The sequence below is a fragment of the Pristis pectinata genome, chromosome 1, assembly GCF_009764475.1.
Source record: "Pristis pectinata isolate sPriPec2 chromosome 1, sPriPec2.1.pri, whole genome shotgun sequence".
In the NCBI taxonomy this organism is placed as follows: Eukaryota; Metazoa; Chordata; class Chondrichthyes; order Rhinopristiformes; family Pristidae; genus Pristis; species Pristis pectinata.
Genome location: NC_067405.1, coordinates 39,489,701 through 39,561,789, shown reverse-complemented (window position 1 = coordinate 39,561,789; position 72,089 = coordinate 39,489,701). Strand labels below are relative to the sequence as shown.

At 38.9% G+C, this 72,089-nt stretch overlaps 2 protein-coding genes across 2 annotated transcripts; one reads left to right on the top strand and one right to left on the bottom strand.

Annotated features, from left to right (window-relative positions):
• Nucleotides 1-24,636: 24,636 nt before the first annotated feature.
• Nucleotides 24,637-60,076, top strand: LOC127572273 (polypeptide N-acetylgalactosaminyltransferase 5). Its single transcript, XM_052019300.1, has 10 exons — nt 24,637-26,377; nt 33,938-34,104; nt 39,961-40,080; nt 41,718-41,853; nt 50,060-50,179; nt 50,678-50,795; nt 52,597-52,932; nt 54,693-54,773; nt 57,363-57,521; nt 58,366-60,076. The coding sequence occupies exons 1-10, from the start codon at nt 24,912-24,914 to the stop codon at nt 58,504-58,506; spliced, it is 2,844 nt and encodes a 947-aa protein (XP_051875260.1). The 5' UTR covers nt 24,637-24,911; the 3' UTR covers nt 58,507-60,076.
• A 2,973-nt stretch (nt 60,077-63,049) lies between these two features.
• Nucleotides 63,050-68,581, bottom strand: LOC127574677 (ermin-like). Its single transcript, XM_052023921.1, has 2 exons — nt 67,660-68,581; nt 63,050-64,798 (listed from the first exon to the last, which is right to left on the bottom strand). The coding sequence occupies exons 1-2, from the start codon at nt 68,465-68,467 to the stop codon at nt 64,428-64,430; spliced, it is 1,179 nt and encodes a 392-aa protein (XP_051879881.1). The 5' UTR covers nt 68,468-68,581; the 3' UTR covers nt 63,050-64,427.
• Between the last annotated feature and the right edge of the window lie 3,508 nt (nt 68,582-72,089).

Genomic DNA, 72,089 nt, shown 5'->3' with positions numbered 1-72,089 from the left:
GATACTTTGAAGAAATTATTCAATAAGACCTTCAGGATTCACAAGATTGCAAAGACTTTTTTAATTGTGATATTAATATTAGGATGCCTGTCTTTTAAATGTCTAAAATTATTTGAAGTTCTTCTTTATTCATCAGCATACATTTTTCCAACAAAATGTTGTGTGTAACCAAAACAATTAATTTAACTGCAGACTGGACCCAGAATTTATAAGCAAGAAAATGTAATTTCCTGGAAGAATTTCCACATTGCCACATATATTCTCCCAAAGTGTTGGCAGTAACTGAGTTCAAACATATAAACAGAGATTTTACCATGTTTACTAAAAACTAGTAAACCCTAAGAAATTCTAAGCCATTAACTGCCTTGTGCTAGGAAATTGAATTACAAACTTACACTATAAACGATGGAACCTGCACACAATTGTAAAATTAGGATCACAAGGTTGTCAACAAATAGAGTGTTTATGTCCTGACCAAAAATTTTCATAATACGAACCACTGAGTTGATAAAAAACAATGGAACTGTCATCACTTACCTTATAACTATATGTAAGTTTGCGAATCCATAAAAGTGTTCAGTGATGCGAAAGTCATCCATTTCCACACAAGTGATTGCTACTGGCAGGACCATTACAAAACAATGCTGGAAAATTTGCATGCTGTTACTGTAGCAGGTCAGCTCTGATGCAGATCAACAATTTCATTCACTTGAACAGAAGGGACTGGCTGCGAGGAAGAAGGTTAAGTATTCTACTTTTTTTAAAATTAATTTGAATGTATTTAATGCTCATTAATGTTGTCAAATGTCTTAAGTGTTTTATACTTTATTTTAACTTTTGGGGTTTTCAGAATGGACACATTTTATTTATTTTTAATATTCGATATTTGTGACAGATTTGATTGCTGATAAACCTAACAGCACATTTTAACAGGCTATCAAAGAATTTCTGTAGGAGCGACATGCTCTTTACAGTCAGAGGAACCTGTGCTGTTGAACGCAACACCAGTCAACTCAGAATTGACTTACCCGAGGCAATTCACATAAAGAAATCCAGTCCAGCTAAGGGTGGGTTCAGTTAGCTGATGCCCACAAGCACACATGACAAACATTCTAAAGTGGGTTTGACACATTTACTTACATATGAATCAAATAGTTTGCTGCCCTATACTAAACCATTTGTTTAAATTATATAACATGACGCAGCTTGAGTATGGGTCTTCAGTTTTAATGTATTACTCTTCTTCAATCTTACCTGTAGCTGTTCTCCTCTGCTTCTCTGGCCCCATACCCCTATCCCCAAGCCCCCACTATAGTTTTTTCTATTCTTCTAGTTTTGGAAAAAGGAAGTTGCTGTGAACTTCTAAGAACTTCACCCACTGATCTTTTTTATTTGAATGATAATCAATGTTTTGAGGTGACTTGAAAACATGTAGTTGAAATTTGAAATTGTCCTGGCCACAGCAAGCCATTGCAGCTTTGACAAAGTAAATAAAACTCTTAGAATTGATGAGGGCATAAACTAATTGCTTTCACAATCACATCCTTAAGAATATTCCTTCCTAGATTTCTGCCTAGACTATCACAGGGATTCATGGTTTAATTGCTGTAATATGCTACTCTTCATCAGAGAGCCATCTAGTGTTCAGTTAATTTGCAAACATATGCTAGGGCAGATCTTTACCAGCAGAAAAGCCTGCAAATGGGCAATTCCCATAATGAGGAATCTGCCTGCTAAATTAGAGTTGTCAAAGTACAAAGCATTCATTAACATAAATGGGAGAAATCAATTTAATTAAGCTTAAATATTTTTAATTGTAAGTGTGTGCATCTTTTTACTTTTAAGTTTTATTTTCTTTAATTTTTTAGAATTATTTTTATATCTAACAGAGCATGAATAATTTTGAATGCTTTAGAATAACAAAGAATTTCACAAGCATTCATTTTCAATGACAGCTTTAATAGCTAGTGAGCCTGGGGCAGGACCTCACCACTGTCATTAGTTCAGCCAGCCATCTGTGTTGGGAGAGATCCTTCACAGTACTGCATTTCCATGCTCTACACCAAAATGCTGGGAACCTACCTCCCAGCCTAAGACTGCACCTAAGACCACACAGAAGAAAACAAGAGAAACAGAGGACTGCAGATGCTGGAATCTTGATAAAAAACATGATGATAGTGGAGGAACTCAGCAAGCCAGGCAGCATCTGTGGAGAAAAGCAGGCAGTCGACATTTCGGGTCAGGACCCTTCTTCAGAAGAAAACAACATGGTTCAGGGGCAGTTGGCCAACCTAAAGCAGCAAAAGATCTCATTTCCCCCTTAAAATTACAAAGTAAAAATTATTTCAGGATAATACTGAATATCGTCAAGTATTACTTTCCACAGGGTTTGTGATTAAATTGATTCGATACTCAAATCAGGTTCTGCTCAACATTCAGAATGTTTAGACTACTTTCTGTTTTTAATTCACATTTCCAACTCATGGCATTTTTCTTTTCCATGGCAGCATGGTTCAAGGAATAGGAATAATTAAAGGATTAGTGAGGATGCACACATGATGGACTTCCATTGTTAACATTTATTTGTTCTCTACAGAAGAATACCATATCTGCATCCTTTCTAGTCCTTTCATTTTTCCTGTTTCTTGATGGTTTGCACATACTGTATAATTCCTTCGTTATACAGTTTTTTTTAAATTAGGAGGAATAACAACATAAAGTGCGAAAGGATATAGCTATCTTCAATCAATAGTTTACTCAATGACTGCAAGATAATTCTAATCCTGGTAAAACTCTATCATTAGGCTAGCAACCATAGGATAATGCAGGTTTTAATATGGTTGAATGATGAATGTGGAAAATGTTCAGTAAACTATTTATTAATGGTCAGTTTGTGAACCCAACATATGTAGGGTCAAAGAATCTACACTGACATTCAATTCTATTTGTTTAATCAATGGGCCAATTCTCGTAACTATCAGCTATTAAAGGGTTTTCTTTATCAGAAGATAAACAAACGAGTACAGATGCTCATTTGCCTATCTTCTAATTGACTTCTTACTGAACCAGATGGGGGTTCATTTCTGATTTCAGAGACATCTGTTGTTCATCCAAATTTATAATTATTGCAATGTTGGCTTTTGCCATCTTTTACTACAGATTCTGACAGAGTGTGGTGACCTCTAAACCTTAAATGCCTTGCTTTCCATTGCTTTCAAAATAACTATTTATAAAGGCTCCTGGACCCTAGCTTCACTATTGTGAATCACACCTTGATGCCTGTCAAGTGCATTGCTAAGTATGCCTTATTGTTATTGCCATTGTTGCTAAAGGTACAGATGGTCACAGAGCCAGTGCAGTTCTTTGGTCCCCATGCTATACTATTGCGATAGCAGACAGCAATTTGTTTATGTGCCTGAGCTAACAGTATCGAAAGGGCTACTGGGAAGAGTGTATGTTGACAAACATCAATAGTGGAAAACTAGAAACAGGAATAGGCCCATTAGGACACACTCAGGCAAAATAAGTGCGCACAGTGCATAACTATGCAGTACTTTACAGAAGGTTAAATAAAGCTTCAGAAAGTGCATTAACAACTAACCCATAATGCTCCATTTGAAATGCACTGGGAAACAGTGGGCCACTGTTTCAATGTTCAGGCACCAGATGGAATTAAATGCATGATTTTAAGAGCAGTACAGCCTTAACCATTTGAGAAGCTTGTCTGAGATTAATGGCCACAGCCAAAGAAATTTCCATCATCAACCAGTTTATAAAATGTTACCTCCAAATTTCTTGCTCTCCATGCTATGGACACCAAGGGAGTATTACAAAGGAGATGTTCTAGGATATGGGATGGTATCAGTATGAAGATTAACTGTCAAGCAGGAGGACTGGCCCACTATGTTTCCAGTCCTGCAGTCTTATCTTCCTGGCAATGGCTTGTTACAAAGACCCTGTTGATATTGGCTATTGAATGCACTGTAACAGTCAAATAGTTTTAGTCACTGAAAGTGCATTATTAACCATGGTGTAGTTTTTAAAAGTGACATTTGGTGTTGGATGCATATTGCATTACTACTCTGAAATCATAATTTTCTTACTTTGTGTTTCTGGCCAATGACTGATAACATTTCACATTGAGGATGGAAAGATCCTAGTCTTGGAGGAAGGATAAAGGTCTCAAGTATGAAGACTCAGTCTCAGGGTGCAAGGGATTGGGTTGTGATTTGATTCCATGTCATTCTCTCGGGAAGTGGGTGAAAATATACTACAACTGAAAATACAGAAATTAGTATGCTGTGTGGTGCATTCAAAGATCCATCACTGCTTGACAAATGCTTAAAGAACTTCATTAGCATGCACATGAAGCCATGATCTTCACTGTGGGCTGATGAGATCTGTGCAGTGCAAGCCCTTGCTGACCACACAGCTTGCTAAATTCCATCAGGATTGGAGAAGGTACAAAGCTTCCAGGAAATGGCATAAAGAAGTGACAACTATGCAGGAAAAATTAATAGCAATTGAGGCACTGGGAGATCTACCTCAAAATCATACAGGAAGATTAATGATGGCATTAGAGCTAAACTAGATACTTTCTCAGTCATAAGAGAATATGAAAGTTGAAGGTTTATGATCAGTACACAGACCCAACCAATACTAGATAGTTACACGTGAAGTTTTATTCCTCCCAATAGGTGTAGGAAGGTCTTCACATTCAATCTGTGAATAGTAATTGAGAGTAAGATAGGATATAGAAAGCAAGTGCTTTTGGTCGTGCAGACCTATTAGGGTATTGGTGTTACATCTACTTGAGACGTAGAAAGGAATAAATCAGTTGTCAATTTAAATCAAGGTCTAAAATAAAAAGAAACGCATTCCTGCTGGCATTACGGATACTGGTTCAGTCAAAATTTCAGTTGGATATTGTAATTGCACAATTGTCAATCACCCTGAGTTACTGTCAAATTGAATTCATATATTTATATTGTGTACTCTTACAACATTTAAGGAGGCCATTTGGCCCATCAAGTCTATGCTGGCTCTCAGAGTAATCCTATCAATCCCATTCCTTGACTTATTGCCTGTAAATGATTCACTTGAATTGCATGTTTCTATGCAGAGTAGAAATTAGGGGACATTATTGTTGTGTAACTATCCCAGCAAGTTGGGCCATGTTCATCCAGTTGATGGGATGGGCAGGACTGGTAGCTCAATATTCTGGGATACAAATGCTTACAGTGTGATAGAGGTGGGGGTATGAGAGGAGTGGAGTTGCAATATTGCTTAAAGACAATATCACAGCAGTATTTAGAGAGGATATTCTGGGGGGAAAATCCAGTGAGGCTATATGGGTAGAACTTAGAAATAAGAAAGAGATGATCACCTTGATAGCATTATGCTATAGGCGCCCCAAAAGTCAGCGGAATTAGAGATGCAAATTTGTAGGGAAATCACAGATAGGTGTAGGAATAACAGGTTTGTAATAGTAGGTGATATTAACTTCCCTAATATTTACTGGAATAGTGCTAAGGAATTATGTGGGGCAGAATTTGTGAAATGTGTCCAAGAATGTTTTCTGAAGCAGTATGCAGATAGCCCGACTGGAGAAGGGACCACACTCGACCTCCTCTGAGGAAATGAGGCTGGGAAAGTTGTGCAGCACATTTGGACCCGTGACCATACTTCTATTACTTTTAAATTAGTTTTCAAAAAAGATAAGACCAGTCCTCAAGTCGATCTAAAATTTGGGTAAGGCTAATTTTGATGGCATTAGACAGGAACTTGCAAAGGTTGACTGGGAGAGGCTGTTAGCAGGTAAAGGGACACCTGGTAGCTGGGAGGCTTTTAAAAGTGGGATAGGGAGAGTTCAGGACCAGAATGTTCCCATTTGAGTGAAGGGCAAAGATTAAGTAACCCTGATTGACAAGGGATATTGAGACTCTGCTGAGAAAAAAAGAGGGATTTGTCGGAAATGTCAGGAAGAGGCAGCTGCGATCAAGCGCATCCCTTTATGAGTATAAGGGATGTGGGAGTACACTTAAGAAGGCAATCAAGAGGGCAAAAAGGGGACATATCCCTGGCAGATATGGTAAAGGAGAATCCTATAAGACTCTATAAGTATATTAAGAGCAAAAGGGTGACTAGGGAGACAGTTTATCCCCTTAAGGATCAGAGTGGTTATCTATGTGTAGAGCCATGGGATATGGGTGAGGTCTTAAATAACTACTTCTTGCCTGTATTTACCATTGAGAAGGACGTGAAAGCTGATGAGTTCAGGAAAGAAATTGCTAGGGCCCTGGCAGAGATATTTCTATCATCATTAGCTACAGGTGAAATACTAGATAACTGGAGGATGGCTAATGTTGTGCCTTTATTTAAGAAGGGCTGCATGTACAAGCCAGGGAATTACAGGCCAGTGAACCTTACATCAGTGGTGGGAAAGTTGCTATAGGGGATTCTGAGAGACAGGATTTATTTGCATTTGGAAAGGCAAGAACTGATTAGAGATAAGTCAGCATGGCTTTGTGCGTAGGAAATCATGTCTCATGAATTTGATTGAGATTTTTGAAGAGGTGACCAAGAGGACTGACAAGGGCAGGGTAGTAGATGTTGTCTACATGGACTTTATGGTAGTATGCATGGTAGGCTAGTCCGGAAGGTTAGATCACGTGGGATCCAGGGTGAGCTCGACAATTGTATACAACGTCAGAATGGTAGTACGAGGCAGAAGGTGGTAGTGGAGGGTTGCTTTTCAGATTGGAGGTCTGTGACCAGTGGTGTGCTGCAGGGATTAATGTTGTTTGTCATATATATTAATGATATGGATAAGAATGCAGGTGGCATGAATAGTGGACATTGAAGAAGGTTGTCTAAGGTTACAACAGGATATTGATCAACTGGGAAAGTGGGCAGTGGAATGGCAGATGGAATTTAACTCAGACAAGTATGAAGCAATGAATTTTGGGAAGTTATACCAGGCCAGGACATATATTGTGAATGGCAAGGCGCTGGTGAGTGTTGTTGCGTAAAGAGACTGAGGGGTACAAGTACATAGTTCCCTGCAAGTGGCAACACAGGTAGACAGGGTGGTGAAGAAAGTGTATGGCGAGCTTGCCTTCATCAGCTGTGGCACTGAGTACAAAAGTTGGGGCATCATATTACACTTGTACAAAATGTTGGTGAGACCGTACTTTGAGAATTGTCTACAGTTCTGGTCGTCATGCTGTAGGAAGGATGTGATTAAGCTAGAGAAGGTGCAGAAAAGATTCACAATGATGTTGCCAGTACTGGAGGGCTTGAGTTATAAGGAAAGATTGGATAGGCTGGGACTGTTTTCCCTGGAATGAAGGGGGCTGAGGGATAACCTTATTGAGGTTTATAAGATCATGAGAGGCATTGATAGGGTAGATAGTCACAGTTTTTTTCCCAGGCTAGGGGAGTCTAAAACTAGAGGATATAGGTTTAAGGTAAGAGGGAAAGCATTTAAAGGGGATCTGAGGGGCAAGGTTTTCAACATAGAGGGCGATGGATGGGTATATGGAACGAGCTGCCAGAGGAAGTGGTAGAGGCAGGTACAATTACAACTTTTAATAAATATTTAGACGGGTACATGGTTTAGAAAGGTTTAGAGGGATATGGGCAAAATGTAGACAAATGGGACTAGCTTAGGTAGGCATCTTTGTCAGCATGGACGAATTGGGCTGAAATGCCTGTTTTTATTCCATATAACTCTATGACTCAAATGCACCATGTGAACCATGTATAGGAAGCCAGTTCTTCCCAGCAAGAATAATTCCATTCCAGAGTTTTGTGAAGAGATTCCATTATATGCAGTTTTGCTGGATGTTGAGGGGAAGAGATTTGTCACTAATTTTAATTAACGTGCCAAAAATGGAAGCTCTTTTTGTGGTCGCTCTGTACTTCAAGCATGGCCATGATCAGAAGGATAACAAGGCCTAAAAATAGGCCTTGCCAGTTCAAGTCAAAAGAAGAGGGAGAAGTTCTTTTGCCAGAAGGGCCAATGCTCCATTAGTCTTTTGGGAACACCAGCTGTATGCCCATCTCTTAGAGGTCTTGTGTATCCAGATGCTTTTGCCAAGGAAGTCCTACCAAGGAAGTATGACTCTATTCAGTCATAGAGTTCTGCCTGGACTCCTCAATCAGTGATACTGAAAGTCACAGTGGTTCTTAGCATAAATAAATAAAACGGTGGAGGAACTATAATAAGATGATTGCATGATTTCTAGTGCAACTTGCACCTGGTCAAAGTTGTGATCCCTCTCAGTATGACCAGGTGCTTTCTTAATGTGATATAGCTTCTCCCCATACTGCCCAATGAAAGGTGCTGAGCTATGTTTTTGATAATTTTCACTTCACATTTTTTAAAAGGAGTCTATTCAATGGTAATGTGCAGGTCAACAAATTTGGAACAGAGTCCCAGTAATAATGGTTAGACCCAAAAATTATTACAGTTCATTAACATTCATTATGCCAGGTGTAAAAGTCATTGAAGAAAAGCAATGTGAAATTACTGGAAGTTGTCACATACATACAAAGGGTAATGCCAAGATTCCAAACAATATTATTAAGAAAACGTAGGGATAAAATTACTATGTGAGAATTGCTGACAACAACATAACTCCTGATTTGAATTATGGAAGAGCAGAATCAAAACAAAATGGTGTATGAGAAGAGGCATTGGTAAAGATAAAGTAGTTAGTAGTGTCAAATTCACCATCAAAGTAAAGGATAGTGAAAGAAGCTCGTTATACTCAAAAATAATGTAATTCATGAGCAGTGTAAACTTAATATTGTGCCAAAGTTGAAAACATCAGAGTGAATTAAAGAAGAAGCAGTTAAGAAAAATCTATACATAGCTGCAAGACAGTAACAAATTTCAATATTTTAAAGAGGAAAGTCAAGCTTGTGATTTACAGGTTGTTGCATAATTGATCAACTAAAATGGTGAAGGAGCATCTAGGACATTACAGTGAACCTTGATATTGTTGGAAGCACACAGAAGCCCAGCAAAAATGGCTAAAGGAACCCATCATCTCCAATGCTACCCACTCACCAACCCTGTGAAGCACTCCCTGCCCCACCTATGGCAGAATCTGCATATTGTACATTGGCTGCATCAACTGGACCCACATAAGTGGAGCAGATGTAACTCATCTTCAGCCCAAAATATCTGCTTAAAGTAATCATTAAACTGGAAAGAGTGCAGGGAAGAGTTACAAGGATGCTGCCAGGATTCGAGGGTCTGAGTTATAAGGAGAAGTTGGGCAGGCTGGGATTTTATTTTTTGGAACATGGAAGATTGAGGTGACCTTATAGAGATCTATAAAATCATGAGGGTATAGATAGGGTGAATGCACACAGTCTTTTTCCCAGGGAAGTGGAACTAAAAACTAGAGGGCGTAAGTTTAAGGTGAGAGGTGAGAGATTTAAAAGGGACCTGAGGGGCAACTTCTTCACACAGAGGGTGGTGCATATATGGAAAGAGCTGCCAGAGAAAGTAGTTGAGGCAGGTACAATAACAACATTTAAAAGACATTTGGATAAGTACATGAATAGAAAAGGTTCAGAGGGATATGGGCCAAATGTGGGCAAACAGGACTAGATTGGTGGGCACTATAGTCGGCATGGACAAGTTGGGCTGAAGGGCTTGTTTCCATGCTGTATTACTCTATGACTCTAATTGAGAGAGTTGAAAGGAAGAACATTTTGAAGATGGAAGATATTGGCAAGTTTGAAAGAGATAAGAATTATACTAAGGGAGATGGTGATTGATGAATTCAGCATGATTCAGAAGTTCAGTAGTGAGGATGATGAATGGGAGTGGTTTGAGGTAAGAAGTTTCATAAATTAGATGAATGCAATGAGTGAAAAACAATAGAGCAAAATCAGCAAAGAACAAGCAAGATAGGAAGACTGTTGAAGGGTAAATCGGAAAGGTGAGAAGGATTATGCAAAGAAAGGGGTCTGTAGCCCACTATAAATGATTATGGACACAAATGTGACCATGAGTTCCTTGTATTTTGAATTAAAGCTAAGGATAGAAGGGAAGATGGAGAAGGGAAGTGGAGGTTTGAGAAGATTGTAGTGAAGAAGAAGATTCTCAAACTTTTCCTGCTGTCCAGCTCTGATGAGTTCTAAGAGTGTTTAACCGTAAGGCCGATGGATTTAAGATTGCAAATTTTGAGTAAAAGAATGGGAGGGTCTGATTGTGCAAATAAAACAGTTTGCAAGAAATCAATTAAAGATCAGTGTTATAAGAAATGTTGAAGGTTGAAAGCCACATGTACAGTACTTCTGATAAAATGAGAATTTATCAATAGGTGCTATTGGCTATTGATCAATTCTCAATAGAAATGAAAATAGTTAAAAAATAACTCAATAGTTCATAAAAGAAACACATTATAAAATGTGCCTCAGCAAAAATGTTTCAGATTTTAATTATGTATGGAATAGAATGGATTCCAAAATAATATCAAAGATGAAGTTTAGTATGCTTAGATTTTGTTTCTTTTGAGCAAATACAAACATATTTGAAAATGTTTGACAAAATATATCATCACTGTAACATGATTCAGAAATAAAAATGAATAATGCAATCAAAATGCATTCAGGTACAAAGTTAAGTTATTGCCTGAAGTTATATAGATACTAATAATCATATCAAAACTTGCAACCTCTAAACAATCTCATTTGTTTATGGGGTTCAATATTAGCCTCTTTCCAATTGTTTGGTTAATTCTGGTGATCTTTATGGATATCATTACTGAAAAATAAATGATTCTAATGTAACACTTAATGTTTATAGAGTGATCATTAATAACTAATTAAGTGCTATTTCCCTAAAGGTTACATTTCCACAACATTAAATATAGTTCAAAACCAAATCTACACATTGATTTGGGGTTATCAGTTGAAATAATTTTCAATGCAATTTTATAGATTTAGACCAGAATGTGGAAGTGACAATATCACATCATTGCTTAACCTATCAATTCAATTCAGTCCTGGTATGTTGCAAAAATCTATTTTCTAAGGAGTTTCAAATTAACTTCATTAAGGACACAGAGTATTCTAATGGAGTGGGCAGTGTATTTCTGGTACTTACAGAAAGCATAAGATTTTAAAATATCTGTGATATTGAGAACAAAGATAACTGTAAAGCTTATTGCATAAGAACTCATAATGACCACCAACATATCAAAACAATAATTGAACTTCCACAGCAACCTATGCCTCACTGTTTCACTTGTTCCAAGATACAGCAGAAACAAAAGATTTCATTCTCTGCCTCTATGCATGAAATTTACTCCAACCAATGAACGGGTTGCTATTATTGGTAACAGTGCCACTGCCTTTCATTTTACCTCCTTCAACAATATCTTTGACTTGTTACTGGAGGATGAAGTTTTTGGCCCTTCCCTCCCTACAAAAAAGATTTGCTGTGCTAAGATAATGGATGAGCCAGAAGAAAAGCAAGACTTAATATGCACATACTGTAAATGTGCTGCCTACAACTTCATTTGATGCTGCTGAATAGTTAGAGATGAGCTGACAAATCTACTCAACAGATTATCCACAGTCATCCAATGTGCCCTGATTAGCTACTTGAGAAATTCAGTGGACCTGAACCACCATCAGTCGGTTACAGTAGTCAAAAAATCCATGAGACAACTGAAATCTGGCAAGACATCTAGCAAGAATGGAATCCCAGCAGAACAAAGCAGTTAGTAAAAACACTCTTGAAAAAATATGTGAACCAAATAAAAATTGCTGCAAAAGTTCGAATATGCTACCACTGTATCACTGTTCAAAAACAAAAGCAGCAAAATCAATCTCATTGCTTGGAGCAGAACATGAAACTGATACAATTTTAATTGGCTCAACCAAAACCTTTGACATTGAAGAGGCTTTGAGAATCATTCTACATAAACTGGGCAGCCCAAACATGTTCAAACAAATCACCCGTCTGTTCCACAACCACATTTGAAATTTTGAATGGAGTTAAACAAGATTGTGTGCTTGCCCTACTGCAGTTCAGTATATCTTTTTGGCTGTGTCCTTAGTCATGCCACAGGGTAAGGATCAGGGTATGTTCATTATTCCTTCTAGTTCCTTCTATACTTGAAACCAAGGACAAAACTTTAAAAAGATTTCACATCTGGGCATTCTTTGCAGCTGATTGCACACTGATGGCCCACAGACTTAATGATTTTCAGTCATTGTTGACAGATTTTATTAAAGTATCTTAGCTCTTTATCCACACTATCAATTTCAGTACAAATGAGGTCTCTTCCAACCTCCTTCTCACTCCTATGCCCCCATGCCAACCACCTCTAATCATGAATTTAGACCAGTTCAATTATCTGGGAGGCACCACCTCCAATATTCCCTGGATATGGAACCTACTCTTACAATCAATAAGGCATCTGGATTCATGGTTGACCCCAAACAAAAGTCCTCATCCACCATAACATCTATCTCTCCACCCGACAGAATGTCTCCTTTAAGATTTTGAAATATGGATCTACAGATGGCACATTAAAGAGCTCATGCAGTTTCAAATGCGCTCCCTCCCTCTGGCAGGACAAAGTTGACCATGGAGGTCCTGCAAACACAGCTAGCACTGAATGATTGCCACTGAAAACACAACTAAGATCAATCGTAAATAAAAGCAGAAATTGGCGAAAATACTCAGCAGGTTTTTCAGCATCCATGGAGAAAGAAACTGAGTTAATATTTTAGGTTTGACTTCAATCAGTTCTAATCGGTCATTGTCCTGAAATGATAATTATGTTTTCCTCTCCACAGATACTTTCTGAATTGCAGTGTATTTCTGGCACTTTTTGCTTTAATTTCTAGCACCAGTTCTTTTTTTTTTGCTTTTTTTTATTTGAGTAAGAGACAACAGAACAAAAAAACCTTAACTTTCCGAAATAGATCTTGCAAGGCAAGTTGAGTCAGAGTATAAGTGTTATCTGTACAAGTACTATAAAGGCAATCTGAAGAGCAGTTTTTAGTGGGTCAGTACCAATTCCTCAGATTCTATGCAAATAGCTTAAGACAGGTAACACCAGCTGTCCTTTACAGTAGCAGCATGCAATATGTTTGACCAAGATTGACATAGTCATCTCCAGACCACAGAACTACTATAACAAACATCAAGATTACTGACATCCCATGCCCTCAGTGCAGTAACTCTTGTCATCATTTTGGACATCAGAGCGCCATTTCTGTAGCCACCATGTTATAAAATTTAGATTATGAAATTATTGTATTAGAACCTAAAAACTTTTTTTTTAAGAAATTGTACACTTCATTAAGTCTTCATTATCCACTGACGTTATCTGCAGATCCATATACTTTGAAGTAGGCAGGTATTACTGGGAGAGTTGATAGATAAAACATGTTCCTCGAGAGTCCCCTCCTCTGGTGTCTGGTGAATCCTGCTTGCCATGAGATGGATTGCTTTCGATGTCTTGTGCCAGCAAGTAGTGAAATAACAATACCTGGTGTGCAGCCAGAGCTGCGGTTGGGAAAGGGAACGTGGAAACCAAAACTTGTAAACAGAAACTTACAAGCTGAAATGTACATAGAACTTGTTATAACCACGGAAGATTTGAACACTGTACGTCATTAGTGTCACTGCCAGTGGTATCTACATTTCTTTGTTATCCACAGGAAGTCTGTGTGGCTTGTCCCTCACAAATAATGAGAACTTAGTGTACAAATATTTAAGAATACAAGCTTTATTATTGACATTGACATCAAGTTGACCTGTAGATGTGCTGTGTACTGTATCATCCCAATCTGTGGTTTACTGCTTGACACTGTCAACTATCATGTTTTATTTAACTCTCTGTTCTCCAGAAAATTGTAAATTTATTACTCTGATGATTCTTTTGTCTTTGCTTTGTTGTTCAGTTTTGATGAGTTTCCCCACTACTGCATTGAAAGGTTAATGTTACGTGATATATTTTGTTTAGTTATCAGTCATTACACATTATACAGTTCCATCATATTGCTCACCAGTTTAGATTACCAGTTAAGGAACTATCAATGATTGCTATTATTATTAGAGGACTGTTTACTCACTCCTTAGAATTACTGTTTTGCTCTACTAATTGTGGGAGCCCTGCAGTTTTTTTTTACTGATTGGATTACTTCATTATATAAATTTAAGAAAGTAGTAAAGCATGACATGAATGAGTGTGAATTTAACACATCCCCCCAGAAGATCACTCAAAATGTGAAAGCACGTTCATAGCGGGCATTTGAGTGAGGATTATAGAGAATGTCAAAGGCAATTGCTGAAAGTTCATTTACCACCCTTCTACCTAAAAGATCTTCCAGAATTTGAGTATTGTACCAAAGTATGTCCACTGCCATATCCATAAATTTCCAATGAGCAGTTTCATTAAAGAAAATTGTCTTCACTGAAGACTGCAAATATGGTACCTTTACCTATGAAGGGCAGCAGGGATAAACCAGGTTATTACAGGCCAATGAGTCTAACTTCACTGCAGGGAAGTTGTTGGAAAAATTCTGAGGGACAAGATTAATCTACACTTGGAAAGGCAGAGATTGACCAGGGATAGTCAGCATAGTTCTGCTGGTGGGAGGTCCTGTCTAATTTGATTTTTTTGAAGAAATAACAAAATATATTGATAAAGATAATGCAGTTGATATACTCCATATGGACTTCAGTAAGGCCTTTGACAAGTCATAGAGTCATGGAGTTACACAGCATGAAAACAGGCCCGTCAGCTCAAATCATCCATGCCGACCATGCCAATCAGGGTAGAGCAAGTTGGCAAATTGGATACAAAGCTGGCTTAGTAATAAGTGACAGAGGTAATGATGGACGGTTGTATTGGTGGTCTTGTTGCATGAGAAGGGTAGTCTTAAACCACAGAATGATATTGATCAGCTGGCAAAATGGACAAAGCAAAAGCAAATGGAATTTAATCCCATAGTCCAATGTGAAGAGGAAGTATTAAGGAACAGAAGGACCCTGGTGTACAAGTCCATTGATCCCTGAAGATGGCAGCACAGACAGATAAGGAGATGAAGAAGGCATACAGGATGCTTGTCTTCATTAGCTGGTGCATAGAATATAAGAGCACGGAGATCATCATCCAATTTTATAAAATTGGTTAGGCTGTAGCTGGAATATTAGAACATAGAACATAGAAGAATTACAACACAATTCAGGCCCTTCGGCCCACAAAGTTGTGCTGAACATGTCCCTAATTGTGTGCTGTTCTGGTCACCATGCTACAGGAAGGGCATGATTGAACTGGAGAGGTTGCAGAGGAGATCTACCGGGATGTTTTCTGGGATGAAACATTTCAGTTATAATGAGAGACTTGATAGGTTGGGTTTGTTTACCCTGGAGTGGAAGCAGCTGATTGGAGACCTGATATAGGTATACAAAATTATAAGGGGCATAGACAAGGATAGATAGTAGGAAACCTTTCCCCATTTCAAAAGTGTCTATAGCCAGAGGGCATACATTTATGATAAGAAACATAGAAAAACTACAGCACAATTCAGGCCCTTCAGCCCACAAAGCTGTGCCGAACATGTCCCTACCTTAGAAATTACCAGGCTTACCCATAGCCCTCTATTTTTCTCAGCTCCATGTATCTATCCAACAGTCTCTTAAAAGGCCCTATCGTATCCGCCTCCACTACCGTTGCTGGCAGCCTATTCCATGCACTCACCACTCTCTGAGTAAAAAACTTACCCCTGACATCTCCTCTATACCTACTCCCCAGCACCTTAAACCTATGTCCTCTTGTGGCCACCATTTCAACCCTGGGGAAAAGCCTCTGACTATCTACCCAATCAATACCTCTCATCATCTTATATACCTCTATCAGGTCCCTCCTCATCCTCCGTCTCTCCAAGGAGAAAAGGCCTAGTTCCCTCAACCTGTTTTCATAAGGCATGCTCTGCATTCCAGGCAGCATCCTTGTAAATCTCCTCTGCACCCTTTCTATGGCTTCCACATCCTTCTGTAGTGAGGTGACCAGAACTGAGCACAGCACTCCAAGTGGGGTCTGACCAGGGACCTATATAGCTGCAACAATACCTCTTGGCTCCTAAATTCAATTCCCCGATTGATGAAGGACAATACACCATATGCCTTCTTAACCACAGAGTCAACCTGCACAGCCGGTTTGAGTGTCCTATGGACTCGGACCCCAAGATCCCTCTGATCCTCCACACTGCCAAGAGTCCTACCATTAATACTATATTCTGTCATCATATTGGACCTACCAAAATGAACCACTTCACACTTATCTGGGTTGAACTGCATCTGCCACTTCTCAGCCCAACTTTGCATCCTATCTATGTCCCTCTGTAACCTCTGACAGCCCTCCAAACTATCCACAACACCCCCAACCTTTGTGTCATCCACAAACTTACTAACCCACCCCTCCACTTCCTCATCCAGGTCATTTATAAAAATCACAAAGAGCAAGGGTCCCAGTACAGATCCCTGAGGTACCCTGAGGTGAGGAGGTAAGAGATTTAAAGGAGATCAGAGGAAGAATTTTTTCACCCAGAAGGTGGTTAGAATTTGGAATGCACTGCCTCAGAAGGTGGTGGAAGCAAGTACTCTCACAACGTTTGAGAAGTATCAGGGCAAGCCAAGGCACAGAAGGCAACAGACCAAGTGACAGTAAATGGGATTAGAACAGATGGGCACTTGATGGTCAGCATGGATATGGTGAGCTGAACAGCTTAGTTTTGTACTGTATAACTTTATGACTCTGGACTAACTTTATGCATGTTTGCATTGATTATGTTTAATTATCAAAAAATTCAGGGCATGTTCATGCTTCCAATATCTGTTCATTCATCAATAAGAATGCTATATTTCTTTTGCCTTATCATTTGTGAAAGGTCTTCAAAATAATAATTGCCAATGACAATGCTTTGTAATTACGTTGTTTTTGTCCAGACAGTGCTGGCACTTACTGCTATGTTTCAGCTTAATTAATTCATGTTTTAGAAAGTGGTTGTGATTGGCAATATCAGCATTTATTGTCCATCCCTAAGTACTCTTAAGAAGTGATGGTAAGCCACCTTTTCAAACCATTACTGTCCTTCTGGTGGATGTACTCCCACAATTCTATTGGGCAGGAAGTTCCAAGATTAGTCCCGGCAACAATGAAGGAACAGTCATACATTTCTAAGTCAGGCTGGTGAGCGACTTAGAGTCACAACAGGCAGCACAGTGGAATAGCTTCCAAAGCTGCTGCCTCAAAGCTTCTGCACCCAGATTCAATCCTGTGTGCATGGAATTTGCACATTCTCCCTGTTACTGTGTGGGTTTCCTCCTGATCCCAAAATTTTGCAGATTAGAAGATTAATTGGCCACTGTAATTTGCCCTAATGTATCAGTGAATAGCAGAATCTGGGGTGATGAGAATGTGAGGACAACAGGCAAGGGAAAATCTTGAGGAGATGGTATTGATATGTCCACTGACATAGGCTCAATGGTCTGAATGTTTTCTTCTTTGTTATATGGAAATAAAATAATAAATATGAGTCTGCAATGGTAGTGCTCACATGCTCCTACCGCCTTTGGGCTTTGATGTTGGAAACTAAAGATATGAGAGACACCATTGTTGTAGCCTGGACAAGCAACTACAGTGCATTTGGTAGGTGGCAGACACTGCACCCATAGTGTGACAGTGGTGGAGGGAATGAGTGTTTAGTATCACTTTCCTACTTACGCCTTGTAGATGATGAGAGATGAGTCACTCAACAGTTTATCCAGCTTCATACCTGCTCTTGTGGCCATGGTATGAATTTAGCTGGTCATGTTGAATTTCTGATCAATGATGACTCCCAAGATGTGCTGAGGGGAGATGTGGTGATGGCAATGCTATTAAAGCCTGGTCGTGTTGTGCAGAAGGGAAGGGGGGAGAAGAGGACGGTAATAGTGATAGGGGATTCCATAGTAAGGGGGGCAGAAAGGAGATTCTATGGACATGAAAGAGACTCCTGAATGGTATGTTGCCTCCTGGGTGCCAGGGTCAGGGGCATCTTGGATCAGGTCCACAGCATTCTGAAGGGCGAGGGTGAACAGACAGAGGTTGTGGTACATATTGGTACCAATGACGTAGGTAGGAAAAGGGATGGAGTCCTGAAGAGGGAATATAGGGAGCTACAGTAGGTAGGAAGCTGAAAAGCAGGACCTCAAGGGTAGTAATCGCTGGGTTGCTGCCTGTGCCACGCACCAGTGAGGGTAAGAATAGAATGATTTGGCAGATGAAAGCGTGGCTAAGTAAATGGTGCAGGGGGAAGGGTTTCAGATTTGTTGATCATTGGGATCTCTTCTGGGGAAGGTACAACCTGTACAAAAGGGACGGGTTACACCTGAACTGGACGGGGACCAATATTCTTGCAGGCAGGTTTGTTACAACTGTTGGGAAGGGTTTAAGCTAGTTTGGCAGAGGGATGGGAACTAGAGTGATAGGTCAGAGGTTGGTTCATTTAGAGTACAAGTAGATGAAGAGTGTACAAAGACTGTGAGGAAGGATAGGCATTTGAAAGGGCAAAATTGCAGTCAGTTAGATGGGCTGAAGTGTGCCTACAGTAATGCAAAAATTATCAGGAACAAGGGTGATGAACTTAGAGCATGGGTCAGTATGTGCAACTATGACGTAGTGGCCATTACAGAGACTAGGCTGTCACAAGAGCAGGAATGGCTGCTGGATATTCCGGAGTTTAGATGTTTCAAAAGGAACAGGGGCGGAGGTAAAAGAGGTGGGGGAGTGGCTTTGCTGATCAGGGACAGTGTCACAGCTGTAGAAAGGGAGGATGTCCCGGAGGGATCGGCTACTGAGTCAGTGTGGGTGGAAGGCAGAAACAGGAAGGGAGCGATCACTCTATTGGGAGTATTCTACAGACCCCCCCCAATAGCAGTAGAGATGCTGAGGAGAAGATCGGGAGGCAGATTTTGGAAAGGTGCAAAAATAACAGGGTTGTTGTCATGGGTGATTTCAACTTCCCTAATACTGATTGGCACCTCCTTAGTGTAAAAGGGATATATGGGGCAGAGTTTGTTACAGTGTGTGGACAGGCCGACTAGAGGAGAAGCCATACTGGACTTGGTACTAGGCAATGAGTCTGATCAGGTTTCACATCTCTCGGTGGGAAAGCATTTTGGAGATAGTGATCATAACTCCTTGACCTTTACCAGAGCCTTGGAGAGGGATAGGAGCAGATGATATGGAAATGTATTTAACTGGGGGAGGGGGAATTATGATGCTATTAGGCAGGAACTTGGGAGCATAAATTGGGAACAGATGTTCTTGGAGAAGTGCACAGCGGAAATACGGGGGTTATTTAAGGAATATTTGCATGGGACGCTGGATAAGTTTGTCCTATTGAGGCAGGGTAAGTATGGTAGAGTGAAGGAACCGTGGTTGACACGAGATGTAGAAATATCTTGTCAAGAGGAAGAAAGAAGCTTACCTAAGGTTTAGAAAGCATGGATCAGACAGGGCTCTAGAGAGTTACAAGGTGGCCAGGAGGGAGCTTAAGAATGGACTTAGGAGAGCTAGAAGGGGGCATGAGAAGTCCTTGGCGAGTAGGATCAAGGAAAACCCCAAGGTGTTCTACATGTATGTGAAGAATAAGAAGATGACTAGAGTGAGGGTAGGACCGATCAGGGATAAAAGAGGAAACATGTGCCAGGAGTCAAAAGAGGTAGGGGAGGTCCTTAATGAATATTTTGCTTCGGTATTCACCAGAGAGAGAGACCTTGATGTTTGTGAGGATGGCATACGACAGATTGATATGCTAGGGCATGTCGATGTGAGGAAAGAGGATGTGCTGGAACTATTGAAAAACATTAGGCTAGATAAGTCACCAGGGCCAGACAGGATATATCCACGGTTCTTACGGCTTACGGGAAGCTAGGGAAGAGATTGCTGTGCCTTTGGTGACGATCTTTGTGTCCTCACTGGCCACAGGAGTAGTGCCGGATGATTGGAGGGTGGCAAATGTTGTTCCTTTGTTTAAGAAAGGAAGTAGTGATAACCCTGGGAATTACAGACCAATGAGTCTTACTTCAGTGGTGGGCAAATTACTGGAGAAGATTTTTAGAGACAGGATTTATGGGCATTTCGAGAAGCATAGGCTGATTAGGGACAGTCAGCATGGCTTTGTGAGGGGCAGGTCATGCCTCATGAGCCTGATTGAATTCTTTGAGGATGTGACAAAGCACATTGATGAAGGTCGAGCAGTGGATGGGGTGTATAATGATTTTAGTAAGGTGTTTGATAAGGTTCCTCTTGGAAGGCTCATTCAGAAAGTCAGGAGGCATGGGATCCAGGGAAACTTGGCTGTGTGGATTCAGAATTGGCTTGCTCATAGAAGACAGAGGGTGGTGGTAGATGGAGCATATTCTGACTGGAGGTCAGTGACTAGTGGTGTTTGCTGATGATACCAAGGTTGGTGGTGTTGTGGATAGTGTAGAAGGTTGCTGTAGATTACAACAGGATATTGATAGAATGCAGACCTGGGCTGAGAAGTGGAAGATGGAGTTCAACCCGGAAAAGTGTGAAATGATACACTTCAGGAGATCGAATTTGAAGGCAGAATAGAAGGTTAATGACAGGACTCTTAGCAATGTGGAGGAACAGAGGGATCTTGGGGTCCACATCCATAGATCCCTCAAGGTTACCACGCAGGTTGATAGGGTTGTTAAGAAGGCATATGGTGGGTTGGCCTTCATTAGTCGAGGTATTGAGTTCAAGAGCCACGAGGTAATGTTGCAGCTCTATAGAATTCTGGTTAGACCACACTTGGAATATTGTGTTCAGTTCTGGTTGCCTCATTATAGGAAGGATGTGGAAGCTTTAGAGAGGGTGCAGAGGAGAATTACCAGGATGCTGCCTGGATTGGAGAGCATGTCTTATGAGGATAGGTTGAGTGAGCTAGGGCTCTTCTCTTTGGAGAGAAGGAGGATGAGAGGTGACTTGATAGAGGTGTACAAGATGATAAGAGGCATAGATCGAGTGGACAGTCAGAGACTTTTTCCCAGGGTGACAATAGCTAAGATGAGGGGGTATAATTTTAAGGTGATTGGCGGAAGATATAAGGGGGATGTCAGGGGTAAGTTTTTTACACAGAGAGTGGTGTGTGCATGGAACACACTGCCAGCAGAAGTTGTGGGGACATTTAAGAGACTCTTAGATAGCCACATGAATGATAGAGAAATGGAGGGCTATGTGAGAGGGAAGGGTTAGATAGATCTTAAAGCAGGATAAAATGTTGGCACAACATTGTGGGCCAAAGGTCCTGTACTGTGCTGTAGTGTTCTACATTCTATGAATGTCAAGGACAGGTAGTTAGACTCTCTCCTTTTGAAGGTAGTTCTTGCCTGGCACATTTGTGGCATCACTACCAAAAATTTGAGATATAGAATAAAAATTCACTCTTATGGAATTTATGTGAGAAAAAAAAACTAAATAAATACAAAATGCAAAAGAAGCAACGTTTTGTCAATTTTTGTCAAGGATTTGCATTACGGAAAATTGTGATATGGACAGTTTTCTAGGAACACAACCTCTCCATAACACAGGGGTATAGCGATCCAATACCAGAGGGCATGCAGTTAGGGTGAGAGGGGGTAGGTTCAGAACAGACATGAGGGGTGCGTTTTATACTCAGAGAGTGGTGGATGCCTGGAATGCATTGCCTGATAGGGTGGTGGAGATACATTCATTGGGAGCATTTAAGAGGGGCTTGGATGGGCACATGAATGAGAGGAAAATGGAGGGATATGGGCATTCTGTAGGTAGGAGGGATTAGCTATGTTGGCACAACATTGTGGGCCGAAGGACCTGTTCTGTGCTGTACTGTTCTATGTTCTATGTATACTGTACCAATTACTTTAAATCTGTATCCCTGGTTATTTATCCCTCAGCTAATGAAAATAGGTCCTTTCTATTTACAGTCTTTCTTATTCCCAGTCAATAAGTCTCCCCTCAACTTCCCATGTTCCAAAGCAAGGACCCTTAGCTTATTCAATCTTTCCTTGTAGCTGCACTTTCTATTCCTGGCAATGTAAATCACTGTTTCACTCTCTTCAAAGCAATTACATCTTTTCTTTAATGTAGTGCCCACAACTTTTTTTGCACTATTTATTCTGTAATTTACAGTAATTTTTATGTCTTTGAACTGTAGTGCTGCCAATAAACAAATGATTTGATGTCATATGTCAGTGATAATAAACCTGATTCTGATTCTGAACTGTATGCAATACTCTAGCTGTGGTCTAACTAACATTTAATACTGTTCCAGCGTAATGTCCTGGCTCTTATATTCTACGCCTCAGCTCATAAGGGGAGAAGTTCCTGAAATTGGGATATTGTCCTGTAAGGAGAAATTAAGTACACTTGACTACACGTTCTACTGTTTTTAAGAATAAGATGTGATCTCATTCAAACATACAAAGTATTTAGTAGGCTTGGCAGGATTGATACAGGATGATGATTTCCCTTTCTAGGGTATCAAGAATAAGGGATCACAATCTCAAAATAAGGAGTCAGCCATTCAGGATTGAGATGAGAAAAGAGTGAATCATTGGGCTACTGAGGGTTAAGGACTGAGTATATTTAAATTAGAGGGCACTGGATTTTTTATATTAAGGGAATCAAGGGTTATGATTTTAATAGGGGAAAATGGCACTGAGGGAAAAGATCAGGCATGAATAGCAGAAAATGTGGAAGGACTGAATGGCCTCATCCTGCTTCTAATGCTTTTATATTATTTCTATTTGTTTTTATCCATCTTTGACTGTTCTGCTACCTTAAAAGTTTTGTGGATACACAGTACAAGATTCATTTACACTGCTCAATATCCTCTCATTTATTGTATGTTCCCTTGCCTAGTTCCAGCATTACCTCTCTAGTTTTGATGGAAGCTTTACATTTTAAGGAAGGGTTGTGAATACATCATATGAGTAATGGGGCCAGTATCCGCCTCCCATTTCTGTGGCCTGGAGCAATCTGTGTTCTTTATTAATGCTGAATGTGAGAGAGGTTGCAGTCCCTGTTTGAGTATCTGAAGGGGCTGCTGCTCAAATTGCACTTGCTGCTCAGGTTCTGGTTGCACTTCAATCCCCCCGCCCCTTCTAATCTTTGGGAACTTGGTGCTGGGGAGGGGGAGTTCCAATCAGTCAGGGACCTCCTTGTTGGTCTGCTCCTGGGCCTGGTCCAGGCAGATCCAGGGAGCAGGTCGTGGAGAATTCCGCCCGAGTTGACTGCTTACCTCTCTTCTAAGGATATGTCCATGCCCGAGCGACCCTGGAGAACAGTGCACAGTGTTCACTGGCTCTCTGGAGACCTTCCAGGACCAGTGGGCATCCTGGAACGATGGCAATATTTCAATGTGGTGTTTTAATTTAATGTATAGTTGTAAATAGTGAATTGAGAATGATGTAAATATTGTAAATATATGAATAAACATCTTTTTAAACAAAAATGGAGTCGATGTCCATGACTGAATTTGACGTTGTGATTAGAGTATTCAACGCACATTCAATTAAAAATTCTTCACTCCAAAGGATTTTATTTAATGTAAATTACCACTTAAAGAAACTTTCATTCACTACAGCGAAGAGTATTGAACACATTTGGATACTGTTCTTTTCAAACAGCAATATTTAAGTCTTTATGATCGGCGTAATGTGAAGGAGCCTGTGAGAAAACAAGCGACAGTGTATTTAAGATGGAAAAAAAACTTTCAAGCACCTGTGAAGTTCCATCTGGCAGAAATGGTCAATTTCGTATAACGAAGGAGTCTTGAGGGTTCGTTAAGTGGGGAGATTAGTGTTGACACATGGGGTAGAGATCTGCGTTGCGCCAACTCCAACTAACTTGTTCGGTGTAAATCTAGACCCGCCCTTCCCAACTGCTCAAAGCTGATTGGCGTAAAGGTGCAACTGAATCCCAGATGCCAATTATGGCGCCCCAGGGGTGCTGGTGATTTATCGATTCTGCTGCCAATCAAACTAGCAAGTTTAGGTTGAATGGCAAAGTAATTGCACATTTCGAACGTCTTTTACATTATTGATCGCACGTCGTAAAGGGGTTTAAATTATGCCACAAGTGCGATAATAATCGCACATCCGGTAGACACAGACGAGATCCGCGACATCCTCGTCAACAAAGAGTTATGGACTGTCAAGAATGTTGACGATTAATGTTTCGTTGTTTTTCCTCTCCACTCATGAGGAATATAAATGGATGAACGGCTTCTTAATTTACTAAAAACCCGTTAAGACATTTAAAGGGCTGTATTTATGAAAAAAAAGTTTCCTCGGGACTTTAAGATTTATTAAACTATTTTACATTCTTGTGATTAACATTTATAACATTGTCACAAACAAATAAACTACATTTCTGAAATTGTCACTAACAAATAAACTACGGTCACCACCAAATAATCGTGATGAAGAGGAATAATTGCATACCAGACAACTGTTTGGGTAGATCCCGGCGCTGTGCGGGTTTCAGATGGGGTCGCACTGCCAAGAAGGATGCAACGTTAGCTTTGACACGTGGACCTTCCTGCGGCGCACCTTAAAAGGGAAACACCCATATTCTGATACAAGCAGCTACAAAATGAGTCGATATTTATTCGGTGTGGAGGTGCGAGGTCGCCCATGATAATTGCACCGTTTGCAGACTGCGCCGGATAGGTCCCGGGAAGTTTCCAGGATAGTTGCAGAAATGCCACGCAGGCAGACCCGGCACCGTAACAACTTCCCTGGATATGTGGAAGGAGGGGAAGCAGAGTGAGTAGCTGCTGCAACAGGCGCGGGCGGAATGATCACCGGCTGAAACCCGAGACAATCAATGAGTAAAATGACTAAAATAAGGAAATTGTTCCGAGGCAGCGGCAGGATCCTAGGGTTGATTTTTGCGGCTTCGATTATCTGGCTGATCTTTGACATGGCAGCGCTGAGGTTTTCCTTCACGGAGATCAACAGTAAACTTTCCAAGGAGGAATTCCTGCGGCTGGAGCGGCTCAGGTCGAAGGTGCTGCAGGACGAGGGGTTGCATAAGATGTTCCGGAGAAGGCCCGGTGGTGGGCTGGCGGGGGGAGACGCGCCCACCAGAGCCCCCCGTGGAAATCCCGCCACCTCCAGCCGGCAGCCTGGCGGCGCCGTGGGTTTCAGGCGGAATAAGGAGGTTTACCGCGCCCGGGCGGCCGCCGACCAACTGCTACTGGCCGCACCTGCAACAGTCTGGAAGGAACCGGACCCCCAGCCCACACGGCGCCGCGGCGACCGCCCTGAGCTTGCGGACAGAACCACCGTCGCCGCCGCCCGGACAACCGCAGGGCATCCCGGGCAGGTGGTCGCGGCTTCAGCGCCCGCCTTCCTGCCGGGCCCGGGGGAGAAAGTGTCCGAAGTTCGAGGGCTGAAGCCCCGCCAGGCGGCTGTCAACGCCGAGCTGAAAGCCGTGACCGAGCGGGAAGGGGAGGGACAGGTGAACCGGGGCGGACTGGGCGGGGAGCGCGGCGTGAAGCCGGCCGAGGGAAAGGCTGGCACAAACCGCGCGGGAACGGCAGTCGCTGCCGGCCCGCGGGCAGATGGACTCGGACACCGGGTGTCCCCGCCAGGCGGAGGAGGGTGGACAACGCCGAATGCATCGGTCCAGGCGGTCGGTGCTGTGCTGATGAAGAATACAGTCAACCAATCTCACAGTGAAGTTTGGAACGGACTCAAAGGTGGACTTGTCAATATTACGGATAATAAAATTCCTGTCGGTGGGAGAGCGTGGAATGGAGTCAAAGGTGAATCTGTCAACATTACGGATAGTAAGATTTCTGCCCACAGCAAGATTTGGAAGGGAACGCCAGGTGAACTTGACAATATTACTGTCACAAAGAACGTTGGATTAAAACAAAACATAATTAAATATACACCTTTAATCAACGCGACAAACAAAACAGCAATAAACCACCTTGAAGGTAAAAACACGCCACGCATTACCGAGAAAAGAGATTTTTCGGTTAATGTTGTGAAAAAAGTAGTTGTTAAAAACAATGAAACGAATGACCAGCGGATAGGTGACAAAGTTTTACCACGTTCAGTTGCTAGTTTGGGATCTGCTATAGGAGTACACAGAGTTTTGTCGATTGACAGGACGATATCTCCACGTAACCCTGAAGCCGTCGGTCAATTTGGGCAGCCAGCAGTTGTGCCAAAGGAACAAGAAGAACGAGCAAAGGAGAAATGGAACGAGGGGCATTTCAATGTACATCTCAGTAACATGATCCCACTGGACAGGGGTGTCCCAGATACAAGGCCAAAAGGGTGAGATTACTAAAAAAAAATATTGTGCAGTCATTTTTTGTGTGTATAATTTTCTAAATGTAGTCTCATGTTAGGTGTCAATTTACCGTTTTCTGATAATATGTCACATTCTGGGTCAATGACGTTTCACTGGAACTAGAAAAAGTTATACAGGAGACGGCAAAAGGAAGGAGGGAACAAAAGGGACGGTCTGTGTTGGGAAAGCAAGCAGGAAATACAAGTGAAATACCTATTTTATCTTTAAATTTAATCAATTCCAATGAGTTTAGAAGCACAGGAAGAATAAAGGACTTAGAAGAATATGAATATTAAAAAATACTGGAGCAGGAGTAGGCTACTCAGCTCCTCAAGCCTTCCCAGCCATTCAATATGAGATGAGAAAACATCAGAATTTTATAACTTGAGGCATTGTGTAACCAGGAGTAGTGTAAATCAGCTAATGCAAGGATAAAAGGTGAATGGACCTCTGTGATTTAGGGCAAACACAGAAGTAGAAGTTTTAGTGTATTTACTTTTTTGAAGGTAGAAGGAGGGAAGGCATCCAGGTATTTCAGTTGTCAAGAGGTAACAGAGGCCTAAATGAGTGTTTCAGCAGCTGATGAGCTGAAGGAAGAATTGTAATTCCATGATGTTATGGAGGTGGAAACAAGGGTCTCCTTGATGACACATATGTGGTCTGTTGCTTATCTTCAGGTCAAATCTGACACCAGGGTTGCAAGTGCCCTTGTTCATTCTTGTGCAAATACCAAGGAGTGTAATGGAATCTGTAGCTAGGGAACAGGGTTTGCGACAAAGATCAACAACCTCTGCTTTTTGCTTTACAATGTTCAGTTGGGAGAAATTTCTGGGCATCAAAAATATATGTTGGATGAACAGTCTGAGCAGTTAGACAGAGTGGAAGGATCAAGAAAGGTGATGGCAAGGCTGACTGTCATCAGTGCTAATAGAGTATTGGGAACTCAGTTCATGGCCGCTATTCTGACTTGCGAACTGTTCAGGTTACAACAGAATCCTGCTGTGACGTGGGAGCGATCTGTAATGAAATATTAACGTCATGGCATTCAGCGGTACTGAATGAAAGGCTTCTTTACATCATGAAACAGCCAGATAAGGTAGGCAAAATTAGACATGAGACTTAATAAATTTGGATTTACTGAAGGTCTACAATGTTCATACTTCTTCACATGCAAATGCCTTGGATTAGAATATGCATTGACAGACCAGCAACAGAATGGATATCAAGCTAGTTACGAATTGAGAAATGATTAAGGGTTAAAGGTAGCTACTCAGAATGGGAAGTGATGTTCCACAAGGAATAAAGCTGAGATCACAGACGTTCATCATTTCTCTGAACAGTTTTGAGTCAGAAGTCTCAAGATTGGGAAGGTGCTAGTGATCTTTAATATTATGGCAGGATAGATGAACATTTGACAGATCCTTGTACTGTAGATGAGACATTATCATAGAAGCTTAGTACTGGAAACTGGTAAGATATCTGGGCTGGCCCATTGGGAGTTTCTGTCAGATGTGTGAATGATAATAAGCACCATTTACAAACCTCTAGCCAACTAACTGTCTGAAATAAAAGTAAAGAGGCAGAGCCAGGGCAAAGTTTCAAAGTCAACTCTTCAGCAAACTAGGCAATTTTTTCAGAATTTGCCGTAGCTCTTATAAAAATAAAGTAGAAGACGTTCACACTGACAGTGTACCTTTTTTTTAAATCCCCTCTGCCTTATCTAGATGCATGGTTTTGTTAGGATAACTTCTTGTATGTTCAACACTCTGATACTTCATTAAAATTATTTTCATGTTGAGTCTAGATATTTACACAACATCCCATGTACAGCAGCATTACAGAATCTTGGCATCAGCTGCACATGCTTCCACACAGCATCCATCAGTTTGTAAAGGATTGATTCCAACTTGCATTCTATCTGAGATCAGTTCACTCAACAAGACCAGGGATCAATAAGGAATGTATTTTAAGACTACATCATGCTGTCCATTTTCCTCTAGTCTAGATGAAAACATAATTGTCCAATTAAATTCTGTAGCATCAGTTCAGATAGTTAATATTAATTTCAAATAATCTCATGAATACAGTGCATCTGTTGACCTCCCCCAGTACTAGTGGAGATGACCACCAAATCTATCTGATATTGGAAGTTTCTGCACATTCTCAAATATTACTGAAGAAAAAAAGCAGGATATGACTGTTACAGGAGTGTGCCCTAAAATTCAATTACATCAGTCTTGAATTTTTTGTTGATGAGCTCAACAGGAGGTGCGAGAGAAATGTGCTGAGGAGCTGGTGCAGGGGGCAGGGATTCAGGTTTTTGGACCATTAGGATCTCTTCTGGGGCAGCAGTGACCTTTACAAGAGGGACAGATTGTATTTGAACCACGGGGACCAATATCCTTGCAGGGAAATTTGCTAGAGCTACGCGGGAGGGTTTAAACTAGATTGGCAGGGGGATGGGACTCTGAGCAAGAGCAAGTCATGGGATAAAGCAGTAGCCAGCGAGAGCAAGTTTAGTAACCAGGAGCCAAGAACACAGTAAAGGCAGGGAAAGGAATACTCAGTCAAACTGCATTTATTTCAATGCACAAGGTTTAACAGGTGAGGCAGATGAACTCAGAGCATGGATTGGTTCTGAGGACTGGGATATTATAGCCATAACAGAAATATGGCTGAGAGAAGAGCAATACTGGCAGCTCAATATTCCAGGATGCAGGTGTGACAGAGGTATAGGTAAGTGAAGAGGGGGTGTTGCCTTTTTGATAAGGGAGGATGTAACAGCAGTACTTAGAGATAATGTTCTTGGGGGATCACCCAGTGAGGCTATATGGGTAGAACTTAGAAACAAGAAGGGGAAGGTCACTCTAGTGGGGCTGTATTATAGACACCACAATAGTCAGCGGGAGCTTGAGGAGCAGGTGTGTAGAGAAGTTGCTCATAATTGTAAGAATAATGGGTATTGACTGGACTATCCAGAGTGTTAAAGGCCTGGACAGGTTGGAATTTGTGAGCTGTGTCCAGGTAAGTTTCCTAAGTCAATATATGGAGGGCCCTATGCTGGAGGGTGCAATACTGGACTTTCTCTTAGGGAACAAGGCAGGGCAGGTAACTGAAGTGGCAGTCGGGGAGCACTTTGGCTCTAGTGACCATAATTCTATTAGTTTTAAGATAGTGATGGAAAAGGATAACACAGGCCCACGGGTTAGAGTCCTAAACTGGAGCAGGGCTAATTTTGGGGGAATTAGGCAGGATCTAACAGAGGTCGATTGGTGAGCCTGTTTGAAGGCAAAGGAGCGAATGGCAAGTGGAAGGCTTTTAAGAGTGTGATATCAAGAGTCCATGCGAAGTGCTCCTGTTAGGGTGAAGGGTAAACCTGGCAAGTTTAGAGAACCTTGACTGACAAGAGATGTTGAGGCTCTGGTCAAGAAAAAGAAGGAAGCATACATTATGCTTTGGAGGTCAGGGACAACTGAATCCCTTGATGACTATAAAAAGATTAAGAGTACTCTTAAGAGGGAAATCAGGAGGGCAAAAAGAGGGTATGAGATGGAGCTGGCAAGTAAGGTTAGGGAAAATCCCCAGAGGTTCTATAGCTATATTAAGAGTAAAATGGCTAGGGAGAGAGTAGGTCCCCTTAGAGATCAGCAGGGCTACCAATGCCTTGAGCCACAGGAGATGGGTGGGATTTTTAACAAATATTTCTCCTCTGTGTTTACTGAAGAGAAAATCATGGTTGCTCAAGAGATAAGGGAAACTAGTGGAGATGTTTTGGAGAACATTCATATTACCGGGGGCAGGTATTTACAGCCTTGCAGCGCATTAAGGTGGATAAATCCCCAGGGCCTGACCAAGTGCATCCTAGGACTTTGTGGGAGGCTAGAGGAGAAATTGTGGAGGTCCTTGTGGAGATTTTTGCTTCATTGTTAACCACTGGTGAAGTTCCCAAAGACTGGAAGGCGGCTAATATTGTTTAAGAAAAATATCAAGGACAAGCCAGGGAACTACAAGCCAGTCAGCCTGATGTCAGTAGTGGGGGTTACTGGAGGGAATTCTGAGGGACAGGATCTACCAGATTTGGATAGACAGAGTCTGATTAGGAGGAGTCAGCATGGCTTTGTGTGTGGAAAGTCATACTTGATGAACCTTTGAGTTTTTTTGAAGAAGTAACCAAAAAAGTAGGTGAGGATAGAGCACTGGATGTTGTCTAACGGGACTTTAGCAAAGCCTTTGAGGTCCCGCATGGTAGGTTGGTCTGGAAGGTTACGTCCCATGGAATCCAGGGAGAGCTAGTTAGGTGGATTCAAAATTGGCTCAAAGATAGGAAACAGAGGGTGGTGGGTGAAGGTTGTTTCTCAGAATGGAAGCTGGTAATTTGTGATGTGCTGCAGGGGTCAGTGTTGGGACCCTTGTTACTCGTTATTTATATAAATTATTTGGATTCGAATGCCCAAGGCTTGATCAGTAAATTTGCGGATGACATGAAATTGGGAGGTGTTGTTGATAGTGAAAAAGGTTACAGGGGGATCTTGATCAGTTAGGGAAGTGGGCCAAGGAGTGGCAAATGGACTTCAATACAGATAAGTGTGAGGTGACGTATTTTGGAAAGTCAAACCTTGTACTATGATAGGGCACTAGGGAGTGTAATGGGACAAAGGGATCAAGGAGTACAAGTGCATAGTTTTTTGAAAGCGATGTTACAGGTAGATAGGGTAGTGAAAAAGGCATTTCGCACATTGGCCTTCATCAGTCAGGGCATTGAGTATAGGAGTTGGGACATTATGTTATAGTTGTACAAGTCATTGGTGAGGCTGCACTTGGAGTACTCTGTACAATTTTGGTCACCCTGTTATAGGAACGATGTGGTTAAACTGGAAAGAATGCAGAAAAGATTTACAAGGATATTGCCAGGACTAGAGGGCCTGAGTTATAGGGAGAGGTTGGCCAGCCGAGGTCTTTATTCCTTGGAGCGTGGGAAAATGAGGGTTGATCATATAGAAGTTTATAAAATCATGAGGGGCATAGATAAGGTGGATAGTAGCAGTCTTTTCCCCAGGGTAGGAGAGCCCAAAACTAGGGGGCATAGATCTAGGATGAGAGGGGAAAGATTTAAAAGGGACCTGAGGGGAACCTTTTCATGCAGAGGGTGGTGAGTATATGGAACGAGGTGCCAGAGGAAGTGGTTGAGGCAGTTACAATAGTATCATTTAAGAAGCACTTGGATAGGTACATGCAGGAGCAGGGCTTAGAGGGATATGGGCTGAATGCAGGAAATTAGGACTATATGGGTGGGTACCATGGTCAGCATGGACTTGTTGGGCTGAAGGACCTGTATCTGTGCTGTATTGCTCTATGACTCTAACTCTGAATCCAGAAGTGCAAGATCTTTGTTTAAAGTCCTTGCTTTTCTCTTTTGCTCATGAAAGTTGGATTCCTGTCTTAGAGTGGTTACATATTTCTTTTGTGTAGCTGCTTGCTGTCCATTCTGTTATGCACTTGCCATGTATCGCTTGTTCTTTACAATACAGATGAAAATTGAAAATCATGAAGGGCAAAGAGTTTAAATAAATAATAAAATAAATAAATGTTGCCGTGGTGCAGATTCCATCTGGAAAATAGTTTCTGTATTCTGTTGCTTAATTATTTCAGGGTATTCCTAAATGCCTGCATTTTCAGACAGTAGCTATTAGTTGGATAATTAACCAAAATACTTGGAGCTGCAGACGATTCTTCACAGCAAATATGGTGCTCTGGGTTGGTAGAAACATTTCTCATTTTAATTTTTTTCTGTATAATAAATGCCAAGGAATGACATTTGACATTTATTCCAAAGGAGTTTGTAGTTTTGAGGTCCTCAGGAAGAATGACTTCTGAAAGAAGATGTTTGGAAGTTGCAATAATGGTCTAATTTTGTGGCAAGTCACTGAAAGGGAATAAAAGATAGAAATAATTGGAGTCAATCATTAAATTTGAAACTGAAGTTAAAAACATCTGCAAAAATAAATTCTCAAGTATTGCAATGTTTCATTGAAAGGTATGGAGGAGGTAAAGATTTAATAATTCAATCATTGCATTGTAATGGAATGAAGATTGTGTATACTGAAGATGTGCAGTACATGAATAATAGAAAGAAAAAGACACACTGGTTAGTTTATTTGATATAGTAATAACACCCTGCATATCACTATATATGATGCCAGGTGCATAGGGAGTCTTTGTAATTGGAGATCATTAAAACAAATTTTAAAAACTCAGACCATATAGGGAGTGGGGGGGGGTGGTGAGGGGAAGGTATCTGAAGATGTAGCCTCAACCCCTTAGGAATTGATAATTCTCATTTTGTATTATTTAGTACCTATTTCTTATCCAACAAACAGACAATGCTGGAAGCATTCAGCAGATTAAACAGGGTCAGTGAAACATATTGGCATTTCGGATCAAGGACCTTTTGTCATGGAAAAGTGTTGTGAAACAGGAAGTGATTGGAGGAGGTGGAAGATTAGGAGGGACTCTTTAAATCCCCAATCTATTCTTCCATCCCCACAAACTACTTACATTATCGTGGCACTTACCCATGCAACTGCAGGAAATGCAACATTTTACCTATTTATCTCATGTCCTTTTTCCTCTTCCATTCCTTCTTTCCAGTTGAAGGAGCAATTCACCAGTATTTCCTCCATTTAGTACTCACAATGCGTTTTCCTCAAAAATGGAGAAACAAAATGCAGATTGGGTAATTGTTTTGCAAATCATCTCTTTTCAGCCCCCAAGAACAATTAAGTTTCCAATATCCTGTTACTTTAATTCCCTGTCTCAGTACGGTGCTGACTTCTACCAGGGTGAGTTGTAGCCTTCAGAACTTAATACAGGCCATCCCCAGGTTACAAACAGGTTCTGTTTTTACAGATGTCCATGTCGATTTTGTGTGTAAGTTAGAAAATATACAAAAATCACTTGATATGGTAACCAAACCTCCGCAGTATTGCAATGAATGGCATCGAAAGCACATAAGACTGATAAGAAAGAATAATTATTGAGGAGGAGATGAAACTAGTTCTGTCGTTAGTATGAATGTACATATATACTTATGTTCGATTTTTAAACAATAATATTATGGGAGCTCGTTCATATGTAGGCGTGTCCATAAGTCAGGTGTTCATAACCCAGGGGTGGCCTCCATTGAATTTAACAATTTTAGGTAAACTCCTGCCTTTTTTCCTCTTTCCACAAATGGTTGTACCTTTCTGTTTCAGTTTGTTTTTTTTGTCTCCATTGTTGCTTTGTCACCTTTGGTCTTCTCTCTTCGTTCTGCTGCTTGAAACACTGAGTGCTTCCAGCATTTCTTCTTTTGGTTTTGGATTTTCAGCATTGACAGTTTTTTTGCTCCAGTTTACCTCTTCTCTGGTCCCCATTTCTCCAAAGGAAGTTAAGGGATGTAGAAATAAATCAGGATTGTGCAGGATGCATTTACACTTTAAACAACACTATATAGGCTATGACTCAAGTTTTTAATCTTCATATCCTTGGGCATGTGTTTGTTACAGGTGTCCTGACCAAATGGTTCACAACAACCTTCCAACAACCAGCATTATCTTGTGCTTTGTCGATGAAGTGTGGTCTACACTTTTAAGGTCTGTTCACAGCATCTTCAACAGATCTCCTGCTCACCTCATTAAAGAAGTTATTCTTGTAGATGACTTTAGCACCAGAGGTAAGAAAGGAGTAGTTTTATCAGTATCACTAAACTATCTATTCCTGAGAAGATCTTGTTTATTATTTTATGCAAATAGAAGAATGTATTTTGTCCTGCAAAGTGAATGAAGAGTCATTCTATTTATAATTCTTGCATGTTCGGCCCTTAAATTGTAAATACTTTTATTTTATCACTTTTTCGCAGATGATTTGGATTTTTTCTACTTCCTGTGTAACCAACAAACAACCAAAATGATATTTACGAAGTATGCTGCTTGAGTGATCTGTACCTGCAGTCTGGTTAAGTTTCATTTTATTTCCAGATTTGGCCTTCATTTTCCTTACCTGCTTCTCCAGATTAGCAACAATATCTTTGGCCAAAACTATATTTGGGTGGCTTGTCTGTGTCTTTGCTAGTCTTCCACCAAAGTTATGAAGTCAAATTGAGAAAACCTCGATTTCTCAGTAAATGTCAGTAGTTACAAATGTAAGAAGCTCATAGACTTTGTCACTAACATTGAGATTATCTGGTCACTTGTCACTGCAGTTTCCTCTTTTTCCTTAAACCTTTGTGCCAAACATCTAAGGTTTCTTTCCTTCCATCTTTCTTTTGTCTCTCTTCTTATGCCCTCTTTGACCTTCCACAGTTAAATTTTCTAGCATGCCACCAATATAATTATGTGTACAGTAGAATTCTCCAGCATTTACTTGCATTTTTATAGTCATTTTGTCCATTGGCAGTTAAGAAAAATTATGCTATAGAAGAGTAATCTATAACATGAGAATTTTGCAGCTAAGTATGTTCTGACTTCTCAAAGTAGCTAAAGGTTCATGGTTAGGATTCGCCAAGGTCACAAAATGAGTTTGTATATTAAGTAAAATGATTAATACCAATTTTGAAATTGTGTGCAAGTGGGATTGATTTTAAAACGTAGAATCTGTTTCAGGAAAAAAATATTCTTAACTAACAAGTATTATAAATCCATTGGACTGAGTTTGGACTTTAAGTTTTGGCACATATAACAAACTAAAGTAATTGATAGGGGACCTAGGTAAACTAATGCATAAAGAGACACAGTTACTATGCTTTGTAGTTTCCATGTTTTTAAAAAAAACACTATCAAATCATTATAAAGTATACTTCATATTAAATTGAGACTTTTTCTGTGCCTCTTTTACAAGCAGAACAAAAAAAATTAAGTTCAGACATATGTAAACCTGTTCCTTAAGCTCAGTCTGTTTGACCACAGGACCTACCCATCATTGCTCACGGCCAGCAGAAATCACTGGATCATAATTATAAGCAATAACTCCAGTTAATTATTACTTTCCCTCTTTTGGGATCTTTAGGTTAGTTCATTGGACCTTGGTTAAACAAGGTACCATCAGCTATTGTATCAAGTGACATATTTACCCACTTGACCAACAGAATTCTTGCAGATTTTACATGTGGAATGTCTTAATCTATGTATAGATGCACTGACTTATCAAATTAGTTCATGAAACAATACAATACTTCTAAACCCATGTAGATCCTGTTCTTTTAATTTTGTGAATGATAACCTAATTGATTTTGTATTGAGGAAAACTAGTTTGAAATATGTGAAATTTTCCAAAGCCAAAAACTTGACAGTTTTGTTAAAATATTAATTCCTTCCAAGAAAGCTATTTATTTCTTCTTTATTCTTGTGAGATTAGCAGAGAAGTAATAGCTTTAGAAAATGTAGGGTCATCTTCAGGGAAAATAAATTTTCATTTGACTCCTAAGAGATAAAACTATACAACACTGACTATTCAGAGAGCTTGTGAATGCATATTTCAAGATACCCTGGGAGGGAAAGAAAATAAAAATTTTTCTCAGTATTGAACTTTATTTGAAGATGTGTGCTTCCCCGTAGACTGTGGCTCTTCACTTTAGTTGTGTCGGCTGTCTACCCTTTATCATCTGGAGCTGTCATTAGAGAGATCTGTGACCTCTAGTCAGAAAGCTTTTTATCTTTAGTACAAAACAAAAAGTGAGTCAGCAATCTGAAAATGCATTGAACAAAACATCAGTTTTGTAAAAAGGCTGGTGGATTGCAGTGCCTGTCTTCAAAATAAGGCTGTTGTCCAAGTTTTGCAAGTATCTCTCTTGTGGAAAAACTGCATGACATTCTTAATAATCTAAGCTCTTTTCATAAAACTGAAATTATTTTCCTAACATTATTCAGGTTTGCAGTTCAGTATTTCCAAATGCAATTTCATTCTAAAGCTCTGGTGTTGGTTAAAAAAGTATTAAAATGATATAGCTCAGAAGGACGTCATTCAGTTCAGCCTGATATATCTGCACTGGTTCATTTATGCAGCTAACCAATCAGTACCCTTTTCCTTCTCATTTCCAAAGACTTGTGAATGTTTTCACATCTGAGTGTTTATCAAATTTTCTTTTGAAAGTTACAATTAAATTTACTTCCATTGCCCTTTTGGATAGTGTTTTCCAGATAAAAGAAACTCACTGTTTAAACATCTTTTTTAAACGTTACCTTCTGTCTCGTTTGCCAGTCACCTTAAATCTGTGGACACTACCTCTTATCCCTCCAGAAATGGCTTCTCCATATCTATTCTTATTAAACCTTTCGTAATTTTGAACAATTCTATCAAATCTATTAACCTTTTTGGGTATTCAGTAAAGTAACCTTAGCTTTACCAGTATCTGCAGGGAATAGAAATGTTCATCCTTGATACCATTCTAGTAAATCTCTCTGCACCCCCCCACCTTTTCCTAAAGTTTAAATTGAACAACATTTTTTTTCCTAATTACTTGCTGTACCTGCTGTTTACTACCTGCTACTCCTGAACCGAGACTGCTCTGTATACCAACATTGACTATGTTCTCAACTTTTAAAATAAATACTGTTTTCCTTCACGGCAAGGAACATCACCTCCAGCTGCCAAATTTTACCCGCACGGTTAACTTCTTTGTGATGTCTTCATAGCTTACTTCTCCAGCAAATGCTTGCCACCCACCCCTCCCCTCATCCCACAATCCAGCATTTCTATCTGCAGAAAACTTGGAGACTTTCCATTCTGTCTTTTCATGTAAGTTATTGGACCGAATGGTGCTGGCTGTGGTTTGCAGTTACAAAGGGAACCTGTGCTAGTGTATCTGTTCCTCCACCTCATCACTGAACTCTTTGTGGCGTCCAACACAGATCCCAATATTTCTATGATTGCCAGGGTTTGGTGTTCCTATTCCTTTGCTTGGGAATTTTAGACTTGGAGATTAGGAAGAAGAAAGTTATTTTTAATAACGTCTGGAAAAGTGAGAAAACAAGTGTGTTTTATATTGCAGAGAGAGGGACAGTAGAATAACAGAGGAACTATGTGATTGGATGCAGATCTAAGTTGTCAAACTAACAATTACTTTAAAAACCAACGGTTAAAGTCTGAGGGGGGAACAAAAGAAACAGATTGAAATGGCGAGGTACAGTCACATCTATAACCTGAAATGATGACTATTTCTCTCCCATCAGATGCTGCTTGTCCTGCTGAGTGCTTTCCAACATTTTCTATTTTTGTTATGAATTTTCAACATCTACAGGTTTTTGATTCAATTACTAAATAGTGCATTGGCCTTAATTGCAAGGGGATTTGAGTACAAGAGTAAAGACCTCTTACTGCAATTATATATGGCCTGGTGAGACCACATTCTGGAATATTGTGTAGATGTCTGATTTCCTTATATGAGGAAGAATATGCTTGTGATGGAGGGAATGCAACTATGGTTCCCTGGATAGATTCCTGGAGTTAGGCAGGTGGGTTACGTGGGTGGCCTGTGAGGAGAGATTAAGCAGATTGGACCTATCCTCTCTTGAGTTAAGAGATGATCTCATTGAAGAGTACAAGGTGGATGCAGGGATGATATTTTCTATGATTGAAATGTCTGGAACCAGGGGATATGGTATGAAAATAAAGATTCGGCTGTTAAGAAAAGAGTTGAGAAGAAATTTCTTCATCTATAGAGGGTAGTAAATCTGTGAAATTCTTAACCTATGTGTGCCATTGAGGATCAGTCACTGAGTTTATTCAAGTTGAAGGTTGATAGTTCTTTGGATATTAAGGAAACGAAAGACACGAGTCTAGTACAGAAAAGTGCCACAGTAGTAAAAGATCAGCCATGACATTGAATGGTAGAGTAGGCTTGAAAGGCTGAATAGCTTAATACCACGTGTATTTCCTATGTACCTCCTTGGGAATACTATAGATGGAGATAATGTGATGATTGGTAAAATACAACAAATGTAAAATGCTCATCACTATTTGTTTGCAATGATATTTTCCTTTAGATCTCGTGCTGTACTTCCTAACTGTTAACACTCTATGAAGATATTTGTGTCACTTCACAAAGATCAGGCATGCATTTTTGACTCCCTTTGAATTTGTACTGAAAAGATCATGCCTCAGTGTATGGGATTAACGCCATTTACCTACACGAAAATATGCTATTTTAACAACTGTCAATAAAGAAATTTTAAAAGAATAGATCCTTTCATGTCTTGGCAACATTAAAAAGATTGGAAGAGGCAAAACCACAACAAAGCTGGTTAACAAGCACCATCACCATCTCTCATTATTCCTGTTTTCCAACTGAGCACAGATTTTGCCATGGTGAATAATATGACCTTTTTAGAAGCAGTATAGTATTTGGGGTGTAACAATTAGTCTCCTCTACAGATTGCTACAAGGAGAATTCCATTTGCAATATCATTGCCTCAAATCTTAAGTGTTGCTTACCCTCTTGATTATGATGGCAAAGCCCGCCAATCATTATTTTGGATGATGATAGCATCCAGAAGCACTGGAAATATAGATCATGGGATCCAATGGTTCATCAACACTGGACACTGGGTTGGTGGGAATATGGGAACAAAGTCTCTAAAAGGACTCTAAAACAATGTAGTATCTCAATTTGGATGCAACTATATCTGTTCATGTCATTTCTACCTTCAGGAAAACTGTGTTTTAAAGCTTGGTCATGGTGTAAGAATGTACAGTACATATAAGTATAAAAGTTGTGCCTAACCTTTTAAATACACTCAGCACACAGGAGTTTCCAATCTGCATTGTGGACTGGTTGATGTCCTGACAAGAAATATTGGCAGAAACGTTCAGTGCACTTGCCTTTCTCCTATTCCATCAAGCTATCTCATTTAGAAACAGGATAGGGGATTTCAGATTATCGATTGACAGAGAGGAGAAGGATAACTCCCTAAAGAACTGTTGAGGCTGAGAAGAGTATATTTTTGAACTGCAGAAGAATCAAAGGTTGAGGGGAGTTGTCAAGAAAGTGGAGTTCAGGCCAGTGATCAGATCAGCCGCAATTACATTGAATGGGGAAGTAGGTTAAGGGACTGTATTGGCTTACTCCTGCTTCTATTTCTTATAAAGATAATCAATTGTATTTGTGCAATATCTAGAACCTTTCCAAGGAATATCAATCAGTTAGCAATAAAGGTTCCACTTTTACCCAGAAATTCCTACTAAATATTTGGAGTAGGCGGAGGCTATATGTGGAAAATTCAACCTCTACTACTTGGGTATCTTACTGGTCTATATAAATGTAGCATAATCAAATTCTACTCCCCTGCTGATGTTGGCCATTGATGCGAAGAGATATGGTAGCGTAATTAGTTTCTATTCTTCCTTTTAAATTTCTGGTTTAAAACTTTATTATTTGTTTTTATAACACAGTTTTTCCTCCTTCTGAAGAAAAATAGTATCTAATGGAATCCAGAGATTCATTGTTTAATGTGCCTATATATACAAAGATGACCCAATTATTTCTTGGAAGAAATCAATTTAACAAACAAACTCTACTTTTTTCCCTATTATATAGAATACCTGAAAGAGAATTTAGACATATATATGTCGCAGTTCCCAAAAGTTCATGTTATTCACCTACAGGAGCGTCATGGTTTAATCCGAGCCAGACTTGTGGGCGCAGCAAATGCAACAGGTATGATGTGATGGCTCTTCCCTTAATTTGTTTCATTTTTGTGATATCTTTTGTTTACTGTGAAAAATGGAGGTGAATTCCAGTGTATAAGAATGTATGGAACAAAGACAATTTAGACATCAATCTAGTTTCTCTCATTGGCTGGATCCACCTATCACCTGCTGGCTCTTGCCCCACTCTTTCCCTCCACCTTTTTATACTTGCTATCTCCTCTTTATCTTTCCAGTCCAGATGAAAGGTCTCAACCCAAAATGTTGACTGTCCATTTCCCTCCATAGATGCTGTTTGACCCACTGAGTTCCTCTAGTGCCTTTGTGTGTTGCTCCAGATTTACAGCCTCTGCAGTCTTTTATGTTTCCTTCATTGGCATTCACTTTGTTGGATTCATTTCATTGTGCCAAATTTTTCTGAGAAATGCCAGCAGTTTTGCACATAACTATTAGTATTTTCCTGTAGAAGTGCCAGCAAGTTTAGGATTTTTGCATGCATAAGCATGAGTGCAGAAGTCACTTAGCAACAATTCCTTGATGTTGTTTCTTAGACGATGCTCTGACACTTAATTCCATGGATTTGATCATGGGACAATATAGATATAGAGATTCCCAACAACTCATCTTGAGAATCTGTTTGAACAACCTATACCAGGCATCACTTTGCAAAATATCATGTTCAATTGATTTCAGTGGATGGGGAATACTGCAAAGGACAATGGTAATTGTTAATTCCTGTGGAGTGGAATTTTTTAAAGTTTTGGAACATTTTTGAGTATTTCTGAATGTTAGAAGCATAGATAGCTTTGCAAAAGGGTAAGACGGGAGGTCTTGCATTTTTAAATTTTTTTTCATGGGCAGGAAATGTTTTAGACCCCTCCCACCCCTGCATACACTTAACTGTAAGTGATCCTGCTATTGCATTTGATGAGGATTTTGCTGCCTTGTGAACAAAAGATGGCATCAGGGGAATCACATAAACCAAGTGTAGACATTTTCAAAGTTCAGCAGCATGCAGATGGCCTCCCAATGATGACAAAAAATTAATACCTCTCTAAACTTTCAGCTTACTTTATTCATCCTAATTTGCTAATTAAGTCAAATCATGAAGTGGAACCGCCAAGTATGGTATAGGCCTAGTTTTAAGCATTAGTTCCCAGCTTACAGTTTTATCAGTTAGGCATTGAAGTAAGAGAATAAAAAAAGGAAGAAATTTTGTTTGTATCATCTAAAGTAGATTTATTTTTAAAATTTGTAACAACATACACTGACAAATTTATTTCATTTTGATATAAATATATAATAGAAACAGAAAATCCTAGAGATAAATAGTAAATCCAGCAGTTATTGTGGTTTAAACCCTTTGTATCATGACTGTATCAGTTGTTATTTGAACTGCTCATATACATTTTACAATTTCTGTAGTTTCTTTTTCTTTATGAAATGATATCAGCTGAGAAAGGCCACCATTATTTCATCAGAACCACTTTGCAAAACTAATTTATGTGTGAACGTGGGGTTTCTGCAAGCAACTGAGGTGAAGTAACAATGGCTGAACTACTTCAGCTTTGTACAATTGTCTAGTCATAGTCCGAAATTAGACCCCTCAGTCATATGTTAAACTAATTCTTCTCTTCTCGTTTTTAGGAGATGTTCTAACATTCTTGGATTCCCATGTTGAATGCAATGTTGGTTGGCTGGAACCACTTTTGGAAAGGATCCACTTAAAACGAACAAAAGTAGCTTGCCCTGTCATAGAAGTTATCAGTGATGAGGATATGAGGTACAATCATGTAATCCTGGTTAACACATATCTGGATCATTACAGTTACTTTGGCTTGATTCAGTGGCTTAAAGTTAGTGGAATCAATATTAGAGTATTACCCTGGGAATTTCCTCAGGCATTCTCCCAATCACTTGCCAAAACTTTGAAAGAATATTAGCGGCAACTTAAGATAGATGTCTAAGTCGGACTTCCAAAGTTATACCTGTAAATCATGTAAGTCCACCTGTAAATTACATTCAATATGTGCTCTGAAGTACTTGCACGTCGGGTCCTTGTCCATAGTTTTTATGTAACCTCTGTTTTACTCTTAGCTAAACTATAAACATAAGATTTCAGGTATTTTAGTAGTTTTAAAGATACTCTTAACTTTGTAGAGTTTCTTTGCTTAAGATTAATTGGTATATATTTTCTTATAGTATTTGTAAGTGCTTTAAAGACAAAAGCTAACGTGCTTGATAAAGTATGAAATAACTGTTTGAGCAACAATTTCTTTCCATATAGTGCTTTTAACATTAGTGAAGTGTCTCAAGGCACTTCACAAAGAAAATAACCGAACAAATTTTTCCCCCAAGGTATATCATGTGATATTAGAATAAGTGGCAGGCTTTAAGGTACAGAGGAAGTGAGAGAAGTAGTAAGGGTTAGGAAAAGAGCTCCGTAGCTTACGGCTGAGACAAATTGAAGGGGTCATTGCTAATGACAGAGTGATTTAAAAATTGGACAGATCAAGAAACCAAAATTGGAGATATACAGAAATATCAGAGGATTGTAGAGACAAAAAAGGGGGAGGCCATGGTACACTTGTAAGTACAGATGAGGCTATACAATTGAAACAGTGCTGGGTCAGGGGTTAATGTCAATTGGTAGAGTTGTGCAAAATGACTTTACTGTTTTGGATGAATTCAAGTTAATGGAGGGTTAAAGATGGGTGTCAAGCTATTTAGAATAACTATAACATGATGTTACAATTTCAAATCCATATGAATTAAGGCAATAATGGAGAAGGTCACAATAAAAGAGATGGAACTTGTCAGTCATGGTTGTGAAACAGATATATAATCATAACTTCTTTTCTAGGCCAAGCAAAACAGCAAATGTCTGGTCTTCCCCTATTTATCTGGAGGAAGCTTTTGTACTTCCAGCACTGGATGCTTGAAAAGCAACATGGCAAATCAGAGACCAAATTACCAAACTCTGATCTTTCCTTGTTCTGTCTCTCATTGTGCCATACCCAGGATCAGGCTATTCCTGCACTCTTGATCCTATTTGCACAAGATTACTGACTAGCCAATTTCCAATCTTTCCCCCTAATGAGAATTGACATTGCAGCTTATTTTCTTACTTGGTTATAACTCCACTGTTTTTGGAAATCACTTTCAATCATTCTGTCCTTTCAAGCTACCACTTTATTTTCAGCTTTCAATTCATAACCAACATTTTGGAATATATGGTAATCCTTCCAAATCAATAACAGTCTTTCACTCAACTCCATGCTTGAACATGTTTTTTGCCCTGATGCATTATTAAAATGACTCAATTCAAAATTACAAATTACTATCAGTGCCTCTTGAATTTTCTGACCTCTGTGTAGTCTTTGATACAGTTAAATAGACTACTTTCCTCCCAACAACTCCTCATCCAGCTCATTTGAACTGCATAGCTTGTTCCAAAATTATTTTGTCTTCTAGACACCCAAAGATTTGCCCTGATCACTCCTGATACTTATCTACATATTATCCCTAAGCATCATTACCAGTTAGATACCAAATGGAAATCAATGACACCAGCTCTGCCTCTGCATCACCACCTTTGACTCTACCATTATCAATGTATTTTAATCTGGAATAATTACTATTTCCTTCAGTTAAACACTGGAATCACTGAATCCATCTCGTCCCTTTTCTGGCCATCCTCTCAAGTTGAAACTAGCTAATGGCTCTTGCTCTGACTTTTTTAATTCCAAGCCAATCCTCCAGCCTTGTATTTTTTTCCATCAGAATAGCAGCCTGTGTCTACTTTTATAATAACAACCATTTCTCTTACCTCAGCTCCTCAGTTTTTGAAACTCTCAATCATGTTTTTGTCTCATCTGGATTCATCTCTTCCAATGATCTTCCAGTTAGCCTTCCATCCTCTATGTTCCATGAACTTCAGCTCAAACAAAACTCTGTGACTCCTATCATGTCCTGTACTATGTCCCATTCACTCATTGCCCTTGTTTTTTTGTATAGCTTTCTTATAACTTTGGGCCATTTATTTTGCATTCAAGCAGTTTAACATGTGCATGTATTTGGAAATGCCATTCAAGAAGATTCAATATCAATGCTGCTTCTTTCAATAAAGCTCTTCCTTTTTCTGTTACTGCTTTGGAACTGCTTCTGCACAAGGTGTGGTACATGAGAGTTGCTCCTTTTTGGATCTCATGGCATTCACTTGTAGAAGCTGCTTGGCATAAGGTGCTGGATAGAGTTAGAATGGGGAGTTGATGAAAGCAGAGTTCAATTGCCTGGGGAAGTGAACTGAGGTAAGTCTAGTCTGTATTATGTTGTATCAAATAGATGGGTAGCTTCTGCATTCCAAATCAAATTTCTCTTGCAAAACTTCAACTGAGTTTGCATGTTGAACTGAATAGATGTTGCTTGGCTTTTGTGTACTGTAATAATAAAACAAATCAAACAAGAACTGTAGATGCATCATTTGGAAAATGGTCTTGCAAAACTACATTTTAATGCAGTCAAGCTGCATGATGAACTTTATTCACATTGAAGGATACATGCTGCAGTATAACTGGAATCTCATTTATTATGTATTTTTTAAAGAAATTCCAGCTCGCACTGCAAGAATCCAAGCAGGTATAAATATGTATAAAAATGGAAACTAATATTACAATGTCAACAAAATCAGGTCAACAACTACTCTGGACTTGCTAGATCCTGCACTGGTTTAACAAATTTTGTTGGGCTAGCAGCTTCTAATTTTAGAAGGCTTATTGTGTTTGTGCACTTTGGTAATAAGTCCGAGAAATCTGATGAGGCAGTAACTTTTAACCAATAGCTGTTAACCTTTTATTTTTGATTGCAAGATCAAGCCCTGTCTTAAGCAATAAGAGGTAAGGTACAACTCCTCCCCAGGTTACGGCAGAGTTCTGTTCCTGTGAACTGTTTGTAACCCGAACAATTTGCAAATTGGAAATGTGGCATGAACTGAGTTCCCACCTGGCAGAAGATGCCTGCAGCCCCACAGTAGCCGGCAAATCCATCCTGCTGGTCTCCCAAATACTCATCCCTATGTACAGACTGTACATAAGTCAGGCATTTGTAAGTTAGGAGGACCTGCATAAGGAAATCTCTTCATTTTGATAATTTATTTGTTGGAATTGCAGCAAAAAAGAAATGTCACACAACTGCCAAAATAATTGCTTTGCAGCTTTGATAGGCACCACCAAGAGAACAAAGAGACCCTGTTGGATCTGAAGGAGCTGTGAACAAATGTCTTCCAGAATGCAGGAGTGCTTCAGAATTTAATTTAGCCTTTGCTTCTGCACTAAGACTTTTGTGTGTAACACCAGTGCCAAAATTGGTCCCAACAAAAAGTGAATTTAGCTGTGAAAAAGTGCACAACCATAATAGCTTGGTTTCCAGTTAAAAAGATGCATTGTTACGTCTTGCGTAGGTACAAATGGGCACTTCCAATTTATTGCAGCTACTGCCACTCTGCTATGCAGCATTGAGAGAAGGGTGTCAGCCTGTAGAGCCCAACACCCTATGGTAGCTGACAGCAGCAACATACATCATGCCTTCTGCAGAGAACAGAGTCCAGAGAAAGCATGGAGACAGCATTAATATTCCCTGAGAGAGTTAATGATCTGGTAAATGAGTTTCTTGCCAGAATGGACAACCTATATACAATGGACAAATTACCATGTTATGGCTGGATATACTAACACTTAGTCAACCTCTCACAGACATACTCGCATACAGATCAAGCCCAGAAATGCCCAGAAACTGCTTTATGAGGGAGAGGAGTTCCACCTGGATCAAATAAAGGGAGGGATGCATCTTGGGGCACTTCCTCACGTGGATGTAGGAGTGGTTTCTCCTCAAGGGCAGAATGGCCATGAGGCGGCCATTAAAAGAGTTTCTCAGTAGTCAGATTCCCCAATGAGCACCTGGCTTGATTGAACACAAGCTTAGCACTATGTGAGCAACCTCCAGTGAATTTTGGAGCTGCCTTGTGAAAATGGTACACTGTGAACTGAGTGGCCCTTTACGTGATGTGTGAATGTGCAACTCGAATAATCATGCTCCCTGTTTTTTAGCGACTGCCAAATGACTGTCGTTCCTTGGACCTGGGAGCTCCAGTTTGTATCAGGAAGGCTTCAAATATATGTTACAAACAATGATGCATGTCTGACACTGGGAAATCATTGGATATGGTATTGTGGATCTGACTGGAAGTATGTGATCTAATTTCTATGTGAGGAAGTGCTCTGAACTATCATTGTCACCATTGGAATATAAGAAGTAGGAGCATGGGTAGTCTTTGAAGCCCTCTGCACAATTCACCAAGATCATGGATAATGATTCTTAACCTTGAATCAATTTTCCTGGCTAATTTCTCTACCCTTTGATTCTCCAAGAGCCCAAAGATGTGATGACTCAATGACTGAACATCTTTGTGGGATTAAAAAAGATCAAAGATTCAAGAATAAAATTCTCTTCATCTTAGTCCAAAGTGGCTGATCCTTATCCTAACAATATCATCCCCTTTTTCTAGGTTCTCCAACAATGCTAATAATCTCTCAAGATCTATCCCATAATTCCCTCTCAGAACCATGATTCGGTGAGAAATTGCATGCAATTCCACTGAAATCCAATCCCAGAGGAGGGAATGGACTGGCCAAAAGATTAACAACTCCAGAATTAAGTACAACTCTATGCTTGGAACAGTGGATCATAAATTTTGACCATTTATTAATGAGGCTTTTTCCTTTATTTGAAGAGTGCTGTAAAATTCTCTCTCTCTCTCTCTCTCTCTGTCAGTTGTAGTTTTTCTCTCTTAAGATTCCTAATTTAATCTAACTCAAGAGACTTGTTTGTGACTACAATTAAACTACCTTGGGTACAGGTATATTAGTTATAAGTGTAACAAATTTATTAAATAATTTTCATACAGAACAAAGGAGTAGTACTTCACAAAGTGGATATTCAGTGTATTCTTTGAAATCCAAGAGGCTTGCTTTCCAAGCAACTGCAGTGCAGTTTTTTTTTTAACCCCCTGTTGTGTCATATTGATTACAGGTTCCTTTCCTCTTGATTGCGTTCTCTCTCCATGCTCTAAATTTTTCTATTTGATTTTGCATGATGAGTGTAAGTCTCCTGAGCTACTGTACCCCTTGTCATTACCAGCCTTATTTCTTCTTGGGTAAATTGAGCTATACCCTATCATACCTGTTTGCTCTTTCATAGACTACACAAAGTCTGGGACCTTAATGATAATCTTTTATTGTGTTGGTTCATTGGATGTTTCAACCTTCTTTTCTTCTCTGTCTCTTAATGGTGTTCTGCCCTTAATTTATTTGGAGTCCCAGACTTTGTTAACATGATCCTGGTAGAATTAATATATTTGCCCTGCTCTCTCCTTCCCCCCCCCCCCCCCCCCCAAAGTTATCTGCCTGTCACACCTAATAACACCAGTCTTAATTAATTCCCTGGCCCTCGGTCCACAAAATTTCAACATGGTACTACTGTAGCATATTCTTTGCAATTAACATCCGTTTTTATTTGTCTTAACTGACCATCATGTTTTGTTTCTTGATCTTCCATTGCATAAATAATGTAGATACTTTAACACTCTTTAAAACACTGTTCCATAAGTAACAATATTAAAACACTAAGATATATCAGAAATATTTTTAATTAAGCTTATCTATTTAAAACATATCACTATTTGTTAAAGCAACCTCTTTCAAATCCCTCTTGAAGGTGAGGCATTTTAGGCCAATCCCTAAAACTATATCCTTGTACTTCCATTTCTCAGAGATTTTGGGCTGTGATCATGATTAATTGTGATCTTATTTGGTCTATCAGTTGTAGAGCATTAAGCATATTAGCAACACTACCTGGTTTATAACCAGTAAATGTGTAATCGTAATAATTCCATGTCCCACCAGTGTGTCAAGTTTCCTATATCTGGAATTTCCCTAGCAATATCATTGTTTCCTTGTTTTACTGTGCAGTTATGTCAATAGGAGACATTCATTTGTCTTATTAAGGTAGTTAGCATTAGTTGAGGAATGTCATACCCAAATTTAGCAATGTTGTCTTTTAGATTTATTTTCATGCCATTCAGAAGATTTAGTTGTTTGTGTGTGGCCATTGCAAGAAGGTTCTCCCCTTTTATGCCTGTGGTTTTGGTAGGCACGATTAATTGAATATTCAAGCAGTCCATTAGTGATAAATGTTCTCAAAGGTAGTAAACCAGCATTTTCTCGCTTGAACATAGGGTTTTCTAGTTATATTCAACAGTCCCACATCAACCAAAACTCCAACGGAAGTCAGATGATATGACCTGTTTTGCCCTGCAATCCTGGGTAACGTGTCCATACTTGTCACAATTAAAACATACCTCTGACCTCCATAAGGGGTGGCGTGGATAGAAGGGGGTGGAGTTTTTCTATTAGATTAACGGACATCCCTTTCCAGAGTCCCTGACTTTGAATTGTAGCATACTTACAGTATGTGCACTGGTTAATGTAATAGAAGATCAGTCCATTATATATTATGAAAAGCGATATGATCTTGGGCAGTCCACAGTGAAACCGATTGCTAAGATACATTTTTTCCCTGATTTAAACAGTCTCATTTACCATCTCATAAATTACTTCTAAACTTGTTTCTGAATGCTGAGAACTTCTATGGGGACTGTGTTTAATTTGACACAATTTTTCTCTCAAGTCCTTATTGTCTTTATCTAAAGCAATTTGTATAGCAAAGATCACATCATGTAGACTCGTACACATCATGTAGACTCGTACATCGATCAAAGACAATAAATGGGAGGTCACTTTGTAAACGTGTTCAAAATAGCATGCTTCTTACCATCATCTTCCAAACTGAGATGATAATACTGAAATACCTATAGAAACACTCCCATTTCTATGGGCTTGTTTGCAGGAATCCTCCAACTGCCAAGTAAGGCAGTCATTATATTTAGTCATGCTGTTCACTTGACACCTGACTACCTTGAAGTTCTGCATCCCTAAGCTGACCTCACTACTATTTACACACTGCTGTTGTGTAATCCTGGTGGCTTTTGGTACTTGGCACAGCAGAAGATCAACCTAATACATTATTGTTCTGTTCATCCTGTACAAGGGTAACCTCATAATTCTGCTCTGCACAAAAGTAGTGTACATCGTCAAACTTTCTGCCCTCCCTGGCTTCCACTTCTTATCCTTAGCCTGTTTCTTGATGAACATCAGTGTTACCCAGATATTTATTCACGCACTCCTCTAACACTGTACATACAAATCTACACCTTTCCTGATCATCTTTAAAATTTCCCGAGAAACAATTTCATTAGCAAACCTTTCAGTCTACGTAGATCTACTGGTGATCATGCAATGACTCTTGTATGTGCTATCTTGTACACAATAATACCTGATTTCAGTTGTTAGTAATCCAGTGTAAGATTTGTTATTTTTGCTAAATGTAGCTTATGTTCAAGATTCCTAATTTAATCTGATTTAAGGGGTATTTTTGTGACTATAAGGAAACCGATATATTGTAATTTCCACTTTTAAGTAATTTAAAATTTTGACTTATTTGTATTTACTTAAAAGATGATGGTCTGTTGCTTGAAATCTTGAAAGCTTGCCTTCAGAATGACTGCAGCACAGTTTCCTGATGTGTTACGGATAGGTTATCTTCCTTCCGGTCATGCTTGCTTGCTCTATCTCTCTCCTCCCCTCTCACTGTCTCTCTCCTCCCACACACACCCATCTTTCTCTACAACCTACGACTATTCTATTGTACAGTTTTTCTATCTTTGATCTCCTACAATCTCCTAAACTATCTCACCTCTTTTTATTTCTAAACTTATGAAAATTTACTTTTAATTGAATATTTATTAATTTTTCTAGGAATTTCTTCACTGTACATTGCTAATGTTTGCTGTTAATATCCAAAATGTTTGTTTTTAGTTATATAGGAGTGAATGGCTTTTTACGTGGAGTATTTACCTGGCCCATGAATTTTGGGTGGAAGACGATACCCGATGAAATTATTAAAAGATACAATCTAACAGAAATGGACCCAATAAAGTGAGTTGACTTACAAAAGAAAATTATTGTTAATAAATACATATTTGCAAATTTTTGATACATTTATGGAATGTTTATGACTGAATCCTAATCTGAGTTACCACAGCCAAGAAGTAAATACAAATTTACTTTAATAATTATCGTCCATTCCACTTGTTCATTTGTCTAATATATTACCCAGCTTTGTTTAGCTAAACAATAGGTCACAACTTGGTAGAATGTCAGTGTCTTTCACCTTCCATTACCAGGTTTGCATTATTTCTTACTGTTTTTTGAAGTTGGTATATCTGTTCCCTGCTCCAGTGACAAGCTTCTTGCCTAATTCAATGTTTTATTGCATCAGCATTAACCTTAAGTTTAGGAAAGGTCCTCAAGTAACATTTAACACTGCTAGAACACTGCTTTCAATACTGTTTTTATGTATTTTCCAAAATGAAGCTATGATTTCTGATGCAGTATCTTCTACTGTTGTTTCACCTTCATAACTTTTTTTTCTAGATGTCCAATAATGGCAGGAGGATTATTTTCAATTGATAAGAAATACTTTTATGAACTGGGTACTTATGATACAGGCTTGGAAGTCTGGGGTGGAGAAAACATGGAGCTGTCATTTAAGGTATTTCTACAGGTCTTTTATCAGGAGCTGGAAATATACATATGCTATCAATTTATAAAACAAAATTGTTTAGAACTAAAAATACTTAGCTAAAATTTCAAGAGTATTTTAACAAGGGAAACATGAGATAAGTACACTAAGTTTCCAGTCTATAGCATCATAGTTTGAATGTGGATAAATATGTAAATTTGGAGCAATTCAAGTATTCTTGAATTCAGGAAATTACTGTATGGTCAGCCCATGTATTTTCTCTTCAGTAGCAATTTCTTATTTTAGTCAATTACATCTTGGCATATGAGCTCAAGGACAAGCTTGCAATAATGATGATTGTCCTTGCACTAAAATGATCTAGCATTGTATCAAAATAATAGATTATTTGCAATAAAATTTTTATTATATAAAAGTATTGCTAAAAGGCCTGACAAGTGAAAGACTGCTGGGAAAATTTCAGCTTGGTAAAATTCAACCAGTATGGGTTCAGAAATGGAAGATTATGCTTTAAGCATAATCAGGGGAAGTGGTGGAGGCAGATATGATAGTGGTGTTTAAAAGGTTTTTGGATAAACACATGAATATGCAGAAAATGGAGAGATATGGATCACGTGCAGGTAGAAGAGATTTGGTTTAATTTGGCACTGTGTCCAGTGCAGACATTGTGGGCCAAAGGGCCTATTCCTGTGCTCTACTGTTTTGTGTTCTACGTTCTAAGCATTTAATAAAGCTGTTTAAAAATGTTCCTTCTGTGACGAATTAGAAAATAAATCCCACAGTTCATCCTTGAATAAAATATCTGCATTGTTGTGGCGAATAAAGTTGGGATGATAAGTTTTGTGATTTGTATTGTTGTGTAAATTGAATATTTGAGGATCGATTCTTGGGAAGGAAGCATCTTCAATATTATCTCTGTACGTTCACTATCACCAATACCCAAGGATCTTTGTTTATAGACCTGTGTATATCACAGGATACCTGCCTTTGCTGTAGAAACAAAGAAGAAATCCTGCAAATTGCTGTGTCATGACTTAAAGATTGCCTTAACTCTGGGGGAAAATAATTCAAATTGTTAACAGTCAGAAATACATACATCTTCTATGCTACATTGTATACCATGGGGAACTTTCATTGTGCCTGTAGTTTATTTGTAACAGTGACCCATTGGGCAGTGTGAATGAGTTGGCAACTGTGAGTTCTGCAACAGCTCTATCTTTGAACAGGCCGGTCAGTTTCTAACCCCAATAAATGAGAATACAATAGCGATATCTTAAGTGAAGATGTCCCAATTTTGTGATTTGATTTTGTGACCTCTAACTCGTAGTTTTTTTGAAGCTGATATGTTTTCTTCCTGGCACCTAAATTTTGACTTGAAGAAATTTCCATAGGAAACTGATAGAATTTTGTGTCTCTTAATCTGATGCTTAGCACTTCTCATTGTGACCTCTCGTTTTAGGACACTTCCAAGTAATACAGACCTTTTAAACGTGGTGCTGGTATTTAAGACTGCAATTCCCACCTTATTCGGTCAGAGATGGAACTACTACTGTCACTTCCTAATTTTTTGATCTCGGAAAATTCACTAGTGTTGGTGGTAGGGTCATGTGGAGTGACGATCTTGTCCTAACACACTTCAACAGCAATGTTATCAAAAATTGAAAATCAAACCACTGGATTAAATTATTTTTTACTGTTCCTAAAGTTTCTTATGTACATTTTCTGTTATAACTTAAAATTCAGTCAGATTTGGAATATATATTTATTGAAATAATTCTACTTGTCCAACTCTTTTTATATATTTATGGAACAGGTTTGGATGTGTGGAGGAGAAATTGAGATTATCCCTTGTTCAAGGGTGGGCCATATTTTTCGTGATGGCAATCCATATACATTTCCAAAGGATAGAATTAAGACAGTGGAGCGGAATTTGGCTCGTGTGGCAGAGGTTTGGTTGGATGAATATGTCGATGTTTTCTATGGTCATGGTTACCACCATCTTCTTAACACAAATAACATAGAATTTAACATTGGAGACCTAAGCAAGCAAAAAGAACTCCGAGAAAAACTTCAATGTAGGAGCTTCAAGTGGTATTTAGAAAACGTTTATCCTGATATACAAACATCTTTAGTGAGATCCGATGGCTTGGTAAGTTTTTATGATTAAACAATGTTTCTTATAAATTTAAGGAAGGCAGTCTGAGAAAACATGAAAGCTAATATAGTTTGTAGCCTTCAAATTCATGCACATAGTCTTTGGAATTCTATGTTTGAATCCTTTCAATCAGATTTTTGTGCTGGCCACGTAACCAAAACAGTACATATCTAGATCATAAATGAAATTTTATGTGACTGTAACAAAGGTGATCATTTTCCAGTGGTGACATGGTTAATTTGGAGGATGAGCTAGAGACATGATTAAAAGCATGCAGCTATCTCAAAGGGATTTCTCATCCTTATCAATCTATCTGCAGCCTTTGCTGTAGTTACCTTCCTCCTCAAACTCCCCTTCAGCATCCTATAGCTGAATGGAATTGTACTTGCCTAATCTTATTGTTCATTAAAAGGTTTGCTGACCATGTGCGAATTGCATCAAGTCACATTCCACTTATATTTCCTGACCTACGATGGCTCCTGGTTCAAATATCTCAACTTTAAAAATTCCCCCATGATATAACCCGTCGAGATATCCACACTACTCTAATTCTTGTCTCTTAAACGACCTGAAACTTGTGGAAAGAGATGGGTAACGTTTCAGGTCCAAGGCTTCAGCAGAAATGGGAAAGAGAAAACAAGTTAGCTTTCAGTAACACAGAAGATGGAAGACCAATGGACAGAACAAAAAGAATATCTCTGATAGAAAGAGACCAAGTGATTTAATGCGGCAGTTAAATTTGCAGATTATGCTTCTTTGTCTGTGTAATGTGTTGCTAATAATAGGGCTGTGGGATATGCCCAGCAAGCCATACAGCAAATAGGGAAAAAAAAAAGGAAGACTCAACTGAGCTAAAATATTGAGGCCGGAAATAGCCAGATCTGATACAAACAGAAAGAGTTGCCTTAAGTTGGAGAATTGAGTATTGAATCTTGAAGGCTGCAATGAGCCATGATGGAAGATAGGTGTTGTTCCTCAAGCTTTTATTGGGCCGTGTTGTAACAGTGCAGTAGACGCTAACAAAAATAGAGTTATAGTGGAATGATGAATTAAAATGGTAGGCAACTGGAAGTTCTCAGGGTTATTCCTACAGACCGAACACAAGTTCTCCACAAAAGTCATTAATTGACATGCTCAAATGGCCTTTATTTTCTAATACATCAAACTAAACCTTAAATAAAATGGTTGAAAATGTGTTCAGAGGTATTTAATTATTACGCAATTTAATTTGAAGCTTGATACAAAATTTACTTCAGTTTAGTATCACACATGTGCTCCTTGTGCAACATGTCTTCTTTTCTGACTCTGACACCTAGTTTTTTTTATTCTACACTATATATTCAAAATATTTTAAATTATTTCTATGAAATTCTGCTATGTGCTATCAACATAAAGACACTGCCATCTTTGGTCAGTGTTTCACTGGATGTGGATTTACAAAAGCTACTATCACGTAGCTAAATTTCATCCAATTGCTTATTTTAAAAATAACTAACTTGCCTTTGATAATGAGAGAGACCAATGATTCTCAGATTACATAACAGGCCTAAGATGTGCAAAGAAGTCTTCAATTTCCACTTTCTGCCAATAAAACCTTCTGAAGATCACTCCTTGCATTGATAATTTGTCAGCACATTTCTCACGGGCAGTCAATATTTTAAAAATAAACACAGGTGGAATTTGATAAATTAATATTGTACCATATGTTAACAATATTTTAACAATATGCTGCCTTCTCCTGTTATCATTTTTAGCTGTTTAATGTTGGAACAAGGAAATGTCTTGCGGTTGAAAATGGCACATTTTCATTTGAATTATGTGATATTAATGAAAAGGTAAGACATTAACTAAATTACATGGAACTTATTTTGGTCTCTGTACACTCCTGTTTTTTGGAAAACTTATTCTTTGTTCCTATTTTCTATTTTAAAGTCAGAGTTGCATAGCAAGGCAACAAACCCTTCGGCCCAACTTGTCCATGCTGACAAAGATGCCTTCCTGAGCTAATTCTATTGCCCCATATCCCTCTAAACCTTTACTATTCATGCACCTGTCCAGATGTCTTTCAAAATGGAGTAATTGTATCTGTCGCAGTTCGTTCCATATACCCACCACCTTTTGTGTGATAAACTTGTCCCTCAGATCCTGTTTAAATTTTTCCCCTCACCTTAAAACTATGTCCTCTAGTTTTAGACTCCCCCTACCCTGGGATGATTATCTACCCCATCTATGCCCCTCATGATTTTATAAACCTCTAAAAGGTTACCCCTCTACCTCCTCCAATCCAGGAAAACAGTCCCAGCCTATCTAGCCTCTCATAACTCAAGCCCTCCAGTCCTGGCAACATCTTTGTGAATCTTTTCTGTACATTCTCTGGCTTATGGCAACCAGAACTGCACATAATATTCCAGGTGCAGTCTCATCAACATCCTGCACAGCTGTAATATGACGTACCAACTCTTGTACTCGTTGCCTTGTCTGATGAAGGCAAGCATGCCATAAACCACCTTCACCACCACATCTACTTGTATCACCACTTTCAGGGAACTATGTACTAGAACCCCTAGGTCTCTCTGTTCTGTAACACTTCCTAGGGCCCTGTCAATTACCATGTATGTCCTGCCCTGGTTTAACTTCCCAAAATGCATTACTTTGCATTTATTGGAGTTAAATTCCATCTACCATTTCTTTGTCCACTTGCCCAGTTGATCAATATCCTCTTAGACAATCTTCTTCACTATCCACCACACCATTACTTTTGGTGTCATCTGCAAACTTATCAATCATGCCAATTTGTTCCAAGCCTTGAAATAATCTACGATGCTCTTGTAATTAGATAAAGACCCCACTAATATATTAATAGTCAAAATAATATTTGGAAACTACTGAAATTATGGATTCTCCATGCTCCTTGGAGCAATTTATAGACTGAGATAAGCTTAGTTACTCCATAGATTGCACCACTCCACCCTGCCCACTGCCAACAACAACCCCCCCCCCCCCCCCGCCCACCCTACACCCCCCCTGGTTTAACATTATTAGGTTGCAGGATTTCCCACCCTTCTGAGCTAAGCAGGAAGCTTGAAATAGACACCAGAAAAGCATGGCAGGCCACCTGTCAAGTTTAAATGAGAATCAGCTACCAGGTTTGAGAGTCTCTCTCTGGTAACATATGCCAAGAGTCTTAATCATTCTGCATACCATCTTGCCTGATGTATTTTATACATCAGAATCATTCTCACTAATTTGTCATTTATTAATTAACTCCGTTTCTGAGTACCAAAGATTGAAACTTTTAACAATAATTTTCTATATATTTCTAGCAAAAAGGGCAGCAGAATTTAAATTCTATTGATTTTGCTTCAAATTTTTGATGCAGTCATTGAAGCAGATTAATCTGCATTTATATACCAGGTGGATGAGTCAGTGCATTATGGGCAACTGATTCTCTATCTGATGTAAATATTATGCTAGGTAAGTAACATTGTTACATAATAATCCTACATCATACACTATTACATACTATATCAGTATTCAGTTTGTTGAGACTGTCACCACTTAATATAATCCCAGTGAGGCCACAAGAACTATTCTAGAGTTCTGATGAAGGGTCTTGGCCCAAAACGTTCACTGTTCATTTCCCTCCATAGATGCTGCTGAGTCCCTCCAGCATTTTGTGTGTGTTGCTCCAGACTTCCAGCATCTGCAGTTTCTATTGTGTCTCCACAAGAACTATTTGACTTGTTTAGTTTAATGTCGGTAACTCAACTGGATTGAAAAGGATTCGGCAAGATAAATATAATGCTTTGAATCGGACCACTCAATCTAAAATGGGTTTTCAAGCATGTGTTTGCAGTTTTGGCTTTGTCATAGACTTACACAGCACAGAACTGCTGGAGTACAGGAGTTTAATCCAAGCAAGTGTGAGGTGTTGCACTAGGGGAGGTCAAATACAAGGGGAAAATTAGTGGCAGGATCCTTAACAGCATTGTTGTTCAGAGGGATCTTGGGGTCCAAGTCCATAGTTCCCTAAAAAATGGCCACAGTAGTAGATAGGGTGGTAAAGAAGGTGTATGGCATGCTTGCCTTCATTGGTCGGGGCACTGAGTATAAGAGTAAGGAAGTCATGTTGCAGCTATATAAAACTTTGGTTAGGCTGCACTTGGAGTATTGTGTGCAGTTCTAGTTGCCCCATTAGAGGAAGGATGTGGAGGCTTTGGAAAGAGTGCAGGAGAGGTTTATCAGAATGTTGCCTGGATTAGAGGGTATGAGCTATAAGGGGAGATCTGATAGAAGTTTATAAAATTAAGAGTGGCATAGATAGGTTAGACAGTCAGAATTTCTCTCTCCTTTCAAGATGTATTGCGCCTGATATTTTGCAAAAGACTTGTTAAAAATGTTTTAAATATTTATTTTCTTGACAGAATCAGCATTTTAACCATTCATGGTTAAGGCTAATTCAACAAAAAGACTTGTGCATAGCTCTGTTGGACATGAAACGGGAAATTGGGATGAAACCTTGTGATAAAAAAAGCAACAATCTAAGGTGGCTCCATCAGTCGTATACAGCTGAATCAACATTAGTAAGTACTTACAATACTTTCAAGGTTTTTTTTTCCATAAAGTAAATTGAAATCTGAATCTCTTACCTCATCCCTGATTAAAGTGAATTAATTTATTGTAATAAATTACAATGTAAGTGGAATCTTGCTCCAGTGGCAAGAGTTGACACGATAAATACTTAAACCCTGACGGAGCACTTCATGAATACGTAGGTCATAATTAATTCATTGCTACTTGCCCAATTCCCACATGCAGAGGGGCATGCACCCCAATCTTTCAAATTAATGTCATCCTTTAAGATATGTCCTTCAGTAACTTCTAACATCATCAAAGCCAGAATGAAAGTACTCATGTAGGTTATAGATACAATTTAAAATTACTACAGTACAGTTTTTCATCATTGCATCGACTTTGACCTATATCAAATAACATTTTTGAGATATCAACTTTTGCCAAGCTACATCAGTGTCTGCTGATGACATAGCTAAGCTGAAAACATAGAGTAGCCACTCAGTAGAAAAATTGACATTTCCATGGATTCTGGACAGCCCTCTACAAAAGTTATAAACAGATGTGCAATGGACCACTCCAATTCAATTTGTCTTTCTTTGTAGTTTTTAAAGGAAGTTTAAGACTTCCTTAAAGTAGATCTTTGGCCCTTTTTTTCTTTAACTTTAGTCCCTTTTTCATCTGCACTGTAGGCTAAAACCATTAGGAAAGGTAAGAGTTGATTGGAAAAAGTTGTGGAAAACAAAGCAATGCATGCTTATGAATTTTAAAGCTGCAGCAGATGTGTGATTATAATATGGCACAGAATGTCTTGTCTTATTAGTACATGCTAAGTAATACATTTTTATTTTGTAGACGGATCACATCCTTTGGGAGATTTCTCAGTTTCCTTTGTGTTTAGAAGGTAATCTATTTGGAAAAGTCTTAATGATAAACTCTTGTGATCCAGCTAACCCCCGTCAGAAATGGAAATTTACCAACTATTATAAGGATTAATGGAGGTAATGATATGATGACAACCTGTTGTGATGCAGGCATTTTAAAGGGCTAACTGTTTGAAATATTATTTGTTTGGGATGCTGCCAAAATGAATGACATTGAACAAAAAAACATGCAATTTCAACCTCAATAGCCTGAGAACAAGATTTAAAGATAAATGTTTCCAAGTGGGCACCAAAAAGAACTGGAATACAGGGCACTACGCAATACTTGGCTTGAAGCATGAACAATAATATTTTTCTGCTCTTACAGAAAAATTAAACCTTACTTTGTTTCATCTAATGTGATGTAATTTCTCACCTACTTTATTTTTAGAAAACTGTGGAAATTAATTTATTATAACAATAGTAAATACAAATCACTTGTGAATTAATATAATTTGGACATTTTCCATTTGAAATCATACTTTGATATCTTTATTAAAAAGAAAGCTTTTAAATGTTCATCCAAGTGACAAGATGAGGTAAGATGAAAAAATAATGAAAACAGTAATTCTGTTTTTAGGTTTAAGTTTTTCTTTCATTTGGTTCAATTGAACTATGAAATGGGCATTTTGTTTGTAGTTCTGTGATGGGTTGGTTTTTCTATCTTCAAAAAGCTTTCTTTTAACATAAGAGTTCAAGTATTTTGGGCAATACACTTTAAGCAATTTTCATCTGTATGCACTACACAACTTAATTCAAACGTGTAATCCAGTTAATAACTACCAGAAACAGTTTGTGACTAGCAAAAGGATTGATAACAGTGAAGGAAAATGAAATATCAATATTGTAAGATTGGCTCCTGGAATGGTACACTTGTTGTACGAGGAGACACTGAGCAGATTAAGCCTGCACTTTAGAAAAATGTGAAGTGATCTCGCCGAATCTCACAAAGTAGTTAATGAGATGGTTAGATACAGAGGTGGTGTTTCCCCTGGCTGGAGTGTCCAGAATCAGGGGTCACAGTCTCAAAATATGATGTTGACCATACAGGACTGAGGTGAGAAGAAATGTCTTCAACCAAAGAATGGTGAATCTTCAGCATTCACCGTGAGAGTGCTATGGAAGCTCAGTCACAGAGTTTATTAGAAAGACAAACTGTTAGATGTCTAAATATTAAGAAAATTGAGATGTATGGGGTTAGTGTAGGAAAGTGGCAGTGGTGTAAAACATCAACCATAAATTTATTGAATGCCAGAGCAGGTATGAAGGGGGTCAAATGGCCTATTCTTGCTTCACTTTCTTTGAACTCATTGAGCACAAACAAGCCTATATCAATAGTGCAGATGACAAAAGGATAGGCTGAATTTTGTTAGTGTTGGAACTCAAGTGTAGTACCATCAGTAGTAGAGGTGATGGCAATCAGTTTTCTTTGCAGCCATTAAGAACATTCTGCTTGATCCACAGTAAATTTCAATTATACAAATATTTACAATTGGTATCCTCAGTTGACATACAATTGATAGTTCAGAGAAGGATTTAAAATAAAACAGCAAAGGAATATTACTGCTTTGAACTTAGCACAATTTTAGTGGTTATACACCTTGGGTGCCAGAAGAGGTCACTCTTTAATTACAAAACATCTGTCCAGCCATGTGGTCTACAATCAGTGCAATGTCCAATGTTAAGATATTTTTACAGTGCTGTGAAATAAAAGACTTTTGTCTAATTCTGTTTCTTTACATTGTAAACAACTCCTTGACTGATATAATGATTTACATGTTTATTCCTCGAGAACTGTTTCACTCAGTTTGGCAATGGAAAAAGGCCAAAATTAAATAGGAGTCATGTTTTCAGCTTTAATACTAAACAAACAATCTTTTAATTCTGGATGATGCAAGATAATTTAGACAAAAAGAGACTATTATTTTCTGTTTGGAGAATCTAGGTATAAAATTCTACTTAATGTTGTTTAATCAGTAAATAATTTGGTTACATTACTGTAAATGTCTCACTTATGGTGACTCCTTACTTAACATTAATCAGAAAATAATTTATTATTACAGCCAAATATTGAAAATTTTTGAGTTCCATTAGGTTATTTGACTGCTGTTTTGTGTTTCATGCTTTGTCATTTGATTTGAAAAGTTGATTCAAATTACTAGGGTATTTGTTGGTCATTTTCTAGGCACCTGATGGTTTTACAAAGTTATTCATTTTTTTAAATTCCAAAATAAATTCCTAGATTATCATGTTTTCTGTCAAATGATGGCAGAGAACTTGCTTCAGCCCTTTGTCATTATTACTCTTGGGACAGTATCGTAAAGGCAGTGTGTAGTCTCAGATGGTTGAGACTTATCACTAGGGAATATACTGAACAGTTGAGAATCTACCCCCACTGAGAGCAAGGTTTGGAATTATAGTATGGGAAATACGAGCACCAATATGTGGCCCGTTACGCATATGGTGAATAAACCTACTTAAACTGGAATTGCTGACTGAATAGTTTCATTTTAAAGTACCAGCAGTTTTAATACATTTACTTTTGTATCATTGAAATGAATGAATTCAGGAAATACACAGTTCTTGTTTTGGATTGAATTAAAATTAAGCTGTCAATTAGTTTGCAGAATGGAGGTATATCGAATGATCTGATGGGGGCCATGCTTTACTTGAAATTGGGTATTCCAAAATTAAAAACTTGACTTAAATAGACTCCAAAATTTACTTTTCAAATCGCAATTTAGCTTAATTCACACCAATGGTATGTCAGAAGTTTGTAGATTGATCATCTTCCTGCCTCTTTCTACATCCGTGTATCATCTACATGGCCAATTTGCTATACAAAATGGAAGGGTGAATATTTGTATGAAACATTGTGTCTATCCAAGGAAATAGCCTGTGACACTATTTGGAGAACAGACAGCCCTCCTGCTTGGTATCAAGTATTTTTTCCATCAACCAAAAATAGCAATGAGAGGTAGTGGAATTGTTTAAGAAGCTCATTGTCGTTTGTGATGGCTTGCTAAGTGCAAAATGGTCGCCATCATTTAGCCAAGTACCAATTGTAATTGCAAAATATAATTAATTATAAAAATGCTTTGGATATTTCTAAAATATGATAAAAAAGTAACACAAAAATGCAGACAGTGGTATCTGACACAGCAGGTCTGAACTTGCCTAGTGCAGATTGCCCAAGAAAAACCTACCAGATGGAATGCCTCATCCCTCCCAGCAAGGTCCCATGCAGCAACAAGACCTTCCACGGCATGACTCCATCACATGGGAGGCCAGAACAAGCCCTGCTTGCCAAAAATGCTGAAAAAGACTTTGGCATTCGGTTAAGTCAAGCTCCTGCCTCAGCCCAGTGGCAAAGGTATCAAATACAGTATTCAGAAATATTGAATGTTTTGATTGGGTCATAATGTTTTTAAATCTATTAAACATGAATTTTTTTTTAATTAAGAAACTAAAACATGTACACTTACAAACAAATCAATTAAGGGTTTAGAAATGAAAACAATGCAAAAAGCTTGTAAATCATCTGGTATTTACATTAGTGCCCTGCAGAATAGAGGAAGTGTTCTTGTGACAGACCCAACCTGGCATACATTGCTCAAGTGTATTTCCAGCATACATGGTGAAAGATTAGCACAAATTAGCATCCCACAGATCATAGTCAAATACTTCTTAATGAAGAACTGTAAGGAATTACATGTACATGCACAAGAATCCCAAACTTGCTGACACCCAACAGGGAAAAGCTAGAAATTGAATGCAAATTTCTCTACAAAATCCAGGTCAACAAAACTTTTTTTTTTGCTCTAATTGACCTTGCTGCTCTCATCCATTGCAAAAATCAGAATCCAAAGAACTATCTTCCAGACTCCACAACCTGCAGGCTCCCCTCCAAACCACACACAACAGTCAGATTTGGAAGCATGCTGCCTGTTCCTTCGCTGTCATTGGATCCACATCCTTGGACTTCCTTCCCAAGAACACGGCAAATACCTTCTTCATTAGGACTGCAGCAGTTCACCATGATATTCTCAAGGGCATTTAATTTATTATCCTAGGAAAAGGAGTCTTTGATATATTGCATGCTGTCTATATAACTCTGTATCGATACAGATACTATAGTATAACTAAAACATGAAGTGGTGGTGCCTTGAAATTTATTCAACAATTTGAATATGATTTTAAAAAATATATAATTCAGTATGGGGTGAACTTGAAAAAAAAATGTTTGTATAAATAGTGTTAAACTTTAATTTTTATTTTATATAATTATAAAAATATTATCCTATGGGTTAAACTTTCAACTTAAAATATCAGTAAACAGTTTTCTGGCACAGAAGTGCCACACCTTTAGAGAACTAAAGCTGCCTGATCAAAAAGTGTCATGGAGCCAGCAACGTAATTCCCAGTGATAACCTCACTACAACATAATATGGGCATTACATACAAGAAGATTTTGACAGAAAGAATAACATTTCAAAACAATATGCTTGTTTAACAATTGGTCTTCATTTTGTGATGCATATGAAAGAATGTTACCCAAATCTCACCACCGAGTTAAAGACAACAATAAAAATTGTTCAAGATCGGTGGTGCACTGATTTATTATTTAAGCACAGAAAGAACCAAAATGAACATTAAGGCAGAAAAGCAACTGGTTATAAACATTACAAGAACTAATCATATATTTTAAGTCACATTCATAACAATTGCTAAATTTCTAATTGCAATAGGCTTGTTCACAACAAAATAATACAAGCTTATAAAGAAAACTTGAACAACAATACGAGTGATTACCACAATATCCATTTGACCTAATTAACAATAGTCACATGAAATGAATAAGGTTTAATTCAGATTATCCACGAGCATAATGCACAGTTGTTTGGCATTTCATTGCAACGATCTTGTTGAAGCATACTGATCCTTAAGGGGCCATTCACTATTTAACATTGTGCAATAAATCAATTATTTAGGCCAAAGGATGAATTAAGCATTTTTTTTCTTAAAAAGGCTGTTGTTGAGCTGCTTGATGGAAATAGTTGTGATGCGCACTAATGATCTACAAGGTTAAAAGGTAGACTATGCAAGTTGCATTTCTCATTGGATTACTGCTGTAATAAATTTATTTCATGTACTTTGCTGGTTTGAATTCAATAAGCCATATAATTTTTGCATTTAAATTATAGTAAGTTGTGATACATAGAATCAAAAGTGAAAACAATGGCCTAGAAATTGAATTGTGAAATGCCAGTTTTTTTCCCTGCATTACACTGTCCAATTTCTTTTTTTAAAAAATTCAATCATAAGGACTTACTGTATTTTCCACAAAGTCATGACTTTTCTTCCAGACCTTTTGTGCATCTGTAGCACCAAACTTCAGAAGACCAGATGCGGCTTCACTGATTCTGGATCACACACGCAAGGCTGGGAGGTGGCAAAGACCACTCATGCAAAAGCAGAACTTCATAATGCTTGTGAGGCCTGTTCTTTATTTTGGCAGGTCCCAGTCCACAATGTTCAGCCCTAGAACTTACCTGGTGTCCCATCAAACATCTTCCCTGTGCTGCCATAGCCCCCCCTCCACCGATGCCCCCATTAATAATGGGTACAACTCCTAGTGACATATTGAGACTCCACTCAACAATCCCCCTATTAGTCTGTGCAATATTGGAAGTCCCAATTTCTCTCCCCTCCCAAGAATGAGGCCTGACCATCTACATCTCCCTCAGGAGATCCAACCATTCCCAATCCCATAATTTATCTAATTTCCTTTGGAAGTGTAAGACTTAACCTGCAATTCCTTGGGCCTCACTCCACACAAATTTCCAGCAATGGGCCTTCAAACAAAATGTTGGCCCACCACACATCACCTCATTAATGAGCTTTTATGGGCACTATTCAATTTCTAGGCCAATTAATTCAATTAAATTTAATGACAAGAGACAGTAATTATCATTGCATTATTTGTTGCAACATTTAATTTATTTGTAACATTGACTCAAATTCATCAATACGCTGCTTAGTATTTCCTTTTTTGATCTTGCGATAAGAGACAGTATTGTACCTGGAATAGCTGTGCTTGGTAATGTCAGGTCTCCTTGAAGGTCTTGATTGCTCCTCAGCACAATCAGTATTAGTTGGTGACTCTGGTTGACTACTTAGAATGGGACTAGTTGAAGGTGACTCTAAGTTACTTCTCTGTTGGAATTCCTCTGAGGAAATTTCTTCATCAGCCTCCATTTCATCACTATTTTCATCGGCATTGTGATTTATTACATTTCTCTCTGCTTCTTTCTTCTCATTGGCTTCTTCTGGCGGTAATAGGATCACCCCCTCCACTGCAGGAACTAATGTTTAAAATATTAATTCATGTTTTGCTAGAAGACCATTTCTGTGTCTAATTTTGATCCTAATGTATTGCTAAAGTTCCTTTTCATAGAACATAGAACAGTACAGCCCTTCAGCCCACAATGTTGTGCTGACCTTTAAACCTCGCCTAAGACTACCTAACCCCTTCGTCCCACATATCCCTCTATTTTAAATTCCTCCACATGCTTATCTAGTAATCTCTTGAATTTGACCAATGTACCTGCCTCCACCACCGACCCAGGCAGTGCATTCCATGCCCCAAACACTCTCTGGGTAAAAATCCTTCCTCTGATAGCTCCCTTGAACTTCCCACCCATTACTTTAAAGCCATGCCCTCTTGTATTGAGCAATGCTGGCCTGGGAAGGAGGCGCTGGCTGTCCACTCTATCTTAATATTTTGTACACCTCTATCATGTGTCCTCTCATCCTCCTTCTCTCCAAAGAGTAAAGCCCTAGCTCCCTTATTGGTATTGGTTTATTACTGTCACTTGTACCGAGGTACAGTGAAAAACTTGTCTTGCATACCGATCGTACAGGTCAATTCATTACACAGTGCAGTTACATTGAGTTAGTACAGAGTGCATTGATGTAGTACAGGCAAAGACAATAACAGTACAGAGTAAAGTGTCACAGCTACAGAGAAAGTGCAGTGCAATAAGGTGCAGGGTCATAACAAGGTAGATCGTGAAGTCATAGTCCATCTCATTGTATAAGGGAACCGTTCAATAGTCTTATCACAGTGGGGTAGAAGCTGTCCTTAAGTCTGGTGGTACCTGCCCTCAGGCTCCTGTATCTTCTACCTGATGGAAGAGGAGAGAAGAGAGAATATCCTGGATGGGTGGGGTCTTTGATTATGCTGGCTGCTTCGCCAAGGCAAAGAGAGGTAAAGACAGAGTCCTAGGAGGGGAGTCTAGTGTCCTCATAATGCATAGTCTCTAAACCAGGCAGCATCCTGGTAAATCTTCTATGCACCCTTTACAACACTTCCACATCCTTCCTGTAATGAGGCGACCAGAACTGGACACAGTACTCTAAGTGTGGTCTAACCAGAGTTTTATAGAACTGCATCATTACCTCACGGCTCTTAAACTCAATCCCTCGACTTATGAAAGCTAACATCCCATAAGCTTTCTTAACTACCCTATCCACCTGTGAGGCAACTTTCAGAGATCTGTGGCTATGGACCCCCAGACCCCTCTACTCCTCCACACTGCCCAGAATCCTGCCATTAACTTTGTACTCTGCCTTGGAGTTTGTCCTTCCAAAGTGTACCACCTCACACTTCTCCAGATTAAACTCCACCTGCCACTTCTCAGCTCAGCTCTGCATCATATCAATGTCCCTCTGCATCTGCATCATATCAATGTCCCTCTGCAATCTTTGACAGTCCTCTACACTATCCACAACACCACCAACCTTTGTGTCATCTGCAAACTTGCCAACCCACCCTTCTACCAAGTCATTAATAAAAGTCATCCAAGTCATTAATAAAAATCATAAAAAGCAGACGTCCCAGAACTGATCCTTGTGGGACACCGCTAGTCACAGCCCTCCAATCTGTTTCAGTGTTGAATTGTTGTTAATTGTGAGACTAAGATATAATTAAGTGATTTTTGTAAACCAGTTTCTCTAAGGTGCAAAAGTATACCAAATTCATTGGCTAGAAATTTATATTGGGAATTAGCACAAAACATGCAGTATTGTATGGCCTATTTGTTACATATCCTATTCATTATTTACCTGTTGAAATCTGTGGAACTAATTAATTGGAGGAAATGATAATGGGCAGCCAACCTGATGCCCCCACTCCGCCAGAACCCATTAAACATTAGTTGTCAAGAAATAATTCTACTTTAGTCTGCCCTTTGCAGTATAGTCACCATTCCTTCAGTCATTTTCTCATTCTTAGAAAAGAACTGTGCGATCTAATACAATATTTTCATCCTTTATTTCCAACCTAAGACTCCAAAAACTGATGACCTTCAGAATCTATATGCTTCATGGATTCCCGTTGCTATTCACAAGATTTTAGCATTTTTAACAGCTAATCTATTAGCCTTAATATCTTTGGATTTTATTTATCCAGAAAGTTCAAGGACAACCTCTTCAAGATTTACTGAATAAAGTTATGCTAATCTAAATGGTACTTACTCAGTTGTTAGTCTCATTAAATTATATATGTAAAATTTGTGTAAGAAATATACACATTGAGCAAACAAAATAAGGTTATTTTTAAATTTGTTATGCTTTTGCAAGTAAATATTGGAACAGAAATTCATCTTGCACAGAATCACAAAATGGGCAGTATTGCTTCACCATGTGCATTGATTAATGAAACAAAATAATTGAGAGGTTGGACAATGTGGCTCATGTGATGGACACGTTCTGTAATACAAAGCAAGGTGAATTCCTTTCCTGCCGTTTGTCATATTCATAGTATTAACTTCAAAGAAAACAGTATTGCAGTTTCACTTATCTGCAATTGCCTTATAAAATGTTTTACTTCTCTTAAAAAAATGAAAGATTCTTATAGAAAAATACATACAGATCACTCTGTGTTCTATAATGTGTGATATTTTAAATGTATTTGGGACGTAGTTTTAGTTGTAATGAACCCTTGGATTTGTTTTAAATAAGAGTTAGCAATTTTTGTGCAGTTATACAGCAAGAATTAGTATTTTATTGCTATTATCTAATTACAACATTACTCACTGATAACTACTATTACTCATGAAATTTAATATACTATAATTTGAAATATTTTCATCCAAAAATGTATAGCAAGAGGCATGAACAATTAACTAAAGCTCCAAAACAAAAGATAAGTAGTCTACTTTACCCATTTCAGTTATTTCACCATCAGTAGAGTTTTCCAATGGACTGCTCTGCAGTATTATTTCTTCATCTATTAAAGAACTTGAAGATGTTATCTCAGATTCTGGACCTGTACTTTGAATAGATGTTACTTCAGGAATAGCAGTTTCTGCTGTGGACGATTTAGCATTTTCTGTAGGTAAGACCATTTCCTCTGTAGGCTGATTTATTTTTTCATTTGAGGCAATTGTCTCCTGTACAATTGTGACAGTCTGTTCACAAGGCAAATTGGGTTGCATGTGAAAAGACATGGTCTCAACAGCAGAAGAATTATTTTTCTGGGCAGATTGCATGGCCAACTCTGAAGATAAACAGGCTTCCTCAGTACATGGTGTCATCTCTTCTGCAGGATAACTGATTTCCTTTTCAGCTGAAATAACCTGTTCCAGAGCTGAACTGGTTTCCTTATCACATGAGATGACCTCTGGAGCTGGAGAGTTCTCTTCACTATATGAAATTGTTTCCTCAGTGCATGGAATAGTTTCCTCAGTGCTTGGAATAGTTTCCTCAGTGCTTGGAATGGTCTTGGTACTCGTAATTATCTCTTCTGAAGGTGAACTGTTTTCTTCAGTAGTTGATTTTGGTCCTTCACTGGATGTAGTATTTTCAGGTAAAAGAAATTTGGTTACTGCGCCTGATAGGACATTTTCTTCTGTTGATTGAATGGCATCTCCTGCTCCTTCCATAATATCAACCACTTCTGGATGATGTACACTAGTTATTGTCTTCTCAGTTTCAACTGAACAAGATACATTAGAGTTTTCTTCAGCCATTCTCTGCTCCCCAGATTTGCTAGGCTGTAAATCTTTGAACAAATATTACCTTTTTCTGAGAGGTAAATTCAAATGTAAGAAAAGGAAAGTGATTCAAAAGTATGAGAAGTTGTTTAAATGCTGTCCATCCTGTTAGCTCTCATCAGAGACTGAAAGGTAAAAGACCACCCAGTGAATGACTCTCTGCTTACTGGGAATTTTGGAGCCAATCATCAATCACATGCCTAATTATATTCATCAGATTGCACAATGAGGCGAAAGATCCATTTTACAGTTTAATTAATGCTCAGTGTTGGGAGTTGAGCTCTCGCCTGTTGGTGGCTCATATTCCTTACTGCACCAATTGGTAAACAGAAGCCTTCACTGAAACTATAATGGCTCTTTGTGTCCCAACTCCTGAAAAATGCAGTGATTGTTCTAAATCTTTAATTCCCCATGAGTAACCACCTTGTATCTCAGTGTCAGGCAAAAACAATTTTATGTAGCCAGATTAAAATTCCCAGTCATTCACGCATTAGTAAAACTCCAGTCATCTTATTAGCAACACCAACAGAGATGTAATTCCAGTGATTTTTAGAAGTATTAGTGTTAGTCTACAAACAACTAAACATGAACTATGAAGTAGAAATATGCTTGATTAAATCAGAGTTAATTAGTAGTGTTCATATGAGTCAATATGGTTACTCACAGCCTTTTATTTTAAATATCACTCCCAATCAAATCACCGTACACTAACTTTCAAGATGTTGGCCTAATTATATTTTTCTGCAGTCTGGGAGGAGTACTGAAAATTATTGTAGCGCATTGTTTCATGTGCAGGTCAGAAAAGAGCATTGAATAAGTGGAGCTGATTTTGATCTCGGTACTGCTGTTGTTTTGGTGGCATTGGAATGGTATTGACGCCAAATCACTGTCCTGTTTATTGACATCATCCAACCCGCCATGTAACAGGCTACAAAATGTTTTCCAGCATCTTATTTCCAAAACAAGTTAGGATCTACAATGTACATGGAGTACTTCTGCAATTTTCATGATGTATTTACCAGAAGCTCTTCGGGGTAGAATTTGCTACATATTTTTCTAAGAAGGACACTAATCCTTAAAGGCAAATTCTCCATGGCAGCCAGACACCACCACTGAACATCATGGCTACAGTGGAGGAGAAGCAACAGGAGAAAACTAGGGAACCCTTAGATTTAGTGAAAAGGAACTGCATTTTCAGTGAATTAGTTGTCAGAAGGACATGTGATGGTAGGGAGTAGTGACCAGGAGACCCTCAAGGAGCCATCAAAGGAATAGCATGGCCAGAGGTGGCTCCAGTTGTCACATAAAGGAATGAGAATCCCCATTCTTTTCAGTAATGCAGAAATAAATGCCACATACTTCCAAGATATATCAAGGTGAGCTGCCAAAATGAGTTGTACTGAACCATTTCAGTAAATGCATCAGGGATTCATTCATTGATGTGTTCTAATCAGTGCAAGTCATTCTGCAATGAAAGTCTGAGACTTTATTGTTTGTCATCTAGGCTCTCGGCTGATCAATGTTGAACTATAACAGTGTTACTGCTGGGACTGAGGAGAGGACCACTGTCTGGATTGGTAGATTGTATAGGAAAAATGTCAGTCACTATCTTCTCCCACTCTGCTGACATGAGACTAGAGGTGTTCAGCTGGGATACCCCTGGTAATTGCTCCTTGCGCCTGCTTTTCCTCAGCCTGCATGTGATGTTTCTCGGGCTACTGGTCTGCATGGACAGTGGCACTGGCTGTTACTATCAGATCCTGGCATCCTGTGGCACTAGCTGTTGTTATCGGATCGCAAGGTTGTACAACATGCAGCACACAGTGACGAAGTTTCTGGACCAGCTGGGTGTGTATACTGCAGGGTGCCTTGGGCTGATGCAGGCTTTGGAATCTCATTTTCAGAAAATGATCCTGGTACTTGTGTGGCTCTAGTGTAGCACCACTCAACAGCTGTGATGGAACTGAATTAGTATCAGGAAGCAAGGAAGTAGAGGACAGCCCTTGTCCCCCAGTATCCATCTCTCTTGGCAAAGCTGGCTACAGAAAATGTCTGGCAGTTTGATCTCCCTGAAGCTAAGCACATCCTATCTGCTTCCCGGTAACACCTAATATCTCACAAGCACGTGAACATTGAGGGAGTGGTAAACTTTACTGTCAATGAAAAGATGAGGTTATTAATGGGAGTCTATATGGGCACATGAATGCAGTTAAAGGCTGCCTACACTAATGGCAAAGTGGGCAAATTCCGTTGCCAAGATGTGTGATTCTCATGCCTGATCTCTCAAGCCACGCTGAGAAGCCACTTGCAGAGGAATGCCACAACTGCTTGGAAAGATGATGAGGAAGTTGGGAGTCAAGGTGATGTTGAACTCTACTGAGAAAGCAGTCCAGGCACTAGAGCATGGCTGATAGTCTTCCAGGAACATGTCATGTACCTCAGTGATGACAACCTTGAAAAACTTGAGCCCATGAAGAAAGCAGCAATGGGACAGCAAGAAGGATGTGTTTTTGTTATCCAGCATTACTCTATCAAAGTGGAATTGAGTAGAAGAGTGATTTTATGTAAAGCTAAAGCACCCAGTAGCCGTGCAATCTGTTACTAGGTAACCAAATCCATAAGCCATAAGCTTCAAAATTCTTTAAATACACAGCACATAGGAACTAACTGATGGCACTATCCATGTTGCATATTCGGCTATCAGAAAATCACGCTGACCCTGGAAATTTAGCAATTGGTTTACTATTTCCACAGGAAAATAGAATTCAGTCCCCCAAGCACTGATAAAACACACAGAATCCCATCTGATGATATTTGTCTAAAGCACTTACCTTCAACTTTTATAATTGCAACATAAGTGAATAAATGTAAAATGACCTCACTGTTAAAATGAATAATGAGGAATTTTGGGTTCAATGAATATAAGGCTGCATAGTAATTAAAACCTGTGAGCAGCTCCAGGGATTGGCTGACATATATAGGCCAATTTTATAATCTAACCAAAATCATGATGTTGCCCTAGAGTTTCATATACCTTGCCATCTAACTAAAAAGTAGTACCAGTTTTATAGTACAATGCAAAATGGTCTCAACCTAAATATAATCATTCACAATGACAGTTCTTCTGATTAACCGAGTTTTTAAAGAGCAGTAAATGCTTTCTGTCATTCAAATGAATGAATATTAAAGCAGTTTTTCTCCTTGACTATTGTGCTGTTAATTGTGGCAGAGTGTTGGTTATTTCACTTTTTACAAAATTGTTTTCAACAGCAGCTATTACCAAAATCAATAATATTAAGTTGGCAGAGCCCTGATCTCCAAATCATTTATCTTTCTGTAGGAACATTGACAACAGATATAGACCTGTAAGTAGTTTGCTTGTAGATTTTAAGATAAACTATTAAAATTACAGGAACCTGTGAATTTCCCAATGAAGTTGGTAGCAGATTGGAAAAATAAATTTGACCATGGCCATGCATTCTTTCCTAATTTGTCATGCTCCATCCACAAGTTTCTCCGAGTTATAGTGCTTTTATGCCATTTCTTCATTCTTAGGAATAGGACTTAGAAGGGCCACAACAGCACAATCACTTAGTAA

Bases quoted from the DNA above. Each gene is read 5' to 3' on its own strand.
- LOC127572273 (XM_052019300.1), top strand. From the start codon at position 24,912: ATGAGTAAAATGACTAAAATAAGGAAATTGTTCCGAGGCAGCGGCAGG. The intron at 34,105-39,960 runs GTAAGAAAGGAG...CCTATTATATAG, and splicing joins AGATGACTTTAGCACCAGAG to AATACCTGAAAGAGAATTTA. The intron at 41,854-50,059 runs GTACAATCATGT...GTTTGTTTTTAG, and splicing joins ATCAGTGATGAGGATATGAG to TTATATAGGAGTGAATGGCT.
- LOC127574677 (XM_052023921.1), bottom strand. From the start codon at position 68,467: ATGGCTGAAGAAAACTCTAATGTATCTTGTTCAGTTGAAACTGAGAAG. The intron at 64,799-67,659 runs GTAAAGTAGACT...TTTAAACATTAG, and splicing joins TGGTGAAATAACTGAAATGG to TTCCTGCAGTGGAGGGGGTG.